Genomic DNA, 60,242 nt, shown 5'->3' with positions numbered 1-60,242 from the left:
CAATAATTGTCTAGATGAGAGATCCAATAAAACCATTATAGAATTTTGATATATATGTTGCTAACTACTAAAGTCTTGAAGATAATACTATTATTCCATGTTTGATAAACAAATGTCCTTCAACTCTTGATATGTAAACTCCTGAGGAAATCTAATCAAGGCATTCTCAAAAAGATAATTTATATGAAACAACGAGAAGGATTTGAGGCACCGGACAAAAAGAATTATATTCGTAAATCAACTAGATTTTTATATATTCTAAAACAATTCCCAAGAAAATGGAACAAAGAGGTTTGGCGAGTTCATTATAGACATTGATTTTGATATAAGCAAGTACCATACTTGCATCTACTTCAAGTTTATAGCAGAAAATTACTCCACAATATTGTTGTTATATGTTGATCACATGCTGATAAAAAAAAATGTTGATCACATTATGATAATCATCAATAGTAAGCTTAAGGTTAAGGAGATTAATGTTGAATTAAACAAATAGTTAGCAGAAGATCGCTTCATAATACTATTGTTGTATGTAGATAACATTTTGATAGTTAGCAATGATACACCTAAGGCCAAGAAGGTTAAAGCTAAATTAAACAAAGTTTGATATCAAGGATCTTGGAGCTACTAAAAAGATTTTGGGGATTGAGATTATTAAAAGACATGATCTAAAACGTTCATATATCTTAGGATACTTACCTTAGAAAAATTATTGACTAGTTTGGTATGTCAAACTTGAACCATGTATATATACATTTTCTTCGTATTTCAACTTGAGTGTTGAATAGTCTCTTAAGACACTAGAGGAACAAGATTATATGGATGGTATTCCATATGTAAATAGTGTTCATTCTATAATGTATGAAATGGTTTTGCACTCGCCTCGACATAACTTATATTGTGGGTGTTATAACCATGTTCATGTCAAACTTGGTTGAGCTCACTAGCAAGATCTTAAATGGATACTTGGATTCTTTAAAGGGTCCCTTGGAAGTGTTTTACTCTATGGTGGTGCTAGAAGTAATGTCAGAGACACTTCGATAGAAGGATTTGTAGAAAATCTCTCACGAATTGTGTTTACTACATATGACACTCCTATTTGTTGGAAAAATGGTCTATAGAAAGTAATAACTTTATCAATCATTGAAGTTGAATGTATTGTCATGACATAAATAGTGCAAGAAGTCGACCAACATTAGACCAAAGTTATTTTCCAACCAACGTTAGTCAAGACTTTCTTGATCAACATTTATGATGTTTTTAGATTGATGTCAATTATATTTTTTTATTGATGTCATGTGAGGTTATTTTCAATTGTTGTCAACGAGATTTTTTTTTCAATCAAATCGATTAGAGTTATTTTTTGGACAATGTAGGTAAAAATTATTTCTTGATTAACATTAGTTAGGACTTTTTTCTAACATTGTGATGACTACTTTTTTAGTTGATGTGAATTAAGATTTTTTTATTAATATTAATATGTTTTTATTTATATTATTAAGATTTTTTCAGACGGAGGTTACTTTTTTTTTATGTAAACTATATTTTTTCAATTGATATTTTTGTCATAATTATTTTTTTTAAATGACACTAATGTTATTGTTTTTGTTAATAGTTCGTTAAGAATTATTTTTAGTGGTGTTAAATGAGAAAATTTTCTACCAACATTAACTAAAATTATTTTACTCAATATCATTCGTTGAACTTTTCAATTTGTATAAGTAAGTTGTTTTAGTCAGTGTCAATTATATGTCGATGTAGGAATTTTAGTCTATCAACCATTTGTTTAGGACCTGTTTGTCTAGCGAAGAAAAACAAAGAAATGTGTCAATGAAAGGAAAGTTGGAAAAAAAATGAAATAAAATCACGAAAAACAATACTTTTGATACTTCAAATTTTCTTTGGTGATTTGAGGAGATTTGTAAAGAAAGTGTTTTTTTCTAAAATCAATTATATATAAATTGATTATATATAACAATTATATTTTAATATAAATATAAGTATAATGTTTAATATATATTTTTATATTATAATAAAATGAATAATTAAAATAATAAATAAAAAGTAGTTTAAAAATTAATTATCAATATGTATTTTTATTATTATTTATTAATTCAAAATTTAATATAATTATAATTTTTAAAGTTTTATATTAAATTATTTATAATTATTTTAAATTTATTATATCTATATAAACTTTAATAAAACTATCACATCACTTAAGAATTTTAATAAACTTTTTTCACAAATTTACTCTAACATACCTCAATCCAAACAACTTCACTACCCTATAAAATTATTTCAAATTCACTCTCTCAATTCTCCTCCCCAGTCCAAACAAATCCTTATAAATTTCTTATATGGGGCTATGAATCCTACAATCTCTCTAATCTTATAAATAAGAGATTTTTTTTTTAACCTATTCAGATTCAAGTAAAGATGACTTGAAAACTCAGCCAACAACTCATACTACTACTAATAATAATACCAAAAAAATATTAATTAATTCGGATCTATTTTTCAAGAGAGAAAAAACCTACATTAATACATTAAAAACACTATAAAACAATTTATAACGTTATTCACAAATAATATAACAAATAAAAATCATATATTGGTCCCTTTTTTTCAATTGGCCCTGCTTCCTTTTTATGAGCATTCCACCTGCGTTTGTTATGAATTCTTGGTCAATCTCTAATTAATGTCAGTTTTACACTACACACTCATGTCAAAATTTGAACCACGTGATAATATTAAATCCCCTCTAAGACTTCACTACCAACCACTCTTTAACAACCTCAACCATCTGATTGGGATAGCCTACCCTTTTTTATATTTTCAAAAAACAATTATCAAAACAAAGTAATTCCATAAATTAATTACAAAAATAAATAAAAATTAGTAAATTGAATAGTTTATGTTTAGAATAACATGAATATTCAATCTTTATTATATTTGAACGAAAAGTTATGAACATAGTTTTAGTACAATTAAATTTTGACGGTCACTTTTATACGATTTTAATATTAATTAAAATTTAATAATTAATCTATAAAATTAGTTAATTAAATAAAAAAAACTCACCATTAATGTTTAAATACAATGTAGGGCAACACAAATGGTATCATATTTATATATCATAAAACTTATACTAATAGTTTTTGCATGAAATGTTGATAATAAAGTTCTTCTTACACACACACCTTGATTTTTCTTTACACATCTGAACGAAAAGGTGAAGAAAGACAGAAAGAAAATTCACACCCTTTTTATCCCACATAAAGTGTAAAAAGAAAGTTCCAAAAACAAAGTAGAAACAGAAGAAGGCTAAAACCAGAAGCAAGAAGAAGAAGAAAAGAAAACAATGATCAGTGTTATGCAGAAGCTTGAAATTCTTTGTCCTTAATCAGAACATGTTATTACATGAAGGGGTAGTGGGCCAGTTTCTGCTGAGGAGTTCTTCGATCATTTGCATAGCGATTCGCTCTTCCTCCTCCATTTCTGTTCGCACATGCTCTTGCCTTCTACCCTGTTGGCTCTCACCAGACTCAGAAAACGACGAAGCAGATGAAGTATTAGCGGTGGAGTGATTTGCACCTTCATCGGCCTTGTTTCCGAAGGGCACCATCATCACCCAGTTGGAGTCGGAATGCTGGCCGGCGCGCTTCTGCCAGACGCCAATGTGGGCGTTCTCGGGGTCCAGCCTCAAGCAAGTCATGGAAGGAGACGGAAGCTTCCCACACTTTCGGAGCTTTGCATGGAGAATCTCTTCCAGTTCCTTTGAGGTTGTCGGAATATTGTTCTGCTGCGTTGGTGTTAGCGTCTTTGGATCGCCCTCCGGAGTTTGTGCTATTGGGAAGTTGGTTTTGGCGTTTCGGCCACTCATGAGTATCGCAGCTTGATCGTATGCTCGTGCCGCTTCTTCTGCTGTTTCGAACGTCCCTAGCCACACCCTCCTTTTGCTGTTTCATGAACACCCTCTCAAATCTTGTTAGAGTCATGATAAGTTCAGAATTATCCACCATATTACAACTAAAAGTTATTTTTCTACACAAAAACGTACTTCATTGTGAAGGGTGGTGACAATAATGTATAGAAATGAAATAATGTGTGGAATAGGAGAAGAGAAAGAGCTTACAGAAGTGGGTGGCGAATTTCAGAGACCCAAGAACCCCAATGGCGCTGCCTAACACCTCTGAACTTCCTTGTTTGCACCATGGTGTGGTTTGTTATGTATGATGGGTGAAGAGAGAGAAGAGAGAGAAGAGAATGCAATGTTTGAATTGACAGTGATGATGAGAAGGAATAAGATGGGAAGTTATAAAGGGGGAGAAAAGTAAGAGGAGGCAGGTGAGTTCATATCATCACCTCAAAAAACTAACTAACCCTTCAATAAATGCTGCTATTTCACTTCCTTCCCTTACTACAATGTCATATTATCATCTTCTAATTCAAAAAATTTAACAAAGGGAGATCATTTTTGCTATTTTTTACTTAAATGGTTTTGAAAAAATTACAAATATAAAAAGATTGTGACAATATTGATTTTATGGTAAAAAAAGTTAACACTTTCATATGAAGTCGTGTGATTTTAACATATTCCATCTTAACACAATTTCACATGTTAGAAATCGTTAATATTATTTTTTCACAATAAAATTTTATTATTATTTACATTTCTAAAAAAATAATAAAATCATTATATAACATATTTCAACTTCTACATATTTACAACATTATACTTACTTTTCTATTTAATTTAAAAGACTCTAAATATATATATTCTGAATTTGGATGAGTAACTTTAGTTTATCTATGACATTGAATGATTGACGATAATATAATATCAAATTTTACTCTGTAACAAACTTTATTAAACATTACCACACTAATAATTTTATATGAGTTTCAAATTTTATTAAATGATATTTTTATTTTAGTTTATTTTAAAAATATACATTACATTAATTTAAATTTATATAAATAATATATCAAATTATTTTGTATTAACATAAAATTTTGTATATATAATTTATTTAAAAGAGACTTTGAATATAATAATCAACTTTAAATGAATAAATTATCTAATCGAAAATATTAAATTATGTAAGATGCAATAAAAGTTATAGCTGAATAATTTAATTCATCCTTATATATATATATATTGTATAGTCTGTTTTATTGTTTTTCTGTATATTTAACAAATTTATTTTCTGTTTTATTATTCTCATTTTTTACATATTTAAAGTTGTTGTTTTCTGCTTTCCCGACAAAATAAAAAAAGTTATTTGAATTTGTAAATGTATGAATAGTGAAAGTTGCACAATGTTTTAGTTAAAACGTTCACAACTTGAGTAATTTTTGTTGCATTTTAGTATAGTGGGTTTATTTGAAATATATTATATGTTAGATCAACAGATTGTTAGATTTTGAGTCTATTTTGTTGGATGAAATATATTCTCTTAGTTTTTTTTTAACTTTTTTTCTTCTTCTTGTTTTACATGCATTATTAATATGATTCAGACATTTTTTTTCTTTACAAGTTGCAAGTAAAATGAATTACTTTATATTTTTCCCTTATTATCTCTTTGAGGTTATAATCTCTTCTTTGATTTTGAAGTTTATTACTTACACGCATATGAACTAATTGTTTTATATGATAAGTAGTTACGTCCTACTACTAATATAGTTCACTTATTTTGTTATATGTTTGACCACTTATAGTCAAAAGAGGTCGTTGATCAAATTATAATTACAATATTTTTCAAACACATATTTTGTATTACTTATTATAAGTACAATCTCTATTTCAATTTTAGAGATAATAGAAATTATATAAGATGCTTGATCTATATTGTCATTTCTCTCATAATTAGGATGGTTGCTCCTCTTATATGTTTCACAAATTAGATATTCATTAGCTAATAGGCTTATACAACAATTTAGCCTTCAACAATATATTTCTACTAACCCATTAAGCTTAGATCAATTTCACAAGGAGGACATGAGAGGAATGATAAATAGATATTAACCTCAATTTTATGAAAAGTGGATAGTAATGTAGAATAATCAACATAATCTTCAAATTCAAGGAAATGAGTTCCAAGAAAATGGTCATTTGTGTGACATTATTGTTAAGAATATAATTTACTCATGGTTAGAAGTAAGTCTATTATAGTAGTCATTTTGCAGTTAAATTAAAAAAAATTCAGTTCCAATACAGATATCGTCTAACAATAGTGTTAGACCATTTAACACACAAAAAAAGATGATAGTATAGATGTGATCAGATGATCCAAAGTCGTCTCCCAACAAATCTAGTAGTAAATTCAACCAAAGAATGTTCAAAACCTATATGTAAGATAGTAAGATTAGTAATAATAATAAAGTATAATGAGGGCTTTAATTTGTTGTGTATGTAAAACAGACAATTAAGAAATAGTAAACAAAGCAAGTTAACTCTCAAGTTCATTCAATAGTAAATTCTTCATTAATTATCTTAAGATTTTCACTCTTTCAATTCTCCCACAGATACCAAACATAATCAAATAAGTGTTAATCAAATTCAATAGAATCTTATCAGCAAAACACGACTGATGTATTCAATATCTCACTCGTCTCTAAGTGTTTATTCGTTAGATGTTTATCTTTTATCCCTTGAACTAAGCAAAGAAGATATTGATTATAACTAAGAGAACTAGCCAAGAACTCTAAATAACGAAAAGAACTGAATTTTTAACAAGTGTTTAAAAATAATTCCTTAACAAAAATCAAAATTCAAAAAGATCATATCTTCAAACATAAACTGCTACAAAAAAATTTAAGAATAAAACTTTATTAAACAAAAACCTCATAATTCATTGCTAAATTACAAGAGAACCAACCCAAATGAGTATAGAATTCCATGTGGAGGCAAAATAAAAGATTTACATAGAAGAAAATAAGAAAACTATGATGCTCTATTTTTCAAACGTGTTCCGCTGTGTAGGGGGTGAATTTTCCTTGAAACTTGTATCTTTTTGCAGGTTTTTATGCTCCAAGGATCTCATAAATATATTCTATCTCAAATATTGTTCACAATTTCTTAGTTTCCAACTTTCCAGAATTCTCAAATTTTATTTCTATTTTAATAGTGATTATGTTTCTTTTTATCTTTGCAAATGATCTACTTCCAAATTTATTTATGAGATATTGCAAATTTTATTCTCTAATTCTTTAACTTAATTAGATTAATCTTACTTAAAACGATGAATTTATACATTATCAGTATAAGAATCTATGATAAAAGTTTTAAAGTGTGAGTAATACTATGTGCATTAGTCTACATCTAAATATTTTTTTCATAAAACTCATCCATAAATTTTTATGATAATAAATAATACCAAGTTTTGGGTATCTAATTTTTTTTTCTAGAGAGATAATATAATATTTACTCTCAAGCTTGTACGATCATATGTAAGCCACAAACAATAGCTCCAAATGTAGTTTGATATATCGCTTGATGCAAGCTCTTGAAAATAGACACAAAGGTCAAACGATTCTCAAGAAGCATTAGGACAAGCTCTCAAGACCAGAAAAAGATCAAGATGTTCTAGACATTAGTGTCAAGACTAAGACGGTCATGCAACTAGTGGACCTATTCAAATGTTATATCTTTAAACACATGGTCGTACAAGGCTAGAAGACTCATTCAAACGCAAGTCTGAAGATCCTACCTAATAAGTTACCCATTATCTTGATAATAATAAGTAATACCAAGTTTGGTTATCTAATATGTTTGCTAGTGTATTTCATAATGACCATCCTCAAAATTGTATGTTCAAATGTGTATAATACATGATTGTAATAGACATCATCAGATACGTCTAGACAAACAAGGAGCTCAAGCAAGAATAGATGCATACACGTAAATCATTAGGCAATAGATTATGAATATTGGATGAGTCTCAAAGAAATGCTAAACACAAGATTATGAAGATTAAACGAGTTTAGAAATCCAAGTCAAGACATGAGAACCATGTACTCAACAGACTCATGGAAGATTATCAATCCTAAAACGTATAGTTTCATAGTTCTCAATGAAGATCCTGACATTTGCTTGCTCATTTCAATGCATTCATTACAATAGATATAGTAGCTCCCACACAAAAGGGTTCCAAATAGTGAAAGTGTCATCTTAAATTTAAACATCTCTGATAAAACATTGATGTCAAGTATAAGCACTAGGTCACACTAATTTTTTTCTTTTTTTTGTGACTCTTATAAATAGAAATTATATTATACATATGAAGCTTGTTGAAAACTAAACAAATAAACATGCATACTCTCATACACACTTACATCCTTTGATTAATTAGTTTATAAAGTGCTTAAGTATCATATGTTAGACGATATAAAAGAGAATGTTTTATTTGTAGCTCATTAATTGTTATGAAGTTAATTTTTATTGTAAGGATTGTTCAAATTTCACATCCATTCATTTAAGTATAACCTTGTGTACTCGTACTTAATCTCAAGGGGAGATTAAGAAATGACAATAAGTGATTTTGTGTAATAATTGTAAACATAGTAAGAATACCTATAATTATTTCATTGATTACTAGTGGAACAATTTATCATTTGCATTAGAGAACTGGATGTAGCCTAGGTTAAGGATGGACCAACATAAAAACAAAGTGTTTGCTATTTCTTTTTATGACACATGTTATTATACTCTTGGACATCATAAAACATTTTTTAAAGTGTTAATGAATATCATTATAAAACCATTATACAACACCCTATCAATGTTTAATAGACATAATTGCGTAAAGTTTTTTTAAGTTAGATTTAAGCTTTATTCAAATCTCCCTTTCCAAAACTAACCGTTAATATCAAAACATTGTACACTCATTTCAGTTTTATTAGTACAACAATGATATTTTTTCAGATAAAGTTTGTCCTTCACCAAAACAAAAAGGTTTTTTACAACACTAGTGTCAACATAAAAGTCTAACAAACTCTTAAAAGGATTTGACACAAAGGAAAAAAACAGAAATGCTAGGTTATAATGAATTTTTTGTTGGATTGAGTGTCTATCATTAGGCCAAAAGTTATAGCTAATAGTCAAGGCGCAACTCTTCCTACTTAAGAGCGTAACAGCCTAAGTCCCAAGATTCGATTATGACCTAGTCCACGTGGCATCCACCACGAGGTAATTGATGTCACATGTAATGTTGTTTTGTGACTCATTTAATCAAAGCAATGTCAAACATACAAGCATACATGATTTGTTCATTCTTTAGCTTTTAAGTTCCTAGGAAAAAAAAGTACTAGATGATATAGAAAATTAGAGTTATATTTGTAAACTTTTCATTATTGTGAAGTTTAGTCTTTTAGTGCAAGAAATGTTCATTATGTTCATTTTATATCTTCTCTTTTGACAGTGAATCTTATATAAACAACTATATTGTTGCATAGCTTGGCGAAACTATGTGTATATAGGTTGGAGAGATATAATTTACTTTATACTTAATCTTAGGGCAAGATTAACAAATAGTTGGGAGTGACTTTGCATACTCATTGTAAGTCAAAAGTGATAGTTATAATACTTGTAATAATGTATTGATTAGTGAAAGCCTTTGCAGTTGGCAAAGAAGAACTAGATGTAACTCAAGTTAAAGGTAAACTAATATAAAACAACATGTTCATTGCATATTTTTATTACTCGATTTTTAACTACTCTTAGACATCTTCAAAATTTTATTAAATTTTTTTTTAACTTTGTTATGAAACCATTAGAAGACCCCTTACATCGTTCAATAGTCCTTTTGTGAAAAGTTTTTCAAAATAGTTTTAAGTTCTTTTCAAACCTCTATTTCTAGATCTAACCATTTACTTCAAGTACACAATACATGCAATAATATATTCAACACATTATCCATTACATATTACCTCAACAACCACCACTATAAGATGATAATGACATAATGGATCTTCTCCAATATTCACCAACATCAAAATAATATGTTGGTCAGTGTAATACTCAATCATCTCTAATGTTCGAATATATGGATCATCATCATAATATGTCAACCCAATCTTCATTCCAACAAATTCTTTACATCTATAATATTTTCTCATTCCATTTATATTTTTTTAGCACATCTACTATATTTTTCATTTCTATAATGATACCACATTCAACATATACAATCTAATACCATCAACGAATAATTACAAGTACACATTACTTTCACGAAAGTCTAATGATACAATGAGAAGAATGAAGACGGAGATAAGGATAATGAAGATGATGTTAATGTACATACACAACTTTATACAAGTGTTGCACGAACATGTTAGAGACTTACTAAACAAGAACTAAAGACCTAGACCACAAACAAAAAGATCAACCTATTGTACAAACTTACACAATTTTCTCTAGTTTCATTTAACATAAGTATTATAATTATTATCTATATTGAATAATATTATGTATTTGTTTTACTTGAACAACCAGCTTCTTCTTTACTTGTTTTTTTAATTTTCTCAAATTCTATTCAATTAGTATATGGACTCTAAATAAACACTCTCGTTACATTAAAAATAAAATAAAAATTTGTCAACAACCTATTCACTCTCGTTACATTATCAATTAAAAATTTCTGCAAAACATAACAAATGGAAAAACAACTATACATGCAAATACAACTGCTAAACAAACTAAAATTGTACAAGTAATAATCTGAGGAAAAAAATAAAGATGAGAAAAGAAACATATGTTAAAACATGACTTCTTCGTTATTGTGAAATTATACTCTATCTAGCATAAATACTGACACGGACACTGATACAATACGGATACGGACACATAGATACATATAATCTTTAAAATGTAGAACACGGAGACAAGATCTATATATTATATAATTATGAATTATATAAATTGACAATAAAGATTTATGTACATCAAGTATATTTCAGTTTTTGTTTGGAGCAGAAAGATATTTCTCATGGTTGGTTCAAAAGGATTTGTTCCTTATTTTTATAATCATAATAATATTTTATACAACAAATTTGAGTTTTTATAAAATTAATGCATTTCTCCTTTTTAAAATTGTGTTAGACCCGTGCTAGAATTGTTAGAAATCTAACAAATTTTTTTGAATTGCACATCACCGATACGTATCCTACGAGTGTCATACAAGTATCAGTGTCTGATACGTGTGTCCGACACAAACACGCAATTTAAGAGGAGTGTCTGAACTTCATAGGTTATAAGTGATGGTATCACTTACTGTAAGGTAATTTTTTTTTAAATCTATCTATTTTAATAACTTAAATAAGTATTACACCCGTGTGAAAATTTTCAGCAAAAGTTACCACATCCAATTTGACGGATACAATCTGTTTTTTTATTAAGATTTATGAGTGTAATATGTTTAAGATGATAGTATATATGTATATAGGTTGTTGCGTTGTGTGAAGATATTGAGATTCTATAATGGGAAATGAACATATAATTGATCTGAGGCACAATAAATTGGTGATTCTTGTACCTAAAGTTTTCAAACTAGACGGCTAATTTAGTAGCCAAAAACTAGGGTTAAAGCGTTGCTATCCAAATTAATTATTGCATAATGTTAGGGACCAGTTTGCACATGTAATACATGAAAGAGAAGGATTGATGAAGAAGTTGACACTCAGTCAGATTCTATTATTTCCCATTATTATCTACTCACTTCCAATTATTACACCATGCTTAACTTGTTGCAAGGGCTAAATTCAAAGTGGTTGGTGCATTATTAAATCAACTATGCTACTTCATAAAATCACTGTTTAATAATAAGATCCACATCTATATATGCATGCTCCCATTTCACAATTATTTAACTACAAAATCTCATCAAAGTTTTATCTCTTCAATTAAGTTATCTCTGTGCTCTCAATATTTGGTGTTTTGAGTTTAAAACCACTTTATATAGCCATTCCTTAAATATATAGGCAAAAGGATAAATGAATTATGCATATAACATAATATATACATCACTTGGACAAGAAAGCTATAATTAATACCTATGAATATTGGTACAAAATCCTAAAAATATATACTCATTTACTTCTATAAAATCATTAAATAAAAATCAATTTTAAAAATCAAAATTAATTAATTATTATATTAATTAAATTAAATATTATTTTATAAACTAAAATATTATTAATATTTAAATTAATTTTTATTTATTATTATTAATAAATAGTTGGTAGATAATTAGATATGAATTTAAAAACTATTTATCAATAATAAAAATTAATTTAGATACTAATAATTTTTTAGTTTGTAAAATAATAATTAATTTTTTTTATCTAAAATTAATTTTTATTTAAATGATAGATTAAAAACAAAACATAAGTAAAAATGGTGAGGTGCTAGAAACATGTGAAACTGGATCAAATTTCTAACGCACGAAAATTATATATAATCTTTGTATCACTAGAAGTCGTGACAGTTATATTCTTTGTTTCAATAAAACATCACGAAAATTATTAAATTAATATATTGGAAATTTTTGATGACTTTTATAAAACTAAACTGTACTATCTAAGATTAATGTCATACTCGTAATCAAAGTTTAGAAGGTTTAACAAATTTTTCAAAATCATGCTTGCAGTATGAAATTTGTTCTTCCAATTTTTTATTTATTTTAGTAGCATCAAATTCATGTGTCTGCCCTAAGCTTGACATCTTTTCATTGATTAGTATCTGACCTTTCTTGAACTTCATTTTCTAAAATTAAAACTTTCAAAAAAAATAATTACAAATATTGCCCAAGGATCTAAAATCAAAGCTTTCAAATTTTGTTTTAATTACAAATATTGGTTAGAGATCTTGTTGTAACTAGATGATCCTAAAAAAAATCATTCTCATCATCTTTATTAGATGATGATTTGTGATGAGTTTTCTATTGTTATTATGTTCTTCCAAGAAAATCATGAAATAAAAACAAATTTTTAGAAACAAAAAATAATTAGTTGTTATAGTGATTAGATTATAAACAATTTTAGAGACTAAAAAAAATTGATTTTTATATTAGTTTCTATTATTGTTAAATAGTTTCTAAATTGGTATCTAATTAGTTATCAAGGTTTTAACTACCAAATATTTAGATTCTAAATTTGGTAGCAAAAATCTGGGTTACTACACAACATGACTTATCTGACCTAAAATAAATATTTTTTTCCAAAAAAAAAGAATCATACATTGCTTATAGTCTTTTTTAGAGTTGACAAAAGTCAAATCATAAGAATTGTTAGCGTGGAACATCTTAAATATGTTTTGAGATATTTTTTTAGGTTGACACATCCTAAGAATATCATCTTGAAAAAAAAAATTTGAAAGAAACAAACATAATTTATATACATAAAATAAGTATAACAAAATTTAACACTTAACATGCTTTAAGACTACTTATATTTTTCGCAAGTCAAAGATTTAGCTTATGAAACAAAACAACACTTACACAATGTGTTTTGCGTGTGTTGCACAGGCAAATTGTGTTTGTCATTATATGATGATTTTGAAAACATGTTTCATACTTTATTATAAGCACATAGTCAAAAATAATTTTTTTGAGATTTGTTTAACTTTACTCTAAGAATACCTCTACATGAATGTAATAATAGCTACCAATCTTAGTCTATGAATAATAGTTAAATGTAATATTTTTTAATAAAAAGTTAAACACAAAACTGATAATTCTGTAATGCCAAAAATAAAAAGACTAATAAAAGGTCAATGTTTATCTCCATGTTCATCAATTTGTATAGAATATTCTAGTTTTTGACTTCTCTCTTCAACATCTTTTTTAGTTAATCAAAGCTCTTAATCTTTCATTTCTTGCCTTAATTGTCGTGCTTTCACTTCACATCTCACGTTTACATTTTTTATTTTTGGTCACTTTCGTTACTTGAAATTTTAAGATTAAGAAAATGAGTTTCCATCATTGCACTTAATTTATTTTTTCCGTTCAAGTTTAAAAAATGGCATTTTCAAATAATTAAAGCATTTGCATTTAAAACTTTGTTTCTGAAGTACTCTTTTAATTTGTAGAATTTATTAGTTTAATCAAGGTTCTAAATTTAATAAAAACTTTTTAAAGTGTGCAAGTTTGTTTTATGTATTCACTTATTAAAGTCAGATTCTTGTTAAAATAAACATTAAAAAACTGTTTCGGAATTGATAATAGGATTAAATTGTACTTTTTTTTCTTAAGATTATTTAACTGTTGATTGTACTTTCTTTGATTATATAGAAATTGCTAATTTAAACAAAAAGCAATCCAGTATTATCAATTTGATTAAATTATAACATTTGTAAGTAAATTATTTTATTGAACTGACGAATCTCAATAGCCTTGATTGGCGAATTTGTTTGATCGTCACTTTTGTATGTCATGGAATATTTAAATATTTGAGATAGATAAATATAATAAAGAGTTAGAAGTTCTTTTTCAAAATACATCTCTTTAAATACATTTCGCATTCAAGTTAATTTCTATTATAAAGAGACTTAGGAACATATATTGTTTTAAATATTTAAAGAACAAAAAATAAATGTAAATATTTTCAGAAGCTGATGGTACAATTATAATTTTGCAAGGTTTTGACTAAATACATGTTATGAAACCAACTATCGAGTTAGGAATATTATAATCATATATTACATGAAGTCCTTTTCTCGAAGAGGAAAGGTTCATTGGAATCATGATTCACTTACAAATTATAGCAACTCACAACAGACAAATAGTAGGTCGAAGAATTCGAATGAACTTGAGTCTGCAATCTCTGCATTACAATCTTCGAAGAGTGCCCAGTGTTGACATCTATTCCATAACGTGTGAGTGATAAGCACCTAACAGCACATAAATACCACTTCAAAACATAAAAAAGTCACACGCTTAAAACAGTTGCCCAAACAGGTTAGACATTTATGATGTTGAGAGAAAAAGCCTTGTAATTTATCAATGAAAAGCATGCAACAAATGGTAATTAAAATACAATTGATTCTTAATTACAGAGTCGCAAAAATTTCGCACTTGCAATGATGATACAAGTTACCTAATCAGGGAAGGAATAACTCCAAATAGAAGTGGGGATCATAAAGAAAAATTGTGGAAAAGCTATAAGGCTTACCTTATTCAGCATTCTGCATCTGGTCATGCTCAATAAAGTCCAATGCGTCTTCTTTGGATACAACATCAACACGACTGACCCTGTTTTTATGTGTTACTCCATATATCTTGTCAGCAACTTTCACTAGCTCTGGGCGAAATGTTGTTGTGATAAATTGAGTGTTTGCAATGTCCGCCAAGCGACGAATCATATCTACAGATAGTTAAGAATCCCAAAAGCGACACGATATAACCAGAAATCTATATGCCATTCAAAAGGAATATCACAAGCATGAATTAAATTTTTAATTTCAATAGTTAAGAATCCCAGACATGATATGACCGGGAATCTATGTGCCATTCAGAAAGAATATCACAAGCATAAATTAATTTTTTATATTTCAATAGCTCCATAAACACATACAACCACGACCACAGCAAAAGCCTTGTCTCCCAGAACCACCAAAACGGAGAGAATAGATACTATATATCATTATATGGCTTACATATAATCACTCTGTGGTATATAACAATGTGATTATCATACTAATTAAATTAACAACTCTAACTAAATATGGAAAAAATCATGAGATAAGAAAATAGGGTAATCAATCTTTACAGAGAGAATCAGAAAATTGGGAAATTAACTCTAAAGGATATCATAACAACAGATTTTCAAAATAATCTAGGAGAAGAATCACGCCTACCAGATAGTTAAGAATAATTAGTAAAATAGGATAGACTGAAACGGAATCTAATGTTAATGCATTCCATTCAGTCCCATTAACCTGTTATTTTCCCTCCTCTCCAATTTAAGGGGACAAATATAAAACCACCTTATTTCCTGTTTCATCAGAAAAATGTCCAAATAATTAAATCACAACTTTAGTCCACTCTATTTCATTGCATCCAATCCCATCCCATCCCATTTCACACAGTTAAGTATCAACAGAGTTGAGTTGAGCCATTTTTCAATTGAAGATGAGGTATGCAGTCAATAGAGATGGATGAATTGCACAGGACCAATCAATTGACACAATATGGTAGCAAACACAAAAATGGATACTTCCAACAGAAGTTCTGTACTGTGGATCCAGAGCTGCATCAATCTCATCAAATAGATAAAAGGGAGCAGGATCACATCGCTGTATGGCAAAGATAAGTGTAAGGGCAACAACAGTTTTTTGACCCCCAGACAACTGTTTCATGGACTGTGTTTCCCCTTGCCCGGTAAAAGAGACCTGCAAACAATAAAGGAGACCAGAAATGTCATAACTTAGATGTTATGTATGTATTTGTAATAGCAGCGAATAGAGCATGGCTATTTTAATGCAGTATGCTTCGTTAGATGATATAAATTTCTGCTGTTGATGGATTACAATAGTTAATGAATGTAACTTCAGTCTAAATACCAGAAATGATAATTATATTTCCTACCCCAGACCAGCATCTTTCTTTCTCTCTTTCAATGTACAAAACAAACCCTAGTCCATTCCCATACAAACATCAATAGCCTTGTCCCAGTGGGTGCGGTTTAAAAACCCACAGGTCTTCTGGCAGAAACTTTACATCAATTTTTCTTTTTTAAAATGGCACAAAAAGAATACACTTGCCTTCACTTTCACTCCAATGTATTTTTCTACTCTCCCCTCCGGATTTGCTTCCCGAGGACCATCCTCATCATCGTCATCATCATGATCACCATCCTGAGGGAAAGGAAATTTAATATAGAAATACCACTGCTATATCAATTACAATAACTAAATAACCTTTCTAGAGAATCCTCACTATTTTGCAAAGCATAAGAAATAAAAGCAATAATCAAGCACCACACTGAAACAAGACAATGAAAATAGGACATGAAAACATTAAAAGAATGATGGCGTTAACTTTTAAAACATGAACCAAGACAACAAGCTACAAAGCACTATTTTTTCGCATTCAAAAAAGGACTGAATGTGTAATTCAAGAACCATCACAAACCTTCTTTTTCATCATAACCAGATGACCATGGCCACCCTGCACAAGTTCAGAAAATACTTCCCGAAAATGCCTTGCAACACCTTTGAAAGTGCGTTCTATTGATTCGTCCTTCCTCTGATCTAGCACTGATATCAGCTCCCTGATTTTCTGTAATTATTCAGTACGTCAATGAAGTTAGCAATGCAGGATACAATATAGCCAAAAATGAAAAAGTTGGCACTGAAATCAGTCGAATCTGCAAAATCAAACTTGAAACCAAATAATACAAACAATCCTAGTGCATAGTGGTAGATAAGACTTACTAAAGAGGCACACAAAGAAACAACAATGATCTGAGTCATTAAAGATCAGTGGCACCCAAATCATTTAGGCAAACTGCAGAACTAAAAATATATGCTAGGAAGTGTAGCCATCAAAGATTTTTGTTTCTCTGGAAACAATTATAAAGGGCATTCATAATTGAAATCCCTGTAAAGTACCTCATCCCCTGCATCAAGTTCGGCCTGTCTTTTCTGAAGTTCTTCTCGTTGTTCTGTAAAATTTATATACTGGTCAAGTGCTTTCTTGTTTACATGACTGAACTGCTGCAATTGCTCGTTGCACCTGTGCAGCATTTTGTGCAAATCTTTTACATTCCTCCGTCTATACCTGTCATTTGCAATGAGGAAAGAAAAAAAATTAAATAAAGATAGCTAAAATAAAAGCACAGAGAAAATGATATATACCAATGCAACAAGCAATAAACTGTAATAGCATAGGTATCTGCCAGACCCTCAAAATTATCATGGTGTAGTAATTATAATTACCCTAAGGAATGACCGAATGCCTGATATTAAGTATAAAAAAACGAAGTAACAAACAATCGAGATAAAGATTTTTAGAAATATGCTATGAACTTACTCGAGGGTGAAAATATAGGAAAGAATTATAAAGAGATTAATTTATCTCTTATAGCTAATTCTTGCATTTAGAACAATCCTTACATCAGACAGACAAAGAAGATTCAAAAAGACTGAAAAGATTACACCTAGGTAACAGATGGGTACTGAAGAAATAAGTTAAACTATTCTAACAAATTAACCTATTCAAACAAGTTAAACAATTTAAACAGACTTTATGCTGTTGTTTGTTCATAAGCTCTATCTCCATTCGGCAGGAGTTTGTCATGCCATATTTAATGACAATGGAGTAAAAACAAAAAATGAGTAAATGCAGAAGTTTGAATAGCACAAGGCTTACTTAAGAATGTGATAACATCAAATTCATTGTGGATGAAAATTGTCACTTTTCGTTACGTGATGAGATATTGCTAATATTGAGAATGGAGAGTTTTAATACTTTCCATATAACTGAACCATCATTTTCTTGATCTTTTCATATCCCTCTAAAATAACTCAGCTTATGCACACATAACAGAAAAATATGTTAAAAGAAAATACTTACGCCTCAAAAGCATCTGATGTCAATGGTCCCAGTTCCCTTATTTTCTTGGCATATTCTTCTTCTTTAGCCGCATATGTATTTTTTTTACTCAGCAATTGCTCTAGTTCTTTTGCTTCATCCTGAAGTTTCCTTTCATACTCGTCCTCCAAAGACTGCAGCCAAAAGATTTCATCATTGTCAGCAAAACTACATACAATCATCATGAAACTAAAAGATCATTTACCTTCAATTTATTCAATTCATCTTTGATCTTTTTAATTTGCCTTGTTCGATCATTTATACTTTCAGCAACTCCTGAAGATGAATATTTGATCACAAAAGGAAACATAATAAAGATATAGATAAAAGACTATATTGACTTAAAACTTTAAGGGCTTACTTCCAAGCTGCTCTGTTAAGTCATCAACCAACATTTTAGCATCACTAAGTTCCTGCCCCTTGGATTCAGCCTCACCAACCAGAGAGTCAGAATCCACAGATGATATTACAGCCTCCAGCTCTTGTTTCCTTCTCCTAAGGTTAGTAGTTAGATTGGTATCCAGTTCTGCTTTCCTTGCTTCAGTCTGTTAAAATTGAAGTCAAAATAAGAACACTAACTTCAAAAGATTGTGAGCACCAATACAAATGATTGAATAACCTCAATACGATCAGTCTTGCAAGCAACAAGCTTCTCTTTAAGGTCTTTGATTTCAGGGTTCAAATCTGACAGAAGTTTCTTTTCCTCTGGTGTTAAATGATCAATTAGCTCAGTGCCCATCTCAGCATTTTTCATTGCGATACTAGCCTTAAGCTGTTCAATCTGATTCTGGACATCCCCAACAGACTTCTCCTACAATCAATAAAGGAAAAAGGTAAAACAAATAGTGAAAAATTCCACAAGCCAACAAACAACAGAAATAGAGCTCCCTAAAAATATTTAGGTATAACTGAGAAATTCCATCACACCTTTTTTGTAAGTGCTTTAGAAATCAACTGTTTCTGCTTATTAGCATTAGCAATATCTTGCTTGTGCTGTTCTATCTCGGATTTGTCATGAGCACGCTTAGCATCAATCTTCTGCTGCTCAGCAACAAGTTCATTAATCTTTTGGTCTATCTGTAAGACTAATTCAGCGAAAACAATGGGAAGAAATTGTTTCATGTCAGGAAAAAACCAAATTGAGGCAAAGTAGAGAATATAATTGTTCGTTAACTTAAGCTTGACAAAATTCAAATAAAACAATTTTATGAAGCAATCACCCTTACCAACTAAAACATCTTCTAAGGCATCAACATGAATATGATATGCCCCAATAAACAAGAACAAATAACCAGAAAATTGTAATAAAATTAAAGTGGTGAATTTGCAGTTAATCAGAAAAATAGACGCCATAACATAAAGTGAACAAATGCAACTAGAGTTTATGCTCACTCTTGGAGCTATTTTTTCCAACCAAAATTTGATCAGGTAAACCAGATCATTTGGATTTTCTTTCCTTCGTTTCATCACTCATTTAATTTGCATTATATAAAGAATGAGTTCTCACCTAAGAGAAACAAAAATTACAAAAACAAAATATCAATTTATTAAAACAAAGGATATCCTGTAGATTAAATCTAACTTTCTCCAATTCCTCCTCTCTAATATGAATAGTGTCTGCATTCTGCTTAATGATATTCATAAACCTTAATCTCGATCGTCGGTGATCATAAAATCCTCCAGTCATACTACCTTTCTTGCTTACCTGATCACCTGTAATAAGTCAGAGCTAGTCAGGGAAAATGCAAGACCAGCCAAAATAAAAGAAGACAGACAATGAAAAGAAGTAGGCCAACCATCCAGTGTAATGCAGTCCAGACCATCAGTACGAGCAACCCTTGAAGCCACATCCAAATTCTTGCAGATAACTGTTCTAGCAAATACCTAAAAGATATATCACAAGTGATGTTAAGGGACATGAAAAAAAACTAAATAATTATGTATCACAACTTTTATAATTATATTTCTCCATTATGCATCAAATTTTTCATGTTAAGTTTACATTTGATTAGCCAAAACATCAGAATTATTTTATCACCAAACAGCACCTAAAGAAGTTGTACCTGAGTGAAATAAAAGATAATAATTTTCAGAAGCTAACCTGACTGAAAGCAGGAGTATATTCATGTTTAAAATTCAATTTCTTCAAAAGAGGTATGACATCTGAACTCTGTGGATAAGTGATGCGTGGAGCCTTTACTCTGTTAAGCGGAATAAATGTAACTCGACCACCTTTCTGTGAATTAAGATGTCTAATTATCTGGGTTGACTTGTCATCATTTTCAACAACAACATGAAATAAGCTGTTCAAACAAAGTTGTTAAATAAAAACATTAAGCCAAATGTGCAAAAATATAAAACCAGTTAAAAAATTAGCCCAAGAACAAAGGACTAAAAATAAAAAGATTGAACAACTACATGCTAAAGGTGAGCCAATGTCTCCTTTCTTTCCCCCCCACAACCAAAAGATTATAGGAAAATATGCTCAATGCAACAAGGGGCATTAAAATAAATATCAGTGAGAAATTACCTGTTTCCTGCTGTAACTTCAACAGCAGTGAAAAACTTCTCATCACAATTCAGCAACTCAATAATTGGACCATGAACTCCAGAAATATTATACTCCTTGCAAATCTTCCTGACTGAATTCATCCCTCTTCTCACATCCTGAACATCATAATAAAGTCAAACACCATGACAGTTAACCGTCAAACTCAACAGATAAACAACGGAATAAGATCCAAGTACCCATACACATTTAAAAAAAAATATACCCGGACTTGGACTCATACTGGTGTGGATAATAATTTTAATCATCTTACCCCTTACCAGTTGAATATCTATTTACCCATCTCTGTATATGCTACCCACATTTTAATTAACTGCAACAGAATAGTCAAACAAATATTCAAGTATTCTTTCTATAAAAGATTACAAACATGATTAGTGTTATAATACACTTCCACAACAGCAAATTTATAAACATTCAAGTCCGATGCAGAAATTGTGTACCTCTTATACAACAACCCAGAACCTTGTTGTGTAGATTCAGTTAAAACTGTGTTAGAATGTTGTAAATAAATATAGTAACGGTGGGTATTAGCATTAATTAGATAGATTATATATTAATGTGAATAGCCTAAAATAAGGTAACGGTGGAATGTAATAAATACAGTAACGGTGGATATTAGCATTAATTAGAATGTCCTCAATATTTTGTATTATGTTTTCTCCCTTAAAAATTTAATAACTTCATCTACACACACAAAATTCACCTTATTCTCTCTTGTTTCTATCTCTCAACATGTTATCAGAGTTTTAACAAAAGGCTAATCTTAGGATATCCCAAAGAACCCATTGTTCATTGCTATCTATCAGGTTTGTGAAGATCTCATGAGCATCTTTAGTGCTCGTCAAATTAACGATTCAATATCAACTTACTTGGGCCAGGTCTCTTGCCTTCTCTGTGACTTCAATGAATTCTTTCATCCCACACTGCAAAGCTTCAAAATCGCCACATGTTTTTCATGCCCTTGGCCTTAAATTATCTACTCATAGTGTACTATTCTGTTTGTGATCAGATCCTAGATTGCCCCACAAGAGCTACCGTGGACAATATTTGGGTAACTATCATTTGAGTTCATGCCAAAAGCCTATTGTGAGAATTTGTGCCATGTTGTTTCTGATGACTTTTATGCTTTGATTTCCCAACAACAACAGACACCACGAAGGGCGACGAAGGATGTCCCTGATTCAAATATTTGGCTAGGTTAAGACACAATTGATAAGTGTTGGACTCCGAATGGTTGACCTCCTCTCACTACCCAGGTCATCCTCTCCTTTTTTTAGCTTCCACTTCTTTGTTGCCTTTGGATCTAGTCACATCACCTTCCTATGACAGCTTGCGAAAATGATATGAAGATCGTTGAACCTCAAGCTCCAATACTATTGTTGCACCCATTGGTAATTCCTTTATCGACATCTCTCACTCTTTGGGTCCTTGAATTAGGGACATCGATCATAGCATTGTTAATAAATCAACTTTTTCTTCTCTTTGCATTCATAATGTCCTTTGTGTCTCTAGGCTCTCTTTATTTCTTGTTCATCAGTCAAGTTACACATGGTCTCATGATTGTGTCATTTCTCTTACTAAAGATTTTGTTTCCTTGCAAGATGATAATATAGGGCAGATCATTGGTCTACATGAAACAACCACTTTTCTTTGTTGCTAGAGGAGTCTTCTAGTCTTGTATAATGGTTACAAAAATCTTTAAATGGCCTTAAGCAGTCACCCAAAGCATGGTTCAATAGATTCAAAATTGTGATTCAATAGTTTGGCTAACCATTTTGTCTTCTATCACCATTCACCTACTTGCATATATCTGATTGTTTATGTTGATCACATTGTAATTATCAGTAGTGACCATGTCAGCATTACAAATGTGAACAAACATCTCTTCAAGCATCTTCAAACAAAAGATTTTGGAAACCTATAATATTTCTAGGGGATAAAGGTAGCAAAGTCCAAAAATGCGATCAACAATCATATCAGAAAAGAAGTATGTAATGGATATTCTGAAAGAAACAAGAATAATAAGTTCCAAGTCCCTTGATGGATCCTAAAGTCAAACTCCTTCCAAATCAAGAGGAGCCTTTTCCAAATCCCAAAAGGTGAAGATAGTTGGTAGGGGAGTTAAACTATCTTATTGTTACCCGTTCGAAATAAGTGTAGTATTTAGTTCCTCAACTCTAACATTGGGACACAATGACTCGTATTGGTCGATAATCCAAGGAGCTCTAACAAAAGGGTCTTTTGCAAGAAGTCCAACTCCTACCACATCAAGAGAAGCCTCTACCGTATTTTGAAAAGTACAAAAGATTAGTAGGGTATATCCTTAATATTACTCATCCAGATATCTTGTTCGTAATAAGTTAAATAAGTCAATTTCTCAATTCTCCATGTAAGGAACACTAGGATGCAATGACTCCCTTTGCTTGATAATCCAAGGAGCTCCAAGAAAGGGACTTTTGTATGAAGACAAACGATACACTTGAGTTGTGGGATAATCTAATGCAGACTGGGCAAGAAAATCCACTCAAAGCTTTTGTATATTTTTCGAAGATAACCTTGTCTCTTGGAAAAGCTATAGCCAATCAAAAAGCATATATTATGGCAAATTTAATTTGTCATCTTCAACTAGGTCTTCCAGTCAGCCCCAACAACGAGATATCCATTAAGCAAGTTACCCATGCCAATGCCCACAAAGGGGGTTACCCTATCGATCATGAGTAATTTTAGCAAATATCCATAAGGTCATTGTCATTCCTAAACATTACAAACTTTATTCACATATTCATTGTGAAAAACAGATTTACCAATTAAAAGTTATTATAACTATTGCAGAGGAGTTGTTCTTTTATTTAAAGAACACCAAAAATCCTTGCTGGGAATCAGAATAAATTACATCCTTAACTAACATTAATGTCAAACTTTTGACTTTTCCCTTTTCACTTTTACAAAGCTTAATTAGACCGGTGGCTAGTACTATACACATCCAAACTGTGTTCTCATATTCTGTTTCCTAGCCCTGGTTAGGTAGTTGGCCTCTAACAGAATAACAAAGTCAGATTATGTTCTTTTATAGTCTCTCTTAAAGAGACTCGGTCTTAATTTTCTCTGAAACTCCTTAATTGATGTTGACTTACACAAATTGCAACCTTGTCACATTTTAGTGCTGTACTAAGTGGTAGCAAACCAGCAATTATTAAACTCGGTTACCAAATCAAAAAATTAAAAGTACTTCCCAGCAGAACAGAATCATTTTATATCTTCTATAATTTTAAGTGTAATATAATATCTGCAAGTAAAGTGTTTCTGCAATTCCCTTCATCTATATGCTGCATAAAAAATGTGAAACCCCACAAAAGCCAAACTCAAAATCATTCATATACTTTTAGAGTGACGTCGATTTACAAATATCATAACACTGTTAATTCATATCAAGACGTTATAAGTTAAAATAAAATTCTACACTGAACAAGCCCAGATTAGGCCGTACATATGAAAGATGTCATGCCTAGAAACACCATTTTGAGAATTCTGATAATTTAATGGCATTTATAAAAGGGATGTTAAAGAGCTATAAAAGAGGGATTACTCACACCAGGAATTGCATGATCGAGATTCTTCTCAGCCTTCTCAACTTCTGCTCTCAGCTTATCAATTTCAGAAATAATTTCATTCTCTTTTGTCCATAGGGACCTATAATGTAACAATATATACTCATAAGTTAACTATTAATTCTTCTTTCCTCTAGGAAAAAGTATACCTAGAAATTAAAAAAAAAAAAAAGGTGACAAAAGGAGGAGTTTTACATACTTTCTCTCGAGATTTAACTTGTCTCTCTCCAATTTGAAATTATTAAGCCCTTTAAATGACTCAGCAATGAGAGATTCCAAAGTAGTAATATCTGATTTCCGTCTATTTATGATCTCGTCACAATCATGCAGTTCTTCTTTAAGCCGATCAATTTCATCCAAAAGCTTTTGCTCCTGCGAACCAAAACAACAATGAAAAACAATGGAGCATGGTTCAAAAGATCAGTGTTCACACAACAGAAGATAAAAATATGACTAAATTTTGAAAATACAAAAATAAATAATGGAAATCATTGCAATGGTCACTGATCACGTCAAAGTTCTATAATCAAAGAATATTCATATACCAGCATTAACAAGTTGAGCACCATATATGGCTTGAGAACAAAACATATTAAGGTGGATTGTCATTTCATACGAGAAGAATTGGAGTATCGAGACATCCCCACTATATTTGTCAACTCTAGTTAACAGAGATATCCCTAAAGTCTCTAAGAGGATCTCGATTATATATGTATTATTATTTCAATATAAATAAAGCCTTTGTGTTGTCTCAAAAACACAATTTCAACTGAATGCCAATAATCTCTTCCCTATAATTTAAAATATATTATAATTTTACAATATCTTTAGTCAAAATAGGATCTTCAACCTCTCATGCTAAGAATTGTCTATCTTAAAGGGAAATGATACAATAGGCCTAACCAACCTTGATAGAATAAATTTTGACACCATATTACTAAATGAATTTAGGTTTAACACAACCCTACAAAAACAGCTTACAAAATGTGATTTGCACTTACATATTATAATTTGGTCATATGTGTGCCCTCCAACAATGTACTTAATTCATTAATATTCTAACAATCATAACAAATATCTCCTTGCCCTTGTATCCTAAAAGATTATTTTGTACTTGATATAATCAAATCATAGTTTTAACACTACCCCCTCAAGTTGGACCATATATGTCATGGCATTCATTCCTTAGTAGACTAGTCAATTTGGCTAAAACCGATATACCTTGGCCAAAAAAGTCCACAAGGCCAAAAAGCACACACAAGAAAGAATCCTTAGAGCCAAAATGCCCACAAAAGCCCCATGGGGCAATACCGACTGATAGACAATTTTTAAAGTAAAATATCTTTTTAAAAATGAAAATAAAAAATTTACTTAAAAATATTTATAAACATGAAAAACATCACTCAATCAAAACCCAAGTCAATATGGGTAGATTCAAGTCGAGCTTAAGTCAAGTTAGGCTTGGCCCAAACCATGTTGAGTTGAGTCCAAGTAAGGCCAACTCGAGCATGCCCAGGTAAGGCCAAGACAGGTGAGGTCCAAGTCATGTTAAGTAATGATGAGCCCTTTCTGGTCAAGTTATGTCGAGCCCTTTTGGGTCAAGTTATGTTGAGCCTAAGTTGGGCAAAGTTCAGTTTGGGTAAGTTGGGTTGAATCCCCACATTGAGCCAAGTTATGTTAGGTTGGGACCATGTAAAATTGGTCGAGTTGGGCCTAGATCAAGCCGAGTCAGGTTGGGTATAGGTTAGACCGAGTCGGATCAGGTCCAAGTTAGGTTGGGTCCAAGTCAGGCCAAGTTCAGATTGGTTGAGTTTGACAAGTTGGGCCCTAGTCAAGAAATATCAAGTCAGGTTGAGCCCAAATCAAGCTCACTTGAGCTAGGCCCAAGCAAGTTGTGTTAGGCTTGGCCCATATCAGGTTGAGTTGGGTTGGGCTTGGCCCAAATCAAGCTAAGTTGGGTTGGGTGGGGCCTAAGTCAGATAGAACTACGCTAGGTCTGGCCCAGGTCAAAATGGGACTAAGTCAGATCAAGCCCCAATCATTCTAGATAGTGCCAAGACGATCCTATGTTAGGTTGGATCGATATTGGGGCAAGTCAATATGTCGGACCTGGTCGAGCTCAAGCAAAGTTTGGCCAGGTTGGACTAAGGACAAGTCAAGTCGACCTGGGTTGAGTCGTGTTGGGCCCAGGTTAGGTCCAACTTAGGAAAGTTCAACTTGAGTTGGGCCCAAATCATAAAAGATTAGTTCGAACCGAGTTGTGCCCTAGCAGGTTGGGTTGTGCCTGAGTAGGTTGGGTTGTGCCCATGTAGATTGGGTTATGGCCATGTAGATTGGGTTATGCCCCAATCATACAATTAAGTTAAAAATAGAAAAAAATTATTAAGCATCAATTTATCATTAATGTAAAATATTTAGGGATCTATTTGCAATTTAAATATTTTAAAGACTAATACAATTTTGAAAAGTACTTGAAGTTAACTGAAGTCTTATTTTAATATTGTAGTTCATCAAACCCAATTTGCCCTTGACCCAATCCACTTTTGCAACCCACTCATTTGATGGGTCAATAAAAGGAGACTTATTTTAGGAGTGGGTTGGAGTTGATAAGTGAACCCTGGGACAAATTGACAACATTAGAGCATAAACTTTAGCTTCTACAAGCAGCAAGCAGCTTTCAAAAGCAACAGCAAGACTAAATTCAGTTGGAATTATTGGAAAGAAGCCAATTGTGTAATTAAGCATAGTTAATGCAGAATTGTATAAAAAGTAATACAACTTGAAAAAGTAGATTATTGGCCAAATCTGCAGATAAAAAAATCCTTTTGTGTCATGATGATTGGCACTTCAGAAGACAATATTGATTTTTGTGGTGGCAATCATAGTTTTATCAAAATGGGGAGCAAACTTGTGTTCCATAGATGTTGAAAGCGTTGTGATTACAAAGGTGTGGAGCAAAATAGCACCTTTCTGCTATTAACAAACCCATCTCACTTAGGAGTACTGGTCATCATGCCACAAAAAGAGATCAAGCAAAATCACGCTCAGATAGCATATTTCATGACCATAAACCTTTTTCACATTGAGCCTAAACCAAACACTTAGAGCATCCTTGTTCTCTTAGGGAAAGTTTCTGCTGGGGCACTAACTAACAAAGAGCTGGTGGAAAACTACTGTGTCAGGTCCTAGTTAGAGTTTAGGGTGTATTTTCCTTTTCATTTGTTCAGCGTCAACTTGTATCCTATTTGAGTCCAACATTTATTGGTGGGTTTGTTGAACCAAAAAATAAGCATGGATGAATTTTTCACTTGTTAACCAACAACTGTTATTTATTATAGAATATAATAAATTAAAAAAAAATGACAGTATTAAAATATTTAAAACAAAATATAATATAGTAACAAACTAATAAAAACGTAATATATTATATACAAATTTAACATAAATAAACTAAATAGATTTTGTTCTCTCAATTTCTGAGTATATATTGGACATTATAGTTTTCTATTTTGCGATATTATGGAATTTTATGTTATTTATTGGAATTTTAATATTTTTAAGTTGTGTTTATGAAACCTCCATGAGTCAATTTTAAAAACCTTGGTAGCCAAGCAATGTTTCTTGGATGGGGAGTCTCTCGTTTTTTAATTTATTCTCTAATAACACACTACATCATAGAAATGATTATTCCCTAGAAACAATCATCTTGTTATCAAAAGCTATCTAAGGAAGTAGGCAAAAGTAGGTAATTATTCTCCCAAATAGACATATGCACTCAATATGTTAAGCAGAAAAAATTAAAATAGGCATATACAAACAAATGAGAAGGAAAGAGATTTTGTTATCAAACTTAAAATTAACAGAAATCAAGATTAAAAGTGTATTTAGGACAAAATTCATTATAGCTCACATAGATAAATAAATACTTGCCTGGCCCTTATTTGAAGAATGCACCCGTTCAAGATCATCGATCTCCTTTTGAAGCCACTTATCACGAGCAGCTTTACTTGAAAACTGAGTTGCTCGTCCTTGCTTTTGATAAAGTATACTGAGTTTCTTTTCACGCTCCATTATTCTAACAATTCATTTATTTGAGAGAAATATTAATTAGATCTGTTGAATATCCTCAACAAATGATAGAAATATGTTTCGGTAGATGTACTAGCCACAAAAATGTAACAATATTTAAGAATTGTAGAATGGAATATTATACCGGGTTAAATCAAGTTAGTTAAGCCTAGCTGGCTGGCCAGTGACATCTAATTATATAATCTCTGTTGTAACTTGTAACAAAATGCTAAGAGGATGAAATACAATTCTCCTACTTTCAAAATACTCTCTCTAAAACTCTTTGTAAACTCTGACACGGTTGAAAGTCAGTATCCTGATGGCAGAATACTCTACTCCATCTTCTTCCTCTAATAATGTCTCTTGCACTCAATCTCAAAGAACAATTTTCTCCTGTTGCAACAAGTGCAACATACAATCAAGGCTCATTGTCTTCAACAATGTTGAATCAACATTTCTAAATGACCAAAGATTCCTTTGTGATTTCTTAGTGAAGCCAACTCCAAAGCTGCAAAAGTTTGACCAGAGTATGAAGCCTAACAACAAGATACAATGCTCTTATTAAGGCTTCAATCTTCACTTTACAGTTGATTTTTTCTAAGCATTCATTCATATCGAGTTAAGGAGAAAATTCACTATTTTTTCAAAAGCAAACCTGCACCAAAGTACACATAGTTGCATACAGAACTGCAATCTACAACTATCTCCTTCACATCAAAATGCTTCCTAATACACTTGCTTCAATTGGCGATCCATTTTCAATTCAAGAACCTATATCTAGTCTTGAAGGGTTGAAGATCTCACATTGACAAGAGATAAGGCCAATTTACAGTATATAAATGGGGCAATGCTCATCTTACAAGTTGGTTTTATGAGGATGAGTTAAGCTTAAACTCACTTCCTAATATGGTATCAAAGTTTATCCTAACAAGGTTTGTTCGGCCTGTCGTGCCACTAGCTATCAAGCCAATATCGGAACACCCAAATATCTAGTCCCACGCATGAGATGTTCATGCCTCAACGTGATGGGGGTATGTTGGAGATCCCATATTGACTAGAGATAAGACCAATTTATATTATATAAATAGGGCAATCCTCACTTTACAAGCTGGTTATGTGAGGATGAGTTAGACTTAAACTCATTTCCTAACATGAAGGATAGCTACAAGACTACAGCTAAGTAATTTCATTTATCAGAAGCAAGTTTGAACCCCCTTCCTACTTTAAAAGTTGAGATGCTTATTCTGGCAATAACAATGATAATTTTAACACTTCCCCTGAAGTTGGAGCACATAAATTACAAACTTCAAATATATAAACTAATCATCAGAGCTGAAAAATGCAGTGCAAAGATCTTTGGATAGCATCTTCTCCCTCAAAGAAAGAGGATTGATCTCTCTCTGTTTGGTCCATTCATGAAACATAGGATTAAAAGCAATATGAAAGGTTTCATGATTATCACAATACAACATTGTTTGCTCAACTTCACAAAATTCAACTCTTAACGGAGGTGTTTAATCTACAGATGTTCATAAGTGGCCAAAGCCATAGATCTATATTTAGCTTTTACACTGGATCGAACATCAACATTTTGTTTCTTGAAACCAGCTTGAATTTGGATCTAATAACAGTTAGACTTTTCCTTCTGTTTCATGCTAGGCGTCCAGACCGCATCCCCGGCACACTTGCTAATAATAGGGTGATCAGATAAGATGGGATTATTTCAATAATTATAATACCCACAACAAAGAAAGATATTAATTACTTTTGTTCTGCTTCCTGTATTGGCAAATCTCACAGGTTAGACTCTCCTCTATCTACAACTCATTAGAATTTGGGTACAGTTATGGGGGCCTTCCCCCATCCCATCTTCAAATGGCTTTCACTATTATATTTCATTTGTTGAAAGCCGTATAATATAAGCATGTTAAAGATTAAAAAATATATTTCACTATCCTATAACATATCTAATCCAAGATTATAGCTCAATGAGACACTAAAAAAGTAAGATTAATCCAGTATAATAGAGTGCACTAAAATACCCAACCACCATGCCAAAAATGTCAGAGAACATAAACTACGAGAGTTAGATTAGATAAAGTACATTCAAGCATATAAAGGACAAATATAACTATAAACATACCGCATGGCAATGTCTTTTTCTTTCAGAACTTGATTCTCGTGTAAGGGAACGATTTTGCCCAGTTCAACGGTTGAATCTTGAATTTCTTTCTCAAGTATCTCCAATTGTCTTGCAGCATCTTCCTGAAAGCATGTAGGTAAAACATGAGCAATGTACAAAACAATCCCATCAAAACAACTCACAAAAGGTCTTCTTCAAATTAGTACCTTGGCTCGGATGTTTCCAGAGGTCTTCTCTTGCAAGTCTTTGGCATCAAGCTCAAGTTCTGTGTGCTTCTTTAATGCAATTGTTCGTCGCTTTTCAATAGACTCTTTTTCTTTGTTAAAGTTTTGAAGTTCTTTTGATACATCTTTTAATGTATTCTCTAAATCTTTGGATTTCTCATGTGCATCAAGAACATCATTATACTTCTTTGCTGATGTTTCAGAAACCTTGGCCCGAACATCTTCTATCTAAAACCAATGGACAAGCATTCAATCATAGAAATCGGAATAAGAAAAAAGGGATTAAAAATGTCTGAACAATAAATATTTGACAGCCAATAATATGATTGGTGTATAAGAATCGACAGAGATATTAGAAGTGTCCAATTATAAACTCCAACTAATTGTATCAAGTATATACAAGACCTTTTACTTGTATTTTTATAGCAAGAAAAGAGGAGCTAAGGGTATCAAGGCAATTATGAATGGACCCCAGGATAGAAAGTGGACAACTGGCACAACACTGATAGGGAGGAAGTTTGGTTTTCAGTGACGTGAATGACTTGGGGATAAAGGATCCGAGCAAAATGAAGAGAAGGAAATTTTTAATCACTTAAAAAATCGAGTCGGACAAGAGTTTTGCATGTCACAACCCTCTCTAGACCATTGTCAATATCTTAAGCAAACTTTTAAAATTTATCTTTCAGGTTACACTTCTATGTTCACCATTTAGAAGATTTCCTCTATTGTTCATTCTCATTTCTAAAAACTCAAAAGTGCTATCATTAGAAAACTTCTTTCAAGTGAAAATAAGCAAGTTCTCATTACAAAAACTAACTTAAGATGTTAACCTACTCCAACAATATTATATTAAGTATTAATAATACACATTTGAAATCTTAATATCTGGCACACAAATTAACAGACACTTGTGTTTATAATTGAACCGATACACATATTCCGGTCTAACATGTCATTTTGATACCCAACACAGGTCTGTAGTCAAAGTAGCTAAGCCCACAAACTAAAATATACTATGGGGACATTTGTTTGAGTTTAGATTTACAATCTGAGGAATGTTGAGATAGATTTCCCATATTTATATCATTCTTTGTAAAAATATTTTCATCTAAAAAATATTCTGACATTTTTATGAATGAGAAATATTCACATCGTTTAGATATAATTATAATTTATTTAAGGGTAATAACTGAAGTCTTGTAGGAATGGGTAATGGGTGATAATGGGAGAAAAAATTAACTTTGTTAAGGATATTTGTCATATATTTAAATATTCCATGCTACCTTATTCACACGAATGAAACATCAACTAGAAATAAACGACAAATTATAATATATAAGGTGCAATCCTCACCTTACAAGCCGATTTTGTGAGGATGAGTTACACATAAACCCACTTACTAAGAGGTATTAGAGTCATTTAAAGTTTATCCTAATAAAGTTCAATAGGGTTGTTGTACCACCGTTATTGGGCTCCTCTTACCCACAAATATCTAATCTCATGCTTGAGATGTTCATTCCTCAATATGAGGGGGTTTGTTGAAGATTACACATCAACTAGGAATAAGGCCGAATTATGATATATAAATAAGGTATTCTCACCTTACAAGCATATCTTGTGAAGTTGAGTTAGACATAAGCCCACTTACTAAGAGATCATTATTGAAATAAACAACCTAATTTGGTATCACAGATGGTGATGCAGTATGTCTCAATGAGAAGCTGCACATAACAAGAAAGTGTTGGCACTTACAAAAAATCAATTGTTAGAGCTGTGTGCAAGAAGATGAGTATGTAATGAATGAAAGATTAGGCCTAAAATAAGTGTAAAACTGCATTGTTTTTCCTTATTTAGTGTGGGCAGGGATTTCAACCATGAGAACGTTCATGACAACACAACCAGCAAAAAATTGTCACATATAGATGTTAACAAGGAAGCACCAGCTATTATGCCAAAACAACACAACAAGCTTTCAGGAAGCAAGGCAATCAGTGTTATTTATGCTATTGACTACCCTGTGAATTGCAAGACCCAAAAACACTACAGCTGGATGGTCGCTATTCTAATTTCTTTAACCCTGCAATGCAACAATTGCAACGCTCTGTCATCCCCGACCAACCAACCACGCTGATGACAGCACACTGTGGCACAACCCAACAACACTATAGCTGATGGCCACTACTCTAATTTTTTATATTTGTATTATGTGTTATAATATTATAGTATAATATATGTATTTATTAAATACTGCTTTATATTCTTTCTACTTATTATTAGTAATACATTCTATTTTATTATTACGCTTATGTGTTTATATATGCTATAAATACTATCTCTATACCCAAATATATAATTCTGTACTATTATTTTTCTATATCTTTAAATAGAATATAATGCCATATAGTATTTTAATAATAGTACAATATATGATTGACAAAAAGTCCCCATATAACACTGCTCGGGGTGAAGAGTGGACAAATTTGGGTGCAGGCCCAACACCCTTCTCATCCAAAAATATATAGCTCTTTCTAGTTTCAACAGTGTTCACACATTACCATAGTGCCGCTATTGCATGCAATTTACTAGTTCTGGCACATGAGGAATTTCCATTTCTAAACAAAAACAGTTTAAAACTTCTAGTAATAATTTATAGTATTATAAATAAACTAAAATGGAAGGAAAATAATAAGAAAGAAATGCTTCACCTAACATCTAAAAAATAATTACATATAAAACCGTAAAGTGGTGCACATCTTGTTTCATAAATCAACTAAAAATATTATATATCTTTAGAATTTTTTACAAAGACTGAAGACACTCATAACTAACAGTTTTGTCAGAAATAAGTGTTCAATATTAATACGTGTATTTTGCATGCTTTTTGTAAAATTATAGTGTCTTAAATTGGAGCAGAATGTGACTCATCATACCATAACTTGCTTTGAATACAAATATTTTCAGTAGTTTCCTATAACCTGGCATATTTAGAGTTACAATATCTTCATGAATGTGTTACTTTATTGTGTCAAATACATTTTAAACTCTACAGCCTCTAGCTTTTAGTTCAGCAATGTCATCATTTCAATCCAGCATTCAAGCAACCTATTCACAACTGTCTCTGGTTGTGACCTCTCTCATTTCAGATACTTAATATTTTCCTTCCCCGATCTATACTGAATCAAACCAAACCAAAATATTATTTGAAAATATAAAATGAGATATTCATAAGAATCTATTTAAATTTTCATTGTCTTATCTTTAGTTATATACATGTGATTTTGAAGAACCAAACAAAAAAAAATAATCACCAAAACTACATACCCAATAAGTCCAACAGTTAGAAATTGTGCAAATAATTATATGAGAAATAACATTTAACACAACCTCTGTAAGTTTCTGCTGAGCATCTTGAACTTCTTTGCTAAAAATAGCATATTCTAACGATTTTCTTTGTTTGTCAAGCTGTTGATATTTTCTAAGTTCCTCCTTTTCCTCATCTAGTTCCTTCAACCTTTCATCTAAATACTGTACAACTTGGATTATTTGCTTTCTTTTATTACCTGTATAACAGAAAAATGCATGAGAATAACAGCATCAATAACAAGAATAATAACGCTCTAATGTAATACTTTATTTGCATATTATCCATCATTTACTAATAATGAAAATATTAACTCAATTTTTTTACTTTTAATATGAATATATTTCAATAGATTATTAGAAAATACTAAACTATTTGTTTAGTATCTTAAAAACTTGATATTAAGTTATTTAGTTAAAAATTTACAATATCAAATATGTCTCTCAAAACAATAAAAATAGTTCTTTTTTAAAATTATTACAAATCAAAATAATATTTTATACACCTTGTAATTCTTAATTGGAAGGACTTCATAGCAATATTTAGAGGATTAAATCAATACTACCTCTGGCCCTATGTATAAGAAACTAAAGGTGTTTTTCTTTGTCAAAGAAACAATGACTTATTTTCAAACTTACTTGTTATTAAATTTCTTTTACATCCTTAATTTATTGCAAAGTCCATTTATTAGGTATTCACTTATCATCATACATTTCACACTAAGGGTATATATGAATAAAAATTGAATTTATGTTATCATCAATTAATAAAACTAACTTAGCCACTTTTATATATCTTGATGTATTAGTTATTTCTTTTTCATATATATAACTATCAAGCAAATAGTAAATTAACATTTCAATCTTAAAAAAAATGTTAAAAGTATTAAGTTCAAAATGTTTATAATTTACTATACTTTTCATAATACAACAATCACACACATGCTTACATACATACATACATATGAAATGATAGATTAAAAATAAATTAAATTTACCTACCCAAAACCAAAAGATTCTTTCAAAAGTAAAAAAATGATTAAATCTAATAAAACTTAAAATAAATTGAATTCCATAGAAAGAAAATTAAAGGTAAGAATTTGAAGGCTAATAAAATCTCTTTTTATTCTCATCCCAACAGGATATGTTAAAACCGACGAATGTATTTATTCATTTATAGAGTGATTATTCAAATAATTATTAAGGAAAATTATTAAATTAAGTCATTAATTCATTTATCATAATCAATTTAATTCAAATAAATTAACAAAATTTTATTTTACAATCCATTTGATTGAGCAATATTTTTTAATGTTATAATAACAATCAGTTTTAAACTCAAAGTTAGATAATTTTGAATACATTCAAATGCAGTTATTAGTTTAATTAACTTCGATCACTAAAGTTGTACTACTTTAGAGTTGTTTCAAAAAAAAATCATTACATTCAATAAATAATTTACCATATATATGAAAATTACATAAAAACAATCTAATCTATTCTATAACAATATACAATGGGGATTCCCTCTTTTGTCTATGATCTATAACAATATGTAATGGGATAGTACACAAAAAAATTTCCTATTTTACCCCTAATAATATTTTTAAGTCACAATACAAAACTCACTACCGGTGTAAAGAAGTAAAAGAAAAACAAAAGAAATTAAAATAAGGTGGAGAAAAAGATAGAATCTAAAATATAGTACAAATCATACGTACAATCATGCAGTAAGTGTTTAGAATGTTTGATTCTATGTAATTAAACTTTTTTATTACAACATAAGTTCAATACAATATATAATAAAAAAATATATTTAACTATCTTATTTTCATATAATAAATAAAATCACATCAAATAGAAAATGATATATATTTCTATTTCTTTATAGAAAATTATAAGCCAGATTATTAAAAAAGTGCAGACACACAGATTCCAACAGTGCTTCAGTTGGTATTATATTAAACAAGTTCTCTAATTAAACATGTATTTAGAAAGAAAAAGAACGTGTTTCATTTGTTAACGCCTACCTACTATCAATAAAATTCAAATGCATTACTAAGATAAAAATCATGTATAATAAAATAAATTTTCAAATTCTTTTACTGAAACTTCAAGAATTTATGTATGCATAAAGCTGATACTATTCATATACAAAAAATAAATAAAAAATCAGTTTTTAATAGTTATAAAAATTTGTCAGGTCTTGCAAATGCAAGTATAAATCTACAGCTAAGTAAAAAAGTACTAGATGAACATTATGTTAATGTATATTTTTATTGTTCTTTATTTAAGGTATAAATATATATATATATAAGAATGTGATATTTCATTAAAAATCATAATGCATTTATTAACTCTAATGAAAATAGATGAAGTAATAAATTAAAAGAATTTAGAATATAAAATTACAAGAAAGTGTTAAGTGGTAATTTTAGAAGAATAACCTTATTATTATATGTAGATTTCAAATCATGAACACAAGAAATAAATAAATAGGGAAGACTAGATAAATCATGAACTTAAAAACAAATAAATCATAAACTTGCCAGTTTCCTGCATTATTTTCAAACTTTCACGGCGCCTCTCCTCATAAACTCTAGTACCACCTATTTCCTTCAGCAAGTCCAGTCGTTCAGAGTCTTTCATCAAAGTTAATGATGATATCTATGCAATAGAAGAAACGGAACAAGTTTAGAAATCAACTTCAAAATGTATGAATACAACATGAATAAACCCCAGACCAAATTCAAGCACTGTTACCAAGAGCCAATACCTTTCCTTGTTGTACAACATAATAAGGATTTGAACGGGAGAACCCAGCACTCTCCAGCAAATTCATTACTTCACTTTTCCTTCATAAAGAATCAGGGAAAATACTCATTTGACCAAATAACATACGATAAAATACATTAACTTTTCTATATATAGTGAAATAAAATAAAATAATTACATTTAACATTAATTCTATTTAACTCACGTTATGTGTTTTCCATCAAGAAAATACTCATCCTTTTTTAAACCTATAGTCCGACGCAATCGCACCTCATCCTTGTCAACCTATTCACCAACACGGATAGATGTAAGATAGTGCATATGTTATCAAACAAAAAGCACTATTCCCACCAATAAAAAAGCAGTTTTGTTCTGACAAAGAATGTAAAATGAGATCAGTTCAAAGCAATGCAGTTATCATCAACAAGCACTAACAAGATTTTACAGCCTAAGCTAAAAAAGTTAATTTGATTGAAATTGTAGCCTAGAAGCTCGATGAAATTAAAACACTGCAAAACATATCATTAATCTATTACTTATCAGCGAGCAAGTCTGATTCAGTTAAATACAAAATTTATCTGTTAATATATTCTTTTATTTTCCTACAAAATCCTTTCTGTACATAACTTGAGGAGCCATAATATGCATTCACTTTACAAGAACGGATGAATGTCCAACAGTCAAAAAGGCACACACAAAATGGTAAAATCAGTGAACTGTTTCAAAGAACCCTGTGACATCCTCTAGACAATATATCCCTGTCGAAGGTAAAGTGTAGGCCTATTACTCGTACTGAATACTGATACTCGGATATTACGAGATATCAAAAAAGTATCCAATACTTTTTTATTTTAACCTTTTTTTAAGATATTTCTCTGATACATTTTGGACACTTCTAAAATGCTTACACATGCGTATCTGAAAAGTATACAAACTTTTTATTAATTGTTTATAGGATATGCTTGGATATATTACAATAGTATCTGAAAAGCTTCCTTAAAGCTGTTTAAAAAGTAACATTCTTCCTCATTCTTTCATTCATTTATTCTTTTTAGAGAAACAAAATGGATCCAGAAAGGGTTGAATATTTGGTTTATGAGCAATACCTTTAACTAGAAGCTATGCTTTTCTTCTAGATGATGGTAACATAGGAAAGGAGAATGATAGAATTAGCATTTTAACTTTGTTCTAAACATAGTTACAAATTATGAGAACTAAAGAGAAAGAATCATTGTGCCTATCCCTATCAATATTCTGCATCTAATTAAAAAATTCAAGAAAAAAAATGTCAAAATAAATCACATTTTTGCACCATGTCAATCAAACAAATAGAATACAAAAACAGAAAATAATAGCATTTCTGGTTTTAGAGCCTAAAAATAATATATACAATTCTGCATAACTCAAAAAATTAATTTGATAATTGTAATTCATCAAATAACTAAGAAATCATGGTATTGATCACTGGAAAACAAGTTATTAACCTCAACATATTACCGGGATACGGTTGTCTAAATTATCAAACACAATCTCCACAAATGCAGATAAAACCTGGTGTCCAGCTCCTTCCTGTGCAGAAAGAATAATTTATTTAAGCATAATCAAAACTACAATTGATTATTTATCAGTGACATGACAACTACAAGTATCAATAAATGGATGAACTGTGCCATACATGGAGTAGTGCCTGTCGATCTTCACTTCGTAGGTTTTGAAAGAGATCACTTAATACAAAACGGATAGCTACCAAAGAAAAAAAAAGTGTAGCAAAGTGAATGTCAGAGATTGGATTATAGTTACTTCCAAATTGTACACAGAAGAAATGGGGATCTTTTTTTACCATGAAAAAAGTTTGTCTTCCCAGATCCATTAGCACCAACTGCAAAAATAAATAATTGAACAGATATATTTTAGTTACAAAAAAATACAATTTAGATGTGTTCATCATTTGAACTAAATAAAAAGATGATCTTCATCTTTAAGATGTAATTTAAGAAAAAGGAATGAAGTGTAAGAGTGGAAAAAACTAAGTAATGAAAATGAAGGTAATGAAGTGAGTAAATAATCCAGTTATGCCAAAAAAACTGCATTCAGCCTTTAGCTTGGTGTGAGAACGTATCTATCAGCTAATAATCAAGTTCTATCGGATCATAAAATTGTTTTCAGTTATACAATAAAATTCTTCTTTATATATCCTTCACACTTTTTGTATGGGTGGAGTCTTTCATCACAATATTAACGAATCATCCTCTTTATTAGCTATCTATCTATAAGTACTATTATATGTATATCTGCAACAATAAACAATTTACAAATTTTGATGATAAATATGAACTATTATTTATATCAGTCTTATTATTTAGTCTAAGAAACTATATCTGAATTCAAATAAAAATTGACTAAACAACTTATTTTATATTGCCTCATTTTCATGTTGCATTTCGCTGCCATCATAACATGTCATGAATGAAATGCCCACGTCATACACATCGAATAATTTTCCAGAGTCAATAGAAGATAGCATCTAAAACTTTGTCATTCAAATTATTACCAACACAGTTCACTTTAGAGCTGAAAGGCTCTGTGGAAATTTGCTCTCGATAACTCTTAAAACCTTCGATCACAACCTAAAAGCACATACAAACAAATACGTCAAAAAAACCATTTGCAAAGACAAAACTCCAAAATTCAAATATCAGCATAATATGTCGTATCTGTGATAACTAGAGGAAATGTTCATGAATCAGAATACAAAAAGAAAATCTAGTCAAATCTAGTAGTTTTATGTAACCGTGAAAAGCAACAAAAATTAATTAAACAAACACACTCCAAAATTAAATTACCTGCTTGATGTACATGTTCACAGAGTATCATAACCGTACCTTTACCCGAACCTACAAAAGCAAATGAAAGAATTCCATAAGCACGATCACATTACAAACACAACACGGTATTACACATGCTTCCTCGAGAACAGTGATGTGGCACTATCAATCACAATAGCATTCAAAAATAAAATATAATGAACGTATTCATTGGAAGTGTAGCTAACCAAGAATCAGAGTTCAAATGACCGAATTCTCCACACGTACTAATTCTAAAGGAGTTTCAAAATTCAGTGCAATTTGGTTTTCAAGCAAGAAAACACACTATTCCTATGAACAATCTAGGGCGAAATCGAGGTATGAAGAGTGTATTCACGTTTTAGCAGCGAAATCAAAGTATAAGAACGGGGAAATTGAAATGAAGTGAACTCTGTGGATGATATTAGGGTTTTGAGGTGCGAAAACTTTGAGAGTGAAAAATTGCGGAGCGAAGATGAAAGAGAAGCAGAAACATAGGAGTAACTTGTATGAGTTGACGAGAGTGAAAGAGAGTACCTCGGAGAAAGTATAGTCTCAAAGGAGTGGTTGCCAAAGTTCAAGTTGGAGCGATCAGTTTGGGTTTAATGGGTTTCCGGTGCGTGCAAAAGGGGCTAACTTTTTTAGGTTGTGTTTGAATTTAGGAGAAGGAGGTAAGAAAATTCGAGGGAATACATATGTGAAGATTTTATTGGAAAATGCGGATAAAGTGATTGGGTTTGGATTAAGGTATATTAAAATAGATTTGTGAAGAAATAAAGTTTATTGTAATTTGTGAGTGATATGATGGTTATGAAATTTTTTTAAAAGTGTAAAATGTAAGTTTACAAATTTACTTTTGTTTTTAAAAATATTTAAATAATGAAATATGGTGTATTTTTTGTATATTTTAGTTAATTGAAATATTTAAAATTATTTTCGGTATAATTGAATAATTTATTTTGATATTGTTAAATAATTACTTTCGGAAAAAAAAAATGAGTTACTTAATATTATCGAAACATGAAAATAATCATAAAAATAATATTATCTAAGCATATACAAATTTATTATTATATTTATTTATACATTTTGAAAAAAAATTATATTCATTGATTTATATTTATGTATTAAAATAATATCATTCCCCATTATAGTGTATATATTCCTAGAATATCTTTTTTAGCCAAATATGTTGATATTGTAATTATTCGAATAATAATAGTAATCTTAGAATATCTTCTTGTCTCTAGTAAATTAGGGAATGTAAATAGGTACCAATTGATGGAATAAAGGACAGTGAGGATTACAATTCTTTCAATATGTAGATACATACCAACGCAAGTATTTTAGAGGACATTTTAAAATAAAAAATATTATATAGAGAGTGAATTGTACAACAAAATTATTTATAAAAAAGATAAAATATATAGAATAAAGTATGAAATGTCATAATATGATAATTATGATGAAAAAATAATAAAAATAAAATTGTATTATTATATATATTATTCATGAATGACAAAGCAAAAAATAATGTCAAAAGGGGAAAACACCACCATCCTAAGTGGCTTTCCCCTCAGATATTTGCATATGAGGAGGATGAGAGAAATCACTGTTCATGTAGATTCATTCTCCTCCTTCCATGCACACCCCTTGATCCAAACCATGGATATTTATTCACATCTTTTCTTTTGAACAGTACAACCCTTAAAGCAAACAGAGTTTTAAATCGCTTGGTAGGAGTGGACGTTGAGGAAAATAAAAAGTGAAAAAGAATATAACGCATGGCATATTTAATATTTTTTGTTTTTGCTTTTTGTTACATACTAAATTTCCTACTAATGTTGGATATCATGTTTGGTTAGAAGAATGCAATTTCAGAAAAAAGTCAAAATTTATTTAAATAAAAAAATTGAAAGGAAAAATAATATATATATATTTTTTGGTGAAATGACAGGCAATGAGTTCTATATTTTTTTTTATAGTAATAAAATCATTATTATAATAAATATTACAATAAAAAATTATATTAATTAGATATTATTAGATATTATTTTTTATTTATATTCAACTCTAAAAAAGGTATTTTAAAATAGGTTGTTTAAGATAAGGCTACTAGTTCAAACCTTTATGAGAAATGAATTTGTTGATGTATTAGTTAAATATGTGAGTGAATATAACCTTTGTTTTATTAAATATTTTTGTGTAGGTAAAAATGATGAACTTGTTTATCCTTTCTACTGAGAGATAGTGTTGCTTCTACAATATAGATTTTAATGAAATATTAAATAAACGATTTGTTGTCGTGTATTTATTAATAAATATAAGTAGATATAACATAAAATGTGTAATAATATAAGTTTAAGGTTAATATCTAAGGTTGTGGAAACATGACATGGTAAGAGACTTACTAATATGTCATTTAAAGATGATTTTGTTTGTGAAACATGCATGAAAGGTAATGATTGGATCTATTAATGGTAAAGATTGACGATTACACTATATAAACTTAGGTTAAGTTCCTTATCCCTAAGGATGAAACTTTCATAATCTTTTATAATTTTGATAAGAAAATTAAAAAAAAGTGTTTAATTGTTGCATCTATCAAAAGTTATTATAGGGAGAGTTCATAAATGGACGATTTTAATAGCTTTTTATAATGGTATTCATCAGTATATTTTAACTCCACACACATCACAACAAAATGGTGTAGTTTAGTGAATAAATAAGTCATTGCAATAAATGGCTAGAATTGTGTTGATTGTTAATTAGTAAACACAATCTATTGTAAAAAAATGTGTAAGACCCATCTTAAAGAAACTCCTTATGAAATGTGGAGAGAGGTTACGAAATTTTTTTATTTTCATCCTTTTAAATGTTAATGCTTTGTGCTAAATACCAATAAAAGTCAATGGAAGTTTCACTCAAAAAGTGATGAAGGGGTCTTACTTGGATACTAAAAAATGTTTAAGACCTATAAAGGTTACAACTTTAGGATGATGACATTTGAAGGATTATTTGTGTGAGATTCAATGACTAAGAGTTTGGTAAAGAATTATTATGATTAAACTACATGTTCACGAATTTGCAAAGCAAAAGAAAAATAAGGAAGAAAAATTTATCTTTATATGTTGAAGTAGCATCTACATCGTCAACAAATGAACCAATTGAAAGAAGGGACCTAATAAAGACGATGTGAAATCATTTGTTTAAACCGCATAGAAAATCCAAATAATAAAATAAGAACGAGATCAATATTTTGAGGGAAATTCGCCTTCATCACACAAATGAAACCAAATATTGTCTATGAAACATTGCACGGTAAGGAATAGTGTAAATCTAAGAGAGGATTGGTTGGGTTTGGAGAATCTTTTAAGTCAAGCTTTAAGGAAGAACTTTTGAAAAGGATTATTGGAAAGATTCTTGAAGCGATTCTTTGAAGAATCAATGTATAACACGTTCATGGAAAATAAAAACATATTAAAGAATATACAAAAGAAATTAAGATAATGTTAGGAATTAGAACAACACTTTTGCGTCACTCAAACTCCATGATGTAAGCAAGATGGTGATTCGTCAATTGTAACCTAGCTTACAAAAAAAATCATTGGAAGAAAAAAAACTCTCTACTTTCCAAACTTTGATAAAACCTCAATGCGCCACACAAGAGATAAGCTAGAAAATGTTATTTTAGGATAAACAGAGGAGAGAGTGACTCACCACTTGAGATATGACACACACATATCTTTTTAAATTGTTTATTATGCATTTTGTAAAATTAATGTCCAAAATGCTAAGTTTCCATAAAATATAGTTTATGTATATTGCCAACATTAATTTTGGAAAAAGATATTATATAAAATAAAAAACATAAGATGGATTTGAAAAAATAAAACAAGCACAATTTTCTCATATGAATTAATTTGCTAAGTGGGTTGACCCAATAACTAATCAAGTTTGGTTGTCCCATTATAACCCAACAATAACATCTCTTCCTCTTTTTTCGAGTGCTCCTCTCTCTTATATTTCAAGTTAGATTTTTTTTCCACTAAACTTTGTTCTTCGATCTTTTCCTTAATCCCACCAGCCAATTTGTTCAAAGGTTTGTTTATATCACATTAATTTTGTCCCCACAATTTTGATTTTATTTTTGTTTCTTTTGTTTAACCAAACAAAACCAATGGTCTAATATCGATTAAATATCGAGGTAATTTTCATTTTTGCAACGTGATTAGGTTGTGTTGTGAAAAGGCAAAAGAGACATAGAAAAACTTTAACGTTTTACACTGCTTGTTTTGGTTTTCGAAAGTCTTTCAAAGTTTTATGCGATGGAACATTTGTGCATCACCTTCTTGTGAATCAATAACCCCCGCTGACAACGTACTTGGCAATATATTCCGTGTTACTTTTAAACTCTACACTAACAACCTTGAATGCGACTCCCAGGCAACTTCACCCTAATATTTGGGTTTTTTTAAAAACTTTTCAAGTACTTTGTCATTACTTTTAAATTACACCAACCATTAACAAATTCATGTATTTTACTAAATGAAACACGAGTCTAAGTCAATTGGATATCTTTGAATGATGCTTTAAGAATACACACAAAACTTCATAAAGTGCCTTAAGAATGCCCAACTAAAAAATAATGTTGCCAATATATGCGAGTTTCCTATTTTATGACATTTTTTTTATACAAAACATATGAAATGATTGAGTCTAAATTTAATTACTAATACAACCTAGTAAGAAGTTAAAATGAGGAAGCAACACAATGATTTAATGACATTTAAATGGACAAGTGAACACTTGCAAAAAGATGAAAGATGTTTGGGACACATGACAACCAATCTGATGAAGTCAATAATTTTTTTGATTAAAAACATTACGAACCTTCCAATTTATTCTTTGCAATGGCCACATACACATTATGTTATAAAAATTTCACTAATAGAGGAAGGGAGGTTGCAATAAGTAACACAATGGACCATGATTATTCTTAAGAAGCAACCAAATCAATGAAATATGCATAATCAAATGCAAACACTCATTGAATGATTGAATTTGATAGATTCGACACAAGATTTCCAGTAAAGAATACCATAAACTCAACAAAAGTATAATTAGCTAGAAGATTTACGATCAAATCGGAAGAATTGTAATATGACTCTTGGAAGTTTCACAAACTTCACTTACTATATTTGCATGTATTTGCTGCATGCAAATATACACAGAAGTCAACCATGTATATCAATATGATCTGCAATTAGCACAAATATTAACCATTTATAACAAATTATTAGGAGAATTAAGACAAAAGACTATTAATTACATGAGGAGGTGAATATTTTGTCCAAAATTTTGGTTACAACGTTCCTCATATATAAATTTTAATAAATATTTTATATTTAACATTTTTAATCACATCATCATTAAAAATATTTTATAACTTTTAATAGAATAATTTTAATATTTCAATACTAATATTTATCCATAACTAATATTATTTAAATAAATGACATAAATACCACACAGAATAGTTATCATTAAGAAAGTAATTTAACTTAACAGTTCCTCTACATATACATCACCAAAAAATTAAAATAATTCTTTATTATTATTATTATTATTCATAATTGTATTTTATAACCTTTCTATAACATTAAATAATTTAATTTAAATATTAATAAGATTTAATTATAATCTTTAATATTTGTAATAATTTCATATTAACATAATTTAAAATAATATTTAATTATTATTACTGTTCATAATTATATTTTATGACATAACACTCATAAATTTAAACTAAATATTAATAATGATTAATCATAATAACCACTTCATTTGTATTAAAAATAATTTATAAAATTACAAAACTTTATATATAATTTTTTAAATTATGAAAAATATATTAAATATTATGGTTTATAATATGAAATATTATTATTTCAAAATAGTTTTTTCCTATCTTTTACCGTTTTGTAAGCTAAACTAAGCTCTCCTCCGTGCTTGATCGTGACGGCGGTGCCTCGACTAGGTTGCTTTCCTTTCTTCTTTGCTCCAATCCGCCACCCGCCCGCTTCCGCTCTGCTCCGCCAGTAACCCGTGAGAACCTCCGCTCCGCCGCCACCTGTGCTGTGAGAACCTCATCTCACATCGGCGAGCTCTTCTAGGGTTTCGTTTCGTTTCCCGACGCGAGGTCTCAGCTGTAGTGTAATTCAAAGGGCAGGTACTTTGTATTGATTCGTATAACGTTAAGATTGGTATATATTTAAGCAAACTCAAGTGCACCCGTGTAAGAAATCAGATTTTTTGAAGGGCAGTTTTTTTTTTTTTTTTTTGCTTCAGCGAAATTCTGTTTGCAGGTTGTAAGAAATGATGGATTATTTTTCTCTTCCATTGTATCAATCAAATTAATATTATTCTTCTGTTTTAAGTGGAGATCTTGGCAATGAAAATGCTCAACTTTATTCATTTACAAGAGTCTGTAATACATTCATCTGCAATCGTCTGTAATACAGATGAGATTTTGGTGTTGATCATTTCTCTATTCATTCTTCATTCAGAAGATTAGATAGCTAACATTCATAGATAAATTTAATTTTTCTTTAATAGCTTCCCTTTTTGTTAGTTTCTTGAATATGGTGGCAAATGTATCTAGCTTTTGAATTTTTTTTCTTGCAGTGTGTTTGAGTAGTCTTGAATTACATGATATCTGGCGTCCAACCAAATGCTTGTTTTGGTGATCTTTGTTACCATAGACTTTGAATTCTCAAATTTTCCTTCTCAAACTTGCAGAGTTTTAACTTGATTTAGTTTTCCATTATTTTCACCACTTCAATCTCATATGGGAGAGAAACAGTGAATGCGTGGTTGGTTGTTGAAGCAGTAGCTGTCTTGTTACATGATTTGGCGATCTCTACTCTTGATTCTGATTCTTGGTTTTGGTTTGCACTCTTCACTGGTCTCACAATCTCATTGCTGATTAGATTTCCCAATCTTTATTCCTTTATTTTTATTCAGTTGAATCTCAAAATATGCCTCCTTTCCTGTTATCTGTTAGCTTTGTTTAATGGATATTAGTTATGGAACATAACCAGGATAAACTTTTTCCTCGCAAGCTCCTAAAATCTCATAAAATAATTTTTTTTATAAAGTATTGATACCCTGCGGGTATAGAATTATGTCAATATTTTCAAACAGATATCTAGCATGTAAACAGGATGGATATTTTTCGCGGGTGTCTGTTATTCACTATTCGTCGTCCCTTACTGTTGTCATCCACAACTGCTGGAGTGGCCATGGTTAGAGCAGTGTCTGATAAGTTATAGTAGGGAGGGTTTTTACTTCACCCGTAGTTTGGGATTTGATGAATATGTGTTTTGTATTGTAGAAAGAACTAAGAGGAGAAAATGAACAAGGATAAGATCTTCAAGTTAGCAAAGGGATTCAGGGGAAGAGCCAAGAATTGCATAAGGATAGCAAGGGAGAGAGTGGAGAAGGCCTTGCAATATTCTTACAGAGACCGTCGTAACAAAAAGAGGGACATGCGATCTCTTTGGATCCAAAGGATCAATGCTGGCACCCGTGTTCATGGGGTATGTCTTCTCACTTCTTTTCTTCTCTCACTAATCCATAATCTTTTACAATTTAATAGTTGACCAAGAAATTCAGTCTTACGTTTTCAAACTTTCATTACTAAGTATGCGTTTGGTTTTGGTTGAGAAAGAGCCTAAAATATGCTTAATAGAGAAAAATAGTTACTACTGCTGCACTTGCATGTTTGGGGATTTGTGCTATCAGAAAGCCAAACATAGTCTAAAATCTTGGTGATACATTTGTTATGATTGTTGTGAGCCTTGTGCTAATTCTTATACTATACATACATGCATGTATACACTTATAACTCTAACAACTTCTCCACTTGAATCGTCTGCCAGAGCTTATGATGTCAAGATTTTATCATATATAGACGTCTAACTTTAGCAACACCTCCACTTGAAAGCTCTGGAAGCAAAACCTGTGCTTTACATAGTTAAGCTTTTGCTTCTTTAAATAGGCTGCATGAAGAATATAGTCATATTGCCGTACCAATTTTGATTGTTGTGATGTTACCTATAAGAATAATTCTTTGCTTTAGCATTGTCTGGAAACATAGGACTGGCTTCTGTGCTCGAGTTTTGTGGTTTTAGTTAGAAGCTCAGGAGGATATGAGCTTTGCCTGATGGTAAATGGGATCAATGAATTTATATTCTGCGAATACTTTTATTTATCAAGGAGGCCTAGGAGGATGTATGGGATGAACAAATCAATAATTTATTTCTTCAGAGATGGATTTTGTCTTTGATGTGTGATAGGAGTATGCCATGAAAGTGAAAGTGTTCTTTGGTGTAGAATAGCTGGCTTGGTAGACAGATTGGATTATTAGGTGAACTTGCATCTGAACCTTATTCGCTGTAGTAAATGACGACGAACTGAATACATGGTGTGTGTGATGTGAGTGATACATCTGTAACCTCAAATGAATTGAATATTAGGTGAACATGCGTCTAGGATAATTTTTCTCATGCATTAGCACCTTTATTGAGTTTATATTTGCATCCCATGAGGTATTTAATCTTCTGCCTTTTTCTTTGTTGAACATTCCTTTATTTGCCAGGTCAATTATGGTAACTTTATGCATGGGCTGATGAAGGAAAATATCCAACTTAACAGAAAGGTTCTATCAGAGTTATCTATGCATGAACCCTATAGCTTCAAGTCTTTGGTTGATATATCGCGAAATGCATTTCCAGGAAACAAGAATGTTGTGATTCCTCCAAGAAAGGTCGCCTTTTAGGGGTCGTGACACTTTAGCAAACATTTAGTGGTAGTTTATGTTAGAATCCTTAACAAATTTTGAGGATTTCGGGTTTCGTACGCTATCATTTCAATTTTGTGTGCCTGTAATTCACGAAGTCATTGAGTAGTACTCTTTATCTATATGATCTTCCTCCTTCACTACCCCTTTCAGTTGGTTTGATGTCAGAAATGTTGAACAATAATAAACCTTAATCCCAAGTACGGTCGATTTTATGGACCATTTGCTGCCATTAGCCTCTGCCAAGAATTAAAAGATGTTTTAATACATGTTAAAATCGATTTAGAAGGTTAGAAAATGATTTATAAATTCTCTTTTGATTGTGAGACTCGTTTGAAAGGAAATTTTATACGTGTGAATCTTAAGTTTCTTGAATGTGAAATTGCAAGATTGACTATTGGAAAGCATAACTTAAATGTCACCCTTAGTTCTCAAAGATGTGAATTCGATCTTGTTTTATTCCAACCAGAGAAAAAGGAGGTTTTCAAAACTTTAGAACACCATCACACTCATCTCAAGTTACTTGTATAAAAAGAGCACATACAATAAATAAGTGTTATTTCAGAATTGGGAACCTAGTTTATAAACTTATTTATTTGTTTTGTCGTGATGAAGCAAAAGAATGTAAAAAGATCAAAAAGCTCTATTTTTTAAAATACATTTATATATATATATATATTTTTTATTTTATTTTTCTTTTTATCTCTTCTTTTCTCAGATCCTATATTTATTTAAAGTTTGCAATAACATGGGCACGTGTATCCTATAATAATTTATTTGTTTGCATTATATTATTATTTTTATTAGGTGGGTTTCTTGTAGTTGGGGAATGGATTATTTTGACTAATTAGAATATTAATATCAAATCTGTTTTTTTTTTTAATTCTTTGCCCTTTATATTCCAGAGTTCTTTTTAGAAATAAATTTGATGTTTTGAAATATAGGTTTTGTAATTTTTTTTTTGTATGAGTTAGCCTAGGTAGTCAGTCTCCTTATATTTCTTTTTGTTTCTTTTTATGATATAACATGGTGCAGATACTTGATTAAGGTTAAGGTACCAACTTAATTAGAATATTAACATTCACAGCCATGCAATGCAAAGCGTGTTCTTTTCATATATAAAAAATACTAAGTAAGGTGTTGAATCTTTACAGCAGGGGATTCTTATGTTCTATCTGGAAAATGCAGAATTTTGTTTTCTGTTTTTTAGGTCTGCACATTCCTTACTCTTTTCTGTATACTGTATAATATCATTCTCCACATGTCTTATGCTAACTACCTACTCATAACTTTAATTATTATAGAAAAGAAGAGTAATAACTTGACAAAATTAGTAAATTTATACAATCACACCCATTATTCTACTTTCTTTTCTTTTTATATTTCACAATTATAAAAATTTACCTTTTTTTATAATTATATTATCCTTGAAAAATAGGTTGTGAAAGATTATAAAAACACATCTTTTGTATAGTTTCTCATGCAAGCTCTATTAAATGGAAAAACCATCCTTTCAACATTAATTGGCTGATTACACTTACCCAAGAACAAGTATAAAAATTGTGTTAAGAGGGTCATAGAAAAGAGATAAAGTAGAAGGTGAAGGAGTTAAAATTGAGAATGATCGAAATTCAAACACCAAAGAACAGAGTTGGAAATTTGTTGGGTAGGAGATTTTTGTTTTGTTTAGACAATATTATATAAAGAAGAAGAAAACCCTTAGCAAGGAACAATATGAAGTTCTTATCTTAATTTACACATTAGATGTATGTGTTTGGAGAAGGTGCATGAGGAAGAGAGAAAGAAGCTCACATTGCCAAGCATACAAGCAAAGTATTCTTTGGAGGAACAATATTTTATTTTCTCCTTCTCTTGCATGGGACAACAAAGAAAAGTCCTGAACATAGTTAAATCAACCTTTGCACGAAAAGGAAGAACTAGGTTCGAAGAAAACATAGCTAGTCTCGAATGTGTATATAATTAACATAACTTGAGATTTCATTCACCAAGAGAAGAAACAATAAAAGAAAAAGAAGAAACAGAGGTGATGAAAATGTCGTTAGATGAAAAGACAAATGCACAAGCAGCAGCTGAAGCTGCTCATGAAGATTTTCAACCACCCTCTGATTGGGATCGTCAGCAACATAGTGACACGCTCATTCTCATGCTTCCAGGTTCAGTTTATGTTTAAAAGTGATAATATTATACAAACTATACACGGATAATCACATAATCAAACAAAAAAGTAAGGAAAAATAATGTTTAGTGTGTAGATTTTCTTTGGAAGAAAAATTCTTTGAAATTAAATAACTAATGTGTATGTATATGTGTATGTATATGTACCTTGATTTAACAGGGTTTAGAAAAGAGCAATTGAAGGTTCAAGTGTCCAATAACCGTGTCCTAAGGTTGAGTGGTGAAAGAAAGATCAGTGAGAACAAATGGCGTCGATTTCGCAAGGAAGAACCCCTTTCTGATTCTCATGACACAAGTGGAATCAACGCCAAGTTTGAAGCTGGAATGCTATATGTAAAGCTTCCCAAAGTCATCAAACCACAACCACCACCACCACCACTTTCACCAACACAACAAGAACCTTCAAAGCCTCACCAACCAACAACTACAATAACTGATGATAAAAAACAAGATGCTCCTCAACAACATGATGATGAAAAAGACCCAAAAGAGGACAAAACTCAAGAGTCCAAGATAGAGGAACAACCACCACCTCCTCAAGAACCTAAGGAAGAGAATGAAGACTCTCGAGAGATGCCACAAAAGGAGATGAGCAAAGTAGAAACTGAAGAGAAAAGGAGAACTTCTGAAGCTCATGAACTGCATGAAACCACACAAACAGCAGTCAAGGAGAGAAAGGAAGGTCATGAAGATTCTGAAAAGAAGGTGGCAGAATCAGGAGTAAGAACAGATAATGAGAAAAAGATGGGGGAAGTTATAGGTTCTAATAAGAGTCAAGGAAGTGGTTCTGAAGGGTTAAGTAAGACTAGTGTAGCCAAGATGAACAGAAGCCTAGACATGATTTCTGACATGGTTTTGGAGGTTAAGAAGCAGAATAAAGTGGCCAACTTAGTTGTCCTTGTCTTTCTTGTGTTGCTCATTGGACTCTACCTAAAGAGTGTGGTCAAGTCATCTTTTGGAGGACCCAAAAACCAAGAGCTTTAATCTTTTGCTTGATTTTCTGGGGTTATTGTGTCAACATGCATGCAAGGCATGAGACAAACACTTATCTGTGTGTTCGTGAAATTATAAATAGATTGTGATCTGAAGTTCTTAATCATAGATTGTGAGGAATATATAATCTTTGATTCACCCTTTCACTTCATTAACTCCTATATTGTTTGCTAGATTGTGAAAAATGTCATGACTCCCTGATTTCTTGTATTCTACTTGCTCTTATTCCTTTGATCTCTTCATAATTATGCCATGTGAATTTGCATTATGTCCCCTTATTGATTTTTTAATTCTTGAGATGTTTTACCCCCAAAGTACAAAAGTGAAAGTGTTGGGAATGTTACCCCAAATAAACATATTTTTATTCACACTTACTATCTTTAAATTTAAACTTCTTGAACCTTACTTATAATTAAATCAACAATTTTAATTGGAATTCACTTAATTGGACTTATTTGAGATTTAATTGTGATTGTTGTTTAGTTTCATATTTTAAACACATTGACTTACTTGTCTTAGTTTTGTCGATATCTATAAATGTAGGTCAATGATTTTGGTGATTTTAATAGCATTGAAAAACTAAGATTAATTTGATATGTTGCATGATATTACTTTCATGATGAATTTAGGAGCAGTTTAATTTTAAAGTTGGTATACAAAATTTAACTCAAGACAACTTGGTTTTTAATATGATTTATGTTAGTGTTTTGGGCATGATAAAGTTCTTCACTTTTTCTCTCTTTTTCTTTCTTCTGTTTTCTTCTTCTGTTTTCTTCTTCTTCCTTTTCAATTTTAGATTTTTTTTTGTTTCATTATCAATGGAAGCTTGAAGATTAAGGATTGATCTCTAATGTAATTCACAATAATTCTTGAAGTTGTGATCCATTAGTAATCCGAATTATTTTTTTACACGGGTTCTACTTAGCCTTATTTCTTGAAACCTAAGTTTTGATTTGAAAATGAATTGTTTGCTCAATTCAATTCGTATTTTGTTCTTAACAAAGGATTCATAATTCAATGTACTTAATTTTAAATTAGATTCAAATTTTTCTTAATTACTAGAATAAGAGACTTAGTTTCATACAAGTTGTTTAATCTTTGTATGTGATTTTCAAGGATATTAATCAGTGCTTCTTGATTTTTTAGTTTGAATTTGTGAAAAGAATGTAGGATTTTCAATGTTTGATTCACTTGCAAAAGAGCTAGGAATTGCTTTATTTTGTTAATTGTTTTTATTTTTAATTTCTATTTCTTAATTCTAAAAATTATAATCAATTGCCTTTGTTATCGATGTAGAAATTTTTATATGTAATTGAAATTTATAGACAACAAAAATTAAACTCTTACTACATTTTAAATTTTATTTTTGGATTGAGGACGACCTCAATCATATATATTTTCAATTAACAAGATTTCTTATAAATTATGAAAAGAAATCAAACATATCTTATTTCTATCATTTTGATTGTTAATATTTTATTCTTAAAACTAAGAAAAACCTTGAAAAGTTTGACTAGATAAGTGATGAATGACGATACCAGGAACACATTGTGATTAACCTTAGTTAAATCCATTAAATCAGTATTGTAAAGAAGCAGAAATCTTCAAATACCTTCCATGAGCATTGCAACATAAAAAACAAATGCAACAAATTGTTCACATAAAGTGTAAAAGAGGTTGTCACATTGATTAATATTGATCATGTCTATTCCATTACAACAAAGGCATTGGAAGATGTTTAATCAAAGACAAACACCCACCAAGTGCTTGAATGCGATATAACCAACACTAACTTTTTGATGGAGGAAATTATCAATTTAAGGGAGGTGCGGTCAACTTGAAAATTAATTATCAACTTGGACAAAAGATTGTGTGATTATAGGAAGTTTAAAAAAATTCACCTACCATGTTCACACATGCTTATTGTATGCAAACACGTCCACCATGATTCTGATGGGACATTAATCATGTGTACAAGTTGGATGATCTATTAAAGTTACAACAATTTGTTTGGAAAGTTGAGGCATGAAAAATATTGTCCACCCAAACCTATCCCAATCCTGCAATCAAAAGAAGTTTCAAGGGTTGCCCTAAATATTTTAGAATTAGGACAAAAATGAACATCATGAAACAAGTTTGACCAAAGTGATATTCTTATTGTCATACACTCAATCACATGAAATAATTGTCCCAACAATCTTGGACTTCAGGTCTTAAGTTCTAATCAGTAATGAACATTACATTAGATTTCAACTTTCTACTTTTGTTAATGTATTTATTTGTACTAATTGAAGTAAGAAACCTTTATTTGTGCACATGCTTCAAATTTATAATTACATTTAATTCGAATAAAGATGTATAAGTTAGAGTAAATATTAAAATTAACAAATGCAATGCAAATATCAATAGAAAATTCAACATAAACTTTATAACTAATAATGAATAAAATCATATATATATATATATATATATATATATATTTTGAAACTAAGTTTAAAGCAAGCTTATTTCACAAATACTTGATGCCTCAAACTGCCTAGTTTTGATAAAAATTGAGTTGATTGGTTTATCTTGTTATTTCGGTTGTAATCTTGTGTTTAATTGAGTAGTAAGTAAGTTTACTTGTTTTTATCTTAATTAGTTTTGGTTAAAATGTTCTTTAGAAAGTGTTAATATTTTTCTTATAAAAGCTAAATTATTTTTAATCAACTAAATTATTCTTAATCTTTCTGAGTTTATAATGTAGAGCATTTTTGTTCATTAAAACTTTATTTTAATTTACGAAAAACTTAAACTTTTTAAAACTTGTTATTCATTTTGTTTTAACCGATTAAAACACACTTTTATTTTACTAAAATCACTAAAAATCTATTTTAAAGTGATTTTATCCTACTAAAATGTTGTTTTAATTGACTAAAACTATTGATGGAGCAAAACCAAGGTTCATACCATTTTAAAATATGGATTGAATCAATTTTCTTAAAACTTGAAAAATAAATTTTAGAAGAGCTATTCACACTAAAAACGTTTTATTTGAAGTGTTATTTAAAGATTGAAAGATCAAGATTATGGTTTTGTTCTAATATTATCTCTGACCATTTTTACAAAAAGCTAAGCTAGAGTTTTTTAGGTGGTCTTTTTCTAATTCTTTTCATTTTTAGAGATTTTTTTTTTCATCAGATTGATTAATGCATGCTTGTGATGTGGTTTCACAAAAATGTGTTAGGAGATCTTGTATAGAGGTGTAAAAGAGTCAAAAATTAGTGAGTCAACCCAACTCAACATGAGTTTGAGTCAGGTTGAATTAGAAAATATATATATTTTTTAAATGTGGATCAAATTGAATCTAACTTACTTAATCCGTAGGTTGAACTAGTTCAAGTCATGTTATAGATTGACTCATAACCCATCACCAACAACTATTTTTAATTATGTAAGTTAACATTTTGATTTTTTAAGACTGCAATGTTAGTTCAATAATATTTGAATGTTTGGATACTTAATGTATTTGTTTGTTGAATTATATAAGTTAACTCTTTGAATTTTACTGACCATCTTTACAATATCTCTTCCTAATTATGATTAATGTTTAGTGGAATACTTAAACACAATGATTAGGTGAGTCGAGTCAACTCCCCTCGATCTTAGTAAACATTTTTTTTAATTTCATCTATACTTGATTTAATAATTAATTTGAATTTGGAGACAAATAACTTTATTTAAGGACAAACTTTTTTCATAATTACCTAATCAAAGTAATTTAAATGGAGCAATTGTGTGAATTTTGTATTAAATGCAAAATATATCATTATAAAAAGCTAAAAGACTAAGATAATGGTGCATGAAATTAACTTCCTAATTAAAAATATTTTATTTTATGCGAATAATACATTTATTATTGGTTGTAGCTTAAAAATTTCAGAGTTGACCAATTGGTCCTGCAAGACAACTTACTGACATGAAAACTGTCTTTTTAAGGAAAATAACTTGTAGTTCATAACAAGAGTTTAAAGAGATATTTAATATATTCAATTCCAAATTTGTTAGTTCACTTCATGTTAACTTTCAAAAAGAAAAAAAAATGTATGTGAAGTTTGCAGTTTAGTATACACCAAATTATAGTAATTACTTCAAGGTTTTGGAAAAATGTATAGTAATTTAACATCATGTAAAATAAGTTTTGAGTAACTCTAGAATTAAAAGATATTAAAATTAAAATTTTTATTTTTTCTCAGTATTATTTATTCCTAACATTTAATAACGATACTTAATTAGTCTTATAAGTTATTCTACTATTTTAAAATAAGTAAGTAATATTGTTAAAATATTTTAGTCATTATATGTCAATAATATTAATTTAGGGATGATAGACTTACCCTCACAACCAAATTTACACGTTTATTAAATTTTGATATAAAAAAAATACTAATTTCTTTTCAAAATATAAATTTTTAAACTAACAATTTTTTAATTTTTTATTATTTTTTAAAGCCATATATTTCTCCCACCAAAACATGATAAAAGAAGAAAGAAAAACATTAATCAGAATTATAGATGATTCTGATCAAACAACATGCATATTTTCTTTTGTTCTAGACTCTTCTAATTTGGAAACCCAATGTGAAATTCCCATTTCGTCACACAAAAACTAAACATTGCAGTTTCCAAAGTCCAAAACAGAAGGGTGATATCGTCAACAGAGAAACATTTCCCTTAAACCCTAACCCCCAACATTCGTTTTCTTTTTGTCCAAGCAAATTTTCCCTCCTTCATTTCCTCGCATTTCTCCTCAAAATTCACTTTCTCTCTTCAATCCCAATCCAAATCTCTGCTCAATCCATTTTCTCCGGCCATGTTCGTACTCAGGGTCTTGTCCCGTTCCTCTGCAACCCTTTGTCGAAGCTTCACCTTCTCTGTTTCACGAAATTCCCAACCCTTTTCCAATCATTTTCATTCTCTCCTCCACCCATCACCCAACAAGGTAACCCCACTACGAAAACCTGAACAAGATTTTATTTTTGCTAATTTTTAGTATTGGGGTTTAACTAGGGTTTTAAGGTTTATTGAAAACTTTAGAGTTTTGGCATTTTGTATGCCATGTGTGAGTTTAGTTTATCTTTATGATGTTTTGGCTATGAATTATTCTGTAGATTTTGTAATTGTTCTACTTTGTCCCTGCAATTCTGTGTCGAGTAGATTTAGCTCTGGTTAAATATTCTCATCATGTGATCTTTCTGATGTTCCAGCTGATTCCAGTTCAAGCTACTTTGCGGAATCCACTGAATTCATCCTTGGCTTCGAGATTCGGACTTTCTTCTTCGGCCTCATCTGAACCTGCTAGTAATGACGTAAAGGCATGTGAAGAAGAAAAGGTGACTGATCAGTCTGAACAAGCCAAAGCTGCCGATCAAACCGAAGAATCAGGTTTCGTTTCGAAATCTCGGTCTTAAGCTTGATTGGTCGAAAGAAATATTTGAAGTTTTAAATGAACTTCGTTTTCTGCTTCAGATGTAGAGAGTGAATGTGATCAATCCAGGGATGATTTAATAAAGCTTGTTGCTGAGAAGGAACTTCTCTTGAAGTTGAAACACAAGGAGATTGCGGAAATGCAGGACAAAGTTCTGCGAACTTATGCGGAGATGGAGAATGTCATGGGCAGAACAAGGCGTGAAGCGGAAAATTCGAAAAAATTTGCTATACAGGTCTTGAGTTTTGACTTTTTTTTTTTTTTTTTTTGATTTGGGAAAGTCTTGACCTCTTGGTACTCGCTCTTCTGTCATGAGCTTTTCAATTTTGTGCTGAATGGCTTTAATGTGATGTAGAATTTTGCGAAGAGTCTACTAGATGTTGCTGATAATTTGGGAAGAGCTTCCTCTGTTGTAAAGGAAAGCTTTTCTAAAATTGAATCTCCTAAGCAGTCTTCTGAAGCAGCACAACTCCTGAAAACACTTTTAGAAGGTGTTGAAATGACAGAGAAACAACTTGCAGAGGTAGACGGTTATACTCTATGGCTTTGTTGTTTATTTGCAATAGTTCTAGCTAATATAACGTATTTTCTCATTTATAAGGTTGTTTTACAGTTTGTTGCAGTGTTCCACATTTATATGGGTGGGTAACTTGTAGTAATAGGTGGATTTGAAGGTTCATTGGGTCTGTTTGAAAGGGGTTGGGGAGTTGATGTGCCTGGATTAAGAAGTGGATTTTGGCTTAAGCTGGTGGCTGTCAGGCTGTCAAGCTGTCAGGGGGTTATCCACACTTTCTAGGATTAAGATTGGTTTTAAGGAATTTTAAACTCTGGTGCTTTGGTTTTGGTGGGTTTAGTTGTCCGTATTATCTACAAGGGAAGTAGCCTGGTTGTAGAAAACATTGAAGAAAACAATAGAAGAGATTAGAAGAAAACTAGGGAATGAAAGCTAGGGTCTGATTGTGCAAGCATCTTATAGAAGATACAAATTTGCTGTGAATTGTAATAACTTCTTGGTGAATCATGTTGTTTTTTTAAAAGACATCCTTCAAGCATTATGATTAGAGTCCTAATGTTATTGTCCCTTATATTTAAGATTTAAGAGAAGCTTGGACACAAATTAAAGAACACATTAAAACCCAATTTAAGCCCGAGTCCAACAACAAACCAGTACAAGAAAGTGAATGCATAGTTAACAGTGATATAGTGATTAATGGAATATTAACATCAACTCCATAACAATAGGTCCGTGTTTAGAATGGAGTTGATTAGAGTGGTTAATAAGGGAGTCAAGTTAGAATAGAGTTGATTAGAGTGGTTCATAAGGGAGTGAAGTGAGACTAAGTTAATCACTTCATATTGTTTGCTTGATTTAATGTGCTCCTAGAAATAGTTCCACCGTGTAATCTCATTCATATTTGTTGACAACTATTGCTTATAGGTACTAAAAAAGTCCGGTGTAGAAAAATATGATCCTACAAATGAGCCATTTGATCCACACAGGCACAATGCCATCTTCCAAATCCCTGATGCTACCAAGCCCCCTGGCACTGTTGGAGTTGTTCTGAAGGTATTTTATATACTTTTTTGTTGTAGTGCTGTGATTTTTCCCACGTGTCAACATTTTATTTTCAAAATTGTGTTGTATTGTATTTGGAAAACCTTCTTGAACTCGAAAAATATATGAAGTCTAGGTTGATGTGTTTCACTATTTATGATTAGCTTTTTGTTTGTTGTATTAACCATAGTGATTTCCATCAATGTTTATTAAAGGTCTTTTACTTTCTAAATTATTTTTATAAGAGGTTTTGTTTGTGCTTGAGTCCATGGTCTGAAGAGTGTATTGGAGTCACATTGATTTGATTAGAGATCCATATGGCCAAATTATAGTTTTGTATGGTTCTTAGTTCTAAATCTACTTTATAAGATGGTACCAAAGCATATCTTAGCAATGTTTGTTAAGTCTATAGTATTATTTGCTATTGAGTGATTATCGGATTACTCACTAATATCAAGTTTCACACTTGAGATGTTCAATCCTTGGTATAAAGAAACGTGTTGGATATCTTATATCAATTAGAGATATGATCAAATAAGTGAATGCAAACTTCATTTTTCATGTTAGTTTGATAAGGTTTAGTTGGATTTATAATCCACTTTTTGAGAGTTTGGAATAAATGTGGGTCTTGTTCTTAGGTTTGCTTGATGGTTCATTCATAAACACTCAAACAATGCCACCATTTGTTATTTCTTTCGTTTGCACCCCTTACCATCAATCCTAACATGGCTTAACCCCGTGGTCATTTTTCAGGCTGGATATATGCTCTATGATCGTGTTCTTCGTCCGGCAGAAGTTGGTGTAACTCAAGAAGTAGATGATAACGAAGCAACTAAATGATGATGGCATGAAGGAAAGCCAGAGTAGTGAGTTCTTATTGAATACCATTCAATGTTTTTTTGCTATGTGCCTCTCCTATTATTTGGAGTCTTATTTTTTAATAACAAAAATATCATGTACGATGAGCTTGATGATTCCA

The 60,242-nt window shown here is 30.6% G+C and overlaps 5 protein-coding genes across 10 annotated transcripts in view; 3 read left to right on the top strand and 2 right to left on the bottom strand.

Moving 5' to 3' along the window:
* Positions 1 to 3,105: 3,105 nt before the first annotated feature.
* LOC137820966 (ethylene-responsive transcription factor WIN1-like) lies at positions 3,106 to 4,299 on the bottom strand. The gene is made up of 2 exons (XM_068625324.1): positions 4,139 to 4,299; positions 3,106 to 3,962 (listed from the first exon to the last, which is right to left on the bottom strand). Exons 1-2 carry the CDS (start codon positions 4,216 to 4,218, stop codon positions 3,407 to 3,409), a joined length of 636 nt encoding a protein of 211 aa, XP_068481425.1. The 5' UTR covers positions 4,219 to 4,299; the 3' UTR covers positions 3,106 to 3,406.
* Positions 4,300 to 14,604: 10,305 nt separating this feature from the next.
* On the bottom strand, positions 14,605 to 40,866 carry LOC137820177 (structural maintenance of chromosomes protein 3). Of its 4 annotated transcripts, none has more exons than XM_068624086.1 (30): positions 40,727 to 40,866; positions 40,190 to 40,240; positions 39,898 to 39,973; positions 39,187 to 39,225; positions 39,022 to 39,089; positions 38,844 to 38,915; positions 37,552 to 37,631; positions 37,348 to 37,426; positions 37,121 to 37,238; positions 34,596 to 34,771; positions 31,194 to 31,439; positions 30,988 to 31,109; positions 28,707 to 28,851; positions 24,976 to 25,148; positions 24,759 to 24,858; positions 21,127 to 21,263; positions 20,698 to 20,899; positions 20,393 to 20,480; positions 20,160 to 20,309; positions 19,524 to 19,675; positions 19,216 to 19,407; positions 18,958 to 19,141; positions 18,802 to 18,872; positions 18,579 to 18,730; positions 17,615 to 17,783; positions 17,136 to 17,282; positions 16,766 to 16,858; positions 16,219 to 16,393; positions 15,175 to 15,366; positions 14,605 to 14,913 (listed from the first exon to the last, which is right to left on the bottom strand). In XM_068624086.1, the coding sequence occupies exons 2-29, from the start codon at positions 40,202 to 40,204 to the stop codon at positions 15,176 to 15,178; spliced, it is 3,612 nt and encodes a 1,203-aa protein (XP_068480187.1). In that variant the 5' UTR covers positions 40,205 to 40,240; positions 40,727 to 40,866; the 3' UTR covers positions 14,605 to 14,913; position 15,175. The 4 variants fall into 4 exon arrangements, with proteins under 4 accessions (XP_068480187.1, XP_068480185.1, XP_068480188.1 ...); XM_068624084.1 differs by having other exon boundaries at positions 14,605 to 14,893; XM_068624087.1 differs by having other exon boundaries at positions 14,605 to 14,893; positions 37,348 to 37,420.
* Positions 40,867 to 46,151: 5,285 nt separating this feature from the next.
* On the top strand, positions 46,152 to 49,284 carry LOC137820883 (uncharacterized). 3 transcript variants are annotated; one of them, XM_068625190.1, is made up of 3 exons: positions 46,152 to 47,139; positions 47,586 to 47,790; positions 48,852 to 49,284. In XM_068625190.1, exons 2-3 carry the CDS (start codon positions 47,605 to 47,607, stop codon positions 49,029 to 49,031), a joined length of 366 nt encoding a protein of 121 aa, XP_068481291.1. In that variant the 5' UTR covers positions 46,152 to 47,139; positions 47,586 to 47,604; the 3' UTR covers positions 49,032 to 49,284. The 3 variants fall into 3 exon arrangements, with proteins under 3 accessions (XP_068481291.1, XP_068481289.1, XP_068481290.1); XM_068625188.1 differs by having other exon boundaries at positions 46,154 to 46,421; XM_068625189.1 differs by lacking the exon at positions 46,152 to 47,139 and adding an exon at positions 47,146 to 47,496.
* Positions 49,285 to 51,018: 1,734 nt separating this feature from the next.
* LOC137822799 (inactive protein RESTRICTED TEV MOVEMENT 2-like) lies at positions 51,019 to 52,349 on the top strand. The gene is made up of 2 exons (XM_068627798.1): positions 51,019 to 51,226; positions 51,409 to 52,349. Exons 1-2 carry the CDS (start codon positions 51,100 to 51,102, stop codon positions 52,230 to 52,232), a joined length of 951 nt encoding a protein of 316 aa, XP_068483899.1. The 5' UTR covers positions 51,019 to 51,099; the 3' UTR covers positions 52,233 to 52,349.
* A 4,546-nt stretch (positions 52,350 to 56,895) lies between these two features.
* LOC137821954 (grpE protein homolog 2, mitochondrial-like) overlaps positions 56,896 to 60,242 on the top strand; it is a 3,523-nt gene continuing 176 nt past the window's right edge. Inside the window, exons 1-6 of the mRNA XM_068626777.1 lie at positions 56,896 to 57,222; positions 57,488 to 57,665; positions 57,750 to 57,943; positions 58,064 to 58,231; positions 59,147 to 59,275; positions 60,017 to 60,242. The exon at positions 60,017 to 60,242 is cut by the window's right edge and continues 176 nt beyond it. Coding sequence (XP_068482878.1) covers positions 57,094 to 57,222; positions 57,488 to 57,665; positions 57,750 to 57,943; positions 58,064 to 58,231; positions 59,147 to 59,275; positions 60,017 to 60,103 — 885 coding nt within the window. The 5' untranslated portion in view covers positions 56,896 to 57,093 and the 3' untranslated portion in view covers positions 60,104 to 60,242. The remainder of the gene's footprint in view (positions 57,223 to 57,487; positions 57,666 to 57,749; positions 57,944 to 58,063; positions 58,232 to 59,146; positions 59,276 to 60,016) is intronic.

This window comes from Phaseolus vulgaris, chromosome 9 (genome assembly GCF_000499845.2).
Source record: "Phaseolus vulgaris cultivar G19833 chromosome 9, P. vulgaris v2.0, whole genome shotgun sequence".
Classification (NCBI taxonomy): Eukaryota; Viridiplantae; Streptophyta; class Magnoliopsida; order Fabales; family Fabaceae; genus Phaseolus; species Phaseolus vulgaris.
This window is presented reverse-complemented; position numbering and strand designations above follow the sequence as displayed.

Coding starts and splice junctions, on each gene's coding strand:
- LOC137820177 (XM_068624086.1), bottom strand. Junction 39,226..39,897: donor CTCTAAAGTGAACTGTGTTG/GTAATAATTTGA, acceptor TTATTTTTGCAG/TTGGTGCTAATGGATCTGGG. Junction 19,676..20,159: donor AGTTAGATTTAATCTACAGG/ATATCCTTTGTT, acceptor AATTAGTCTTAC/AGATAGACCAAAAGATTAAT.
- LOC137820883 (XM_068625190.1), top strand. CDS start 47,605: ATGAACAAGGATAAGATCTTCAAGTTAGCAAAGGGATTCAGGGGAAGA. Junction 47,791..48,851: donor CTGGCACCCGTGTTCATGGG/GTATGTCTTCTC, acceptor TTTATTTGCCAG/GTCAATTATGGTAACTTTAT.
- LOC137822799 (XM_068627798.1), top strand. CDS start 51,100: ATGAAAATGTCGTTAGATGAAAAGACAAATGCACAAGCAGCAGCTGAA. Junction 51,227..51,408: donor GCTCATTCTCATGCTTCCAG/GTTCAGTTTATG, acceptor TTGATTTAACAG/GGTTTAGAAAAGAGCAATTG.
- LOC137820966 (XM_068625324.1), bottom strand. CDS start 4,218: ATGGTGCAAACAAGGAAGTTCAGAGGTGTTAGGCAGCGCCATTGGGGT. Junction 3,963..4,138: donor GAAATTCGCCACCCACTTCT/GTAAGCTCTTTC, acceptor TTCATGAAACAG/CAAAAGGAGGGTGTGGCTAG.